The 67,084-nt window shown below is 42.4% G+C and overlaps 2 protein-coding genes across 2 annotated transcripts; one reads left to right on the top strand and one right to left on the bottom strand.

Moving 5' to 3' along the window:
* Nucleotides 1-31,476: 31,476 nt before the first annotated feature.
* LOC124599372 (early nodulin-75-like) lies at nucleotides 31,477-32,235 on the bottom strand. The gene has a single exon (XM_047136076.1). It carries the CDS (start codon nucleotides 32,233-32,235, stop codon nucleotides 31,477-31,479), a length of 759 nt encoding a protein of 252 aa, XP_046992032.1.
* Nucleotides 32,236-35,351: 3,116 nt separating this feature from the next.
* LOC124599528 (adhesive plaque matrix protein-like) lies at nucleotides 35,352-58,120 on the top strand. The gene is made up of 2 exons (XM_047136088.1): nucleotides 35,352-36,451; nucleotides 58,117-58,120. Exons 1-2 carry the CDS (start codon nucleotides 35,352-35,354, stop codon nucleotides 58,118-58,120), a joined length of 1,104 nt encoding a protein of 367 aa, XP_046992044.1.
* The last annotated feature ends 8,964 nt before the right edge of the window (nucleotides 58,121-67,084 follow it).

Here is a 67,084-nt window from a genome sequence, read left to right on the forward strand (position 1 = left end):
GGTGTTTTAACGCACTCCAAACTATCCCTGTAATTTACAAAGTTGAGTATCTTCGTTGGTTCTGTAGACATGAGTAACACGTTGTCTTTCACCTGCTAGAGGCACACACCACAATCCATGTTCCCCGAACTAAATGAAGTCGCCAAACGTGCAGAAGCAATAAATCGAACAATTTACATAGGCGGGAATAATGGCCTAGCGCAAACACCCGCCCATGTTCACTCTTCTCAAGTTTCCGCGCGATCACCAAAGCTATCCACCACATCGCTCGCCTAGAGGGTAACGCAGTTAAGTCATCCACATTCACGTTTCCTACTAACAGTAGAATTCGTGCTAATCATTCACGCACAGGTCAACTATGCTGCATGCATAAACAGAATCATCATCCTCAGAAACCACCCTCATATGTACTTTATGCCTGTACTGAGAACAGAATGTTAGGATTGCAGTCCCAACTGATTGACTTTCGACAATGAGTGAAGTATCGGAAATACACTATGCTGACGGCAGTGGCTGTGGGAACAGAAATATCTGTACCGTTCTTATGATTTGACATACTCTTCCCTCGGTTATCACAGTATTCCACAGTCATCTCCTTCGCACATGTCTGAACACACATCGTATAAGCCTGATGCTCAAGGTGAACTTATCACACGTCCCATACCACTACTAGTTATGATAATACTTGACCAATAAATGATTCCACACGATCCAAATTAACAGTGGTAGAAAATCAGCAATGGGTGGACATGTCTCAAGTTTTTCTTGCGAATGCCGCTGCTGTGTCAGAGGTGTAATCAGCCAGTTGTTGCGATTGGGTTTTTCATCAACTACTATCACAAGCGGTATTGGGTTCTACAGATGCATACAAGTATCCTTGTTAAAAGCTATATAGGCTTTATAAATCCACGTATGACATTACCTACGAATCACGTTGGTCTGATACTGTACACATCGGCGATCACCGTTTCGGTATTTGTCAGGAAAAACCACACGTCGCCGACGGTGCAACCTTGTGATACAATTACCCAATTTTGAAAGCGATTCAGCTAAGGAAAGTCGTATGAAACCGATATTTGCAACTCCCTCACGCCGCCACCCCTGGATATTTCTCCAGTATTTCTCCTGTATTCAACGATCAGGATGGTTTTAGAAGCATTACGCTCCCACTCCATTATCCCACAGGATACATCGACAACTATCAACGAGGGCTAGCGGTTATGTTACATATCTCCAGATTTCATGAAGGTATAGTATTACACAGAGGGGGAGATTGCTATTGTTAAAGCTATAATCTAAATTAAATTCAGGAAAGATTGAAGTAATCTATGTGCCAGACTAACATAAATATCAGTTTTTGTTAACTACATTAGATTCTATATAAGCATTTCAGTCCTTGGTGGCAGAAGTGGGGCTTACCTCATGCTAGCTCGTCCAACAGTGATGCACCCGACAACCTCCTCACACATCCCTTACCATCCATCACCTCGGCTCTCGACAACAACAGTCCAGAGTCTGTCACTCAGTCTCGACTCCAGTTCGCAGACTATTAGTTGTGATCACTTCAACATATTTATTGATGCATATACATGTCTAGCCTGGAAGACCTTTATTTTGATTCTTTTATTTTATTCCAGTCAACCTTGGAGGAATCATCGATTGCATTGAGTTAATTATCTCAATACAATTTCATGATGTGGTGGAGGAAGACTACCAGGAGGACAAACGATCTCAACTGCGGACACGGTCGACTTCACTGGAGGTAAGTAATCCACTTCAGGCATCCTCATTACACTGATATTTAATTACAAAAATATAACTTTCATTGATGTGACTTTATTTCTATCCGCAGGAGATCTCTCCCATTCAGATAGCGATATAGAAGAACAAATGGATGTGGATCCGCTTCAGGGTGGGTGCAAATTGTTTTTAAATCTCTTTTCTGATGTAGTTTGCTCTTTATGTCTTCCAGACAGCATGCGTTATCCGTTATTTCTAGGTCTATGTATTTGAATTTGGTAACTATCTACCCTCTGACGATCATTCTAGATATTAACTTTCTTGCTCTCCTCATTTCCTCCGTACTTCTCATTACTTTCACCTTTCCTCGATTTAGTCTCAATCTATATTCTATGCCTCTTGAGCTCTTCATTCCGTTCAGCAAGCGATGTACTTCCCTCACACATTCACTCAGAATAGAATCACCGTCCGCGAATCTCGTTACTGATGATCCGACCTCTACCTCCCAAACGTTCATTTTTATCTCCATTACCTCAGCACACATATTGATCAGCTGGGGTGAAAATACATCAATCGCTTACACGCTTTTATTTGATCTTCGCACTTATTCATGATATATATCACCCATCTCAGACTCTAGCTTACCCCTCTTTCCTTACTATTTTTGGCATTACACCCTATTTTATGCTACGCTCGCCTTCCCTAAAGCTACGCTGATAGCTATATAACACATACCTTTAAATTATCTACTCCATTGTCCTGTGTATATTATATCTGTAATAAGTTTAGCACATAAATCGTTAAGCTGACTGTATATCAATGGCGAAAATGATCAGTTCATGCAGTATTCGGCTTTATACACTCTACAAATCAACACTAATAATGGAATGGTGATCATGTGATTTATTTTTAGAAATTTTCGTGTAGCTTAAATCTCTCATATATATACACCGAATAGTGCTTCGTCTGTCAGAGGACTAGCATTACCTCTATCAGGACATGTAAGAGGTCATTGCTCTCGTAACTCCCAATGCAATTCAAACTTAAGTTCCATTTGCTTTTTGTTGTCATCTATAGTATATGATACATTAAAATACATAAATACTGTCCTGTACTCAGTCATGTTTGTAATTTTTTCTCTATGAATGGTCGGTTTCCTGAACAGTTAAGGCTGTAAAATCGCTTTATGTAACGGGAAAGGGATAATGTAGACAAATTTAGACCTATCTGTATACCATCCGTTTTTGCTGAATTTGTTGGAAGGGCAGTGTATGGAAGGGTAACTGATGATTTAATTTCACATAATTTGGTGTCAAATGCACCACTGTGGAATATGGTGAGTAGCTCCGAAATGGTTCACCTCTTACATTAAGAGCAGACAAAAAATATACATAGTACTGAGAAAGGCCACGTCGGGTCCAAGTGGGGGCCACACTTAATGAAAGATCATCAAGGATCGGTGGTGGTGCCTATCCTGTTTCTACTTTATGTAAACGACATGCCTTTTTGTACTACAAGTGATGCCAAAATATTTGTTTGCCGATGATACTAGCTTTGTAGCAAAGGAGGATATGTACAATACTGGCGCTCTTTCAGAAAGACCTAATTATGCGCAATGGGAATATGATGTCAGACTGAACTGTTCAACTTTATACATGCTCCGATATGCAGGTAACTGTTGTGGGCCGACCACATTCAAAATCTCCTTCGAATGGCTTAATGCTGCAATTTTTACCATTAGAATAGTCTCTAAAGCCAGTATTAGTTCGACAGGGAAAGCGCTTTACTGATTTTCATTCACCTCTGACGTATGTTATATTTTGGAGTTACGTCTTCAAATTTCGAAAAGTAGTTTTGGCTCAAACAAGCGGTTTGGGGAGTAAGTGGGTTGAATTTCACGACCCCGCTCATGGTTCTCGATATTCAGACATCGCCCAAATTTTATCTGTTTGTTCGTCTACACTGGTGTCCGAAATTGAGGGACGAACCCGTGTTTTACCATTTGAGTCTAATTCACGACATAATCATAGAAACTGAACAATATTCTATACGATCGTGTTCTGCACGAAACATGGCATTCCGATACAAGGACAACCACGACGGTGCTAACATCAGGGCACTTGACAAACCGGGTAGGGGGGTGCCGGATGGTCTCGCATCCACAGTCGTCGTGTAGTCACAGATGGTGCAGTATTGCACAGAGAAGACGCCTACCAGACACACTGTGGTTGAGGGCCGTAGCGAAAAGAGAAGCAAGACAGTAGCTGACTAATGCGACCTGAAGGCTTAATGTGATCTTTCTGTTTCTCTATGTAGAGACAGTTTAGAGAAACTGCGTCCCAAAAACCATAGCAGGTGTGTCTACGTGTGGTATCAGGATGACGACTGACTTTGACGTAAGCTGTCGACAGCAGCGCCTTAGTACTGCACCGTAACTTGCATCCGACCTTGCAGCATACACTGGACATGCATGGAGCCAGAGGGAGTACAGAACATTTCGGCAAACTGGCCTTTGGTGTCGGAGAACATTTAGAGTGGAGTCGTCAACATGCCATCAGGACAGTCGAAGAGTGGGCAAAATGTCTTTTCAGATGTGTCTCCTGATTTGGTCTGGACAGTGATTCTCAACGCATTGGTATCTGAAGGGAACGTGGAATACGATTTCGGACCCACTAATCGTGGAAAAAGACGTAACCAGAAGGATTCCTAATGTTGTGAGTAGCGAACACCTCTTCATGAAATAGTGTGGGTGAATAGGCAATGCTTACCTGCTGTCAGGAGTCGCGACGAGATCTTAGGACCTTGTGTACTGTTTGTGAATGGTGGTGCAAGCCCAATCGACCTCCTAGAGAAAGAGCAGTTTATTTCTTGTAAACAGTAGATGTTGGACGTATGGCGTAGCTTGCTTGCTCTCGCAGTTTGAATCCTACTGAGCATGTCTGGTGTGCCCTAGGGAGGCATGTTGGTTCATGTCAGCATCCACCAACCAGCAGATCTGCAGGAAAAATATGGAATTATGGTCTCAACTTTATAGTTATGCCATGTATAGCATGTCCCATTGTGTCATGCCACTACTGCTGTCAGAAGCGGACACACCTAATACAGAGCAGATTTACCAATCGTTAGAATGTGTATGTGAGCAAATCCATTACTTTGGAATGATCTAAGGCACTTGTCTACAATTAGCTGTGATGCAGATTATATTGCGAATTTTTTATATTTTTGTATTTTACCATCACCTGTTTATGACCTACATACGCCGCCGCTAAACCTACATACGCCGCCGCATCTATGAACTCATGTATGTTCTTTTATTTCATCTCTCATCTGCAGAAAGATGTGTGAATCTTGTTGCATCCATATTCTGTAAGTTACCACAGGAATTCAAAGGCGTTAGTAATTCTAGTGCTTTCAAATGTAAACTGGAAAGTTTCCTCATGGGTCATGCCGATGTACAAGTCTGTTGATAAATTAAGCTAATTCCTCTGTTACAGAGTTGACTGAATTTGTGTAAACTTATGCCTTGCGGTTTTAAGAATTATGTAGAGTATTTTATCTGTTCTTACTTTTCTTTTATAATTTCATGTACTGACACGTTCCATGGCCACTGAAATTTGCTCCTCAATGGCGCCCTACGAAACTAAGCGTGGAATATAAAAAAAAAAATTATACGACTTAATTTAAAAATTCGAGTCCGAGAGTTTACGATTATCACTATCCATTAAAACCAAATATAAATTTAAGGAATAAGTTGAAAGAAGTTTAAATTACTTCATCACTTCCACACTAGTGAGTTACAGAATTACACGATGTGTAACTGCCACTTCTAATTTTGCCGTAACTACTTGTGTTTGCAGGTCAGCGATGTCTTGCGAGATACAATGCCCAATAGCCATGAAAATGTCAGCCTTTGTTAGTGAAGCATGTTTTTACAACATGCTTCACGAAACGTAGGTAACTTTTCTCCTAGATTAACCAACTGAACTAATATTATCCCACCCGCCATTACAATTCATAATCCAGAAATGCATAGGGCTAATTTGAACGTTTGATTGCCGATATGAAGGTTGCTGTGAAACGTCACAGCTTAAAATCTACCACAAACTAATATCGAAGTAATCTTAACTGAAGCACCTGAAGATTAAAAACACGTCTTATTATTAATGATAATGATTATGTCTGTCGAACATTGCATTTTTTTGCCACCAATGGCCTCACTCAAGTTAAGGGGAGATGGAATGCTCTATCCCGACAATGTTCAAGTTGGTGGCATGGCTTTCCTGTATTTCAGGAACCACTGTAGCCACTGACATGAAACTTTTACAGGACAGTTAACTGTCTCACTCCCACGTTATCTAGGCTAAGATCACGTAAAAAATAACCCAAATTTACCGATTCATCTAATTTTAGGGAATATTTACTGTCCTCTAAATAAGGAACTCAATGGAATCATTGAAACTTTTTACGTTTATGAACAAAATTCCGGTATTAAAAACCTTACCTAACAGACGGGTAGCTAGATTTCAAAGAAACATATCTTTGAGCTATTTGAAGATCTGCTGTAGAATATGTCATTTTTGAACTGTTTAAAATAAGTTTACTCCCTACTCTTTTTATTGAGATCTATAATATTGGGGTTGGTGGTTTTATTGAAATATAATGGCATTTGACATTTTCCTTTAGTTTGATGTAATGTTCTTAGATATTTGTGTGGTAGTGTTTCACTGACAAATAACTGGCGCATTACGTCTATCACAGCGCTGCGGCTTAGTTTAAATTCTGGTTCATGGTATGATTTACTTTTATTACTTTCCGACATTATTGGAAATTGGTAGTTTATTTTAAAAACACGGGAATGTGTATTCTTGTAATTTTCTAGACACACTGGTCACTTTTGTTACCATTTTCTGGCATATTACCATCTGCAGCTGTTACTATAGATCGATATATTCATTATCCGTTACTGGTTATTTACGCTGATGAGCTGGGAGATTTTGTCCGCCGGCCTAATACGTACTTGTTTGTCCATCTGTGGAACGAAATACGGATTTCCTCCAGCGTGTCGGGGATCTTACAGTTTTATGTAGCACCGGATGTCTACGGACTGTGCATATAATTCGTGGAATTAACGGGGCGCAGGCCGCTGATTTGTGTACACGGCGAAGGGGCCCTATACTGACAGATGGGTTCCATAGGACTGACGTCAGGCGAATTTGACCACCAGACATCTTTATGAGTACACTATTTAGTCTCCTGAAACCACTGTAGCACGGTTGTAGCGCCAAGGCATGTATAATTGTACTCTTGAAAGATGACACAGCCATCAAGGCAGGTCTCAAGCATGGAAAGATGCAAGTGATTCCAAGCTGCCAGCGTGCCTTCGATTACTGTCACAGGTCCCATACAGGCGCAGGAGAATGTCTCCCAGTAGCCTGCGTCCGTGTTTACATTTCTGTTTTAGAGCGCAAAAGCTGAGGTCATAAGCCTCCAGTTAAGAACTTTAGATTACTAGTAAGAAAATGAAGTTGAAAGAGACTACACTTAAGCCTGATCGACGGAAGGAAAGAGTTAAAATAAACACTACTACTTCGAGAAAGGTGGCATAATGCCGTACAGACAGCGGAGGTCCCAAACCAGATATTAAATGTCTTTCGTCATGTTGCTATGGCGGATAAATATTACAGCTCTGTCGACAGCCCCCGCATTGTTCGCTGGAACAGCCAATAACTGGAATGTAAGTGGTTAAAATAAGAGCAGTCAGGTATCGTCAATGGCTGACAATGAGCACGAAGACGTGGCGGTGGCTAAGGAGATATTGCACAATACGCAACGTAGCTAAAATGATGATCCTGCGGTAAAAGGGAAGGAGGAGGTAGGTCAAGCTTGTGGGAGTGGTTTAATTTCGTGGATCTGAGTCACGTTGGCATCTCCACTCACCTTGCTTCGTGAGAACACCTGCTGACGGACGGAAACAGGGAGCTGAAAGAAAATAATGGAACTATCCGACTGGGGGAGGAGGACTGCAGCCTAGTTTTTCGTCAGACTGCTGTGACCAGGAACCGACTTGATCGCAGTGGCGCCCTCAGCAGCTACCAAGTGGAAGCCATTATTAATCAAAATTTAAATGGTGGCAGGTTTCGAACGTGGGGCCGAAAGCGTTTTTATTACTAACCAACGGAACTACACCCAGAGACAATGGTAAAGTGCCCGAAACCGGTGGTCAAAGGAGGATGAAATCTCATGGATGGGGACGAAGGCTGTCCCCACATGCATAGCACGCTTCGGGAGGATCAAGACTATGGACAAATACAGTTCTGCAGCTGGGGAACAAGTCCTGGGAGTGTGTGTAAAATTTAACACCCGATAGCGGTTATCAGAGGGAGCTTATCATATGAAGTAGATATCAACACCAGGATTCAGGCAGAAAAACAGTCCTACATCATAACGTAACTCCTTCATTCCAGGTGTGTCTGGAGATTTAGATTCAGTTTTGTAGAACATTGATCCAAGCCATGGTAATATATAGCTTTGAGTCAAAGTAAGCCAAGAGATTTATGAACTTCCCTCTAAAATACGAGAAGAGTTGTGAAATATGTTTGGTGTAGTGTTGAACAGGAACACTGGTGAATGCAGGATCAGGCAGGGAAGGGGCTGACTTATCAGTTTTGCCACATTCCCTACAGCCACGTGTTTTAGTTTTTCAATATAGGTAAGTATGAAGACGTAGCCAGGAGTAGCTGCGTAAAACGATTTCGAAAGTTGTTTGTTAGAAAAGCAGGAACACGTTCGCACGCCGAAATTGGTGGGGAAAGCAGAATTAGGATTGACGCTGCTGGTTCCCCATTTTTCTGCTAGTCTTAAATGCAACGTTTTTCCCACTGATGGTATGACAGCTAAGAAACTCTTTCACTGAAGAGGGATACCTGAATACATACGTACGTCTGAAGGGGAAAAAAAATCTGCAGCCGGTAACTAGTGTAATAAAAACATGCAAGGAACACGAATATGCAGACTCAATGTGTCGAAGTCTTGCTACAGTATGACATTATAAATTAAATTTTACGTTTTTGTTATGGGGGGAACCATTGTGGCTACAACAATCGTTCACTCAAGTAACTGGTCTAGTAACTGACATTCAGCTGAATGTTCAGTCTCCGACTTACAGATCTATACGACTAACCGACTGTCCCAGAGACAGATACCAGGTCCATGTTCCTGACTAATGGCTTCCAGGGGCGACAAAAGTTTGATTTTCAATATTTTTCCTGATTATTGTACGAATTTAGAAATTGAAATGCCTTAACCTATTCATTAAGTTTTGTAGTAAAAGTTCGACAGAATAAGGCAAGTAATACAGTAAAAACTTGTGGAGGCAGTGTAACTGAAAGAGCGCGAATCCTGTACTGATCCAGTATCCGAGAGTGAGAGCACTTAGCAACTTCAAGAATCATGGAGGGGGGTGAGAGAAATTTTAGGTAAAGTTTAAAATTATGTTTTAAGTCAAATATTTAATACATAACGCATTTGTGAAGTATGAAGAACTTTGTTTCAGGAGTCGATCTGTCATGTATAAAGGTGCTGCAATCAGGGGCTTATCGGTGCATTTCTATGAGCATGATGAGCTACGTAATTTTCAAAAAGGATTTGCAGAAACATGTTAATATCACTGTATTGATACGTTTACAGGAGAATAGAGATATCTTACAAGACAATATCTGCATAATACACTGCTTTGTTCATAAACGTTATTGGAAGGCTCGTACTATAATGAATAAAGCAAATTTTTCATTTACATTCTTAATCAATAACGTCAATCCCTCGATTATTAAGGGAGGCAATGACAGTCGTGTTACAGACATCAGTAATATTTCTATAATAAAATCTGAACACACAATAATGTAGGGCGTCAGAGTAATGTATTTCTATTAATTCCTGTTAATATCCATTAAGAAATACTGAAGGAAAGCTTCTGACTAGCTAAACTTCTTTCGCACTACCAGATTCATTCCTCCTAAACGAGAATTCAGGCGTCTACAAAGCTAACTATTTGTTAAGAAGCATATTTTCATGGTAAAGTAATTAACAGCTTTCGAAGGAGTCTATTTAGAACTAGAAACTACGTAATTATACGTTCAATCTTGCATTCTTCCATGTAGTAATTACAAGTGATTATGAATGCTACAGAATAATGGTTATTTCCAAACGATGTGTAAAAGGCATCAAATTACTGAGCCTCAATACCTAAGCAGAACATTTGCTGGTCATCCAGCCATTAACGAATACAGGGTGTTTCACGATTCCCATTACAGGCACCTAGGGGTCGTAGGGCAAGCTAAGAAGATCAAGTTTTGATAAACTGGTATCTGGATATGTACTATGTTTCCCCTGCATGCCTGTAGTAGGAATTGTCAAACACTGAGTATACAGGGTGCTAAGGAGCTGATATTTCACATTACCTCCAGTAGCTCCATAAGACACCATTAACGACAAAATACAACAGAGAAAAAGAGGTTTTTCTTTAATTCCGTTACTAATTACGTATTTACATTGAAGTGTACTGAGAATACCTCTTAGTTTGAGCTCTCTTCTTACATTCTTGCCAATGACAATGAGTCGTTTCACTGCTGTGTTACTGCTACAAAAAGCAATACAGACGATGACGTTCACATTCAGTCACAGTTTTAATGAATTAAGAAGATGTAGTGAAAATAGGACTTCACGACTGTTTTTCAACTGGCAGCATAGTTCTACACATTATATGCAAGCCTTATCACAGTAGCTCTACAATCAGAAGATCATCTTTCACAAATTAATATACTAAGGAACTGACAATTCCACTAGCTGTATCCTATAGTAAGTCAATGACAGGAACCACAAATGAAAATGGGAAACGTGTTTACTATTAAATTGAATCTATTTATATTGAAATAACCTTAATATTATGCAGCACACCTTGCATTGAGATATTTTGTTTTAAACCCATCACGGAAAGCTAGTTTCAGAGCAATAAAACCTTTTTCAACATGTCCCTGTTATTCTGCAACAAAATTAGTTTGTATTAAACGGATTTATCAGCATTAAGCTCGAGTTTAGACCAATGAACTGCTGTTGTATTTTTAATTAAATAAATGAATGACCAAAATAGCGACAGCAGTTTCTTTTGGTACAGTGAATACTAAAGTCATTGAGTTATTTGTTGTAGGATAGCTCCCAATGAGCCTATTACTTTTCTAGTGCATTTATTTCAATCAGCACACTACATACAAAAATATTGTTACTTGACACGGTAACTCTACTGTCTGCATATTAGTATAAAATACGTTCCATCAGCCATGTCAGGCAGTCTCCAATAACTTCTCTGTAGTAGTATTTTTGCTCATCAAAAGCCGTAAATAATGCTCAAATCACAAATACTAATTTGCTTAATATTTTTTTTTTACACACACCAGTCTTGCAAGGAAGGAGCACAATTAAATAGCATTTGAAGCATATCTGAACTGAAACAACAGCGTCACGTTGCTGAATAATGCTTCCTGGGCTGACGTGTTTACCGCCCTCCTCGCCACAGTGTCATACCACACACACATCACACCAGTGGTAACTGTGGCTGAGACGACACTGAAGACAGATTAACGGAAATTATCATGACATCACTTTCTCTTTATAACAGTCTTCACTGCATGGTATCTCATATCAGAGTGCAGGTAGTCTGATGTAAATGTCGTCCAGTGTAAAAAACTACAGGTCTTTGGTGTGACAGGGGACTAGCAATCACCATCATACACTGCACTCTTCTGGTGCTCCTGTCTCCTTCCAGTATGATTTTTATATAATCATGTCGTGCCAAGTTAGATATTACATTTCCGTTCTTCGAACCTCTTACGCAATGTACACACAAGAACCACTCGACAACGACTCACACTCTTGCCCATGAAACATCGGTTAGCGATTTCCACGTTTGTGCAGTATGACAGCAATAGCCCAGAACCTCAGTGTTCTAAACTGCCTGCTTCCACACCGAAGGGTAGTCATAATCGCCTGGTACTTAATACCGCATTCAGCCTGGTATTCGTTGGGATACTACGCTTTGCTACCATGTACTACATTGTAGGAGTGTTCCACAGGATCCACAGCGTATGGTCATAGCATATAGTCGAAAGCACTGGCGAACTGCTCTTCATCCCTTCGTGCCATGGCTCTTTAAATGCTGATAGACACTTTAGTGAAGGCGAGGAAGGTATATGAGTGGAAGAAGCGTGCTGCTTAGCAGGTACAGCTTCTGGTGTGCAGAGTCTTCATGCTTTTCTGGGACGATTTTGGCCTATAAGCAGCGTGCAGCTAATGTCTGTCTGGCAAGTGGGAGACTGCAGAAGAAGATATTTTAAGCACATATTAAATTTGGGTGAACTTATCTTCCTGTTACTGTAGATGCAGAATGGCCTCCTTCAATGATAAAGAATACGTCTCGTAGTAGTAGTAGTAGTAGTAGTAGTAGTAGTAGCAGCAGCATTCTTGTATGCATGTTGAAACGGGTTTTATATGCATGCATATCTCTGTGAGCTCTGGAATACGAGGCTGTGTGCTGAACAGTGTTTAGAAGTACAATGGTACCTCAGCTAGGTTCAGTGATGCTCCGTTACTGCGCTGTGTATTTATAGTCACTTCATATTTCCTTCCCGTCTGGCACCAACAAAATTACTTTGGTTCCGTCCCTAATTGGCCTCCAATCCGGTAAACAATGAAACAGCAGCCACTTCCGTCAGACTTGCTTCATTTGGCATAAGCGTCACGTAATTGTTTCGCCGGAGTACTGTGCTTCTCTACTGGAATGTCCTTGTAGTAATGGCACCAACCCAGGTTTCTCGTTTCCAGTGTTCCCACTTACAGCGGAACCTCACATAGTGAGGGTAAAACTCGTTCCAGAGTCTCACTCATAGTGCGGAACGGAAGTGAAAATTTTTCTGATACGAATTTATAAAAAATACGTTACTGCGTTCTATGCAGAATAAGTACTGGAATTACCATCTTATCTACGTCACTTAGTCGAAGAAAATTATTATTCATGATAAGTAACTTACTCTTTTTTACTAGGATGCTTTCTACAGTCATATGTTTCTGACGACGCTTCAACACGTTGCCGATGTGCGACACAGCATTATCGTCTAATTTGTAGCGCGCGTTACCACTGCGTTATTGAGCTGGTGATGTGACTTTCAATGTAGGATGCAACCGATTCCCATTTTTTCAGCGTCTCTGTTGTTACGCCACAAGATTGGAGCCCTGCTGTTCTTCTCCACAACTTCCTGCTGTGAAATGCACTGCAACTCCATAAACCCTTCAGCTATCATCTCTGGGCAGTGATCTTCCACAAGCTGATGAACATCATGGTTATCCACTTTCAGTCCCATTCTCTTGGCCAAAGACACTATCTTCTTCACTAAAGGCTCCAAAGGTACTCAATCAAATGCCTCAGCCACATTCAACAACGGACTTTTGCCTAAGCTTGTTCCAAGCAGCAGTGAAGCGATCCCTTGGTAAACCCTTCCCATGGCTTTTCGATCATCTTGATGCAGGCAATGATGTTTAAGTGGCATTTGCAAATCTGAGAGATTTGTCAGCTGAAAGCAATGGTCGTCACGTCCGTTAGTGTAGATTTTCTTGAAGGTAGCAATAACCTGCTTGTCCATAGGCTGGAGTAACAGAGGTGCTGGGAGGCGGAATCTGATTTCTTCAAGGTGGTCTTCTATATCTCGAGAATGGCAAGGAGCGTTCATCGTAACAACGAAGACATGGAGCGGCAGATTTATTTCAAGCAAATATTATACCGAAGGACCAAACACTTTGTTGATCCAGTCGCAAGAAAGATCACACGTCGTCCAAGCGTTGCTGGTACTCTACGTCACATTTAACGTGCTCTTCTAGTCTTTGGCATTCACCAAATGCACACGCCTTCAAGAAGTGTAAATGATCAGCAGTTTAATTTTCAGATCACATGTATTGCCACGGAATAGCGCTGAGAGACAGTCTTTCATTGGCTTGTGACAGGTAACGTATTCTATTCTGCTGTTACAGAAAAACATGCCGAAGCATACCTTCATATCACATCCCTCTCGTCACAGAAACCTGTAATGGAAAGTAGGCCTGAAAATCGACGACCATCTTAAAGTTGCCGATTAATTTCTATAGCCTTTCAGTCTGAGCGGTCTGCTTCGCAGTGCCTCACAACGGTGAGTGGCATTCTTGTTACACTTTTCGAACCACCCACAGCCGCTGGTGATCCTGGGGTCCCCTTAGCGAGGTCGGCGTGTTTCATTCTCGTCTCGTCACAGATGATTTGTGTGGTGTCGCCTTGCAATTGCTGTTCATTTATCCGTTTAAGGAGCAACCTTTTGACATCATCCAGAATACGAAACAGTTGTTTAGATACTCTTTTTCACTCCGTTTGAAGAGTGTCAATGTTGTTATTGTTCTTGAAGATAGTTCATATAGTTGATTTAGAACGATTGTATGTGCGCACTAAATCAGCAACGCTCTGCGGCTTAACCTTTAGGACATTTCTAGAAAGGTTATAAGAACTTGCACACAAACACTGTGTGGACGCAAGTTTAAAAGACGTGTGATCACAAGCTGCACGAAGATGATAGGAGAAAGAGCGCTGAAGCCAGGCTGCAGTACGTACTGAAGATATTGTTGAAATGCCACCGCCAAAAATGAAAGTGACGTCACACTAAATCGACGTCACTCGTTATGCGTAACATCGCTCGCTCTTTTTACGGTTTGTTTCACTCGTTATGCCACTTGCGCGTTGTGGGAGGTGCTCGGTAAATGAGGATCCACTCTACTTCCTTTGATGTCATCTGATAGAGCACCGGCTGTTCCCGTTTAACGTGGTTTCCATCATTTCGGTGAAATTAAATCGTTATGTGAAGAGCTTAATTTCTCCTCTTTCCCTAGTTTCACTTCTGATGTGGAGGAGTGTCGCACACAGGTTGTGACCTGTACCGAACTGACCAACTCTTCTTCAGCCATTAGCTTAGGGACTGGTTTTCAGGCTTCAGAACAAGTACAAAGATTCTTACACGGGCATGTCACTGGTCAACACATAATTCGCAGTTTGAGGAGTGCAGACCCATGAGACAAAGACGGGTCCTCCAGAGTGCAGGCTTCACCCTCCTCAGGAAGCCCTCTTACTCCATCGAAGGTAGTATTAGAGAACGGAAATGAAAGACACCCTCAGGCCTCGCAACCTAATACCGTCGGGGTCGAAAAGAACAAGAGTTGGCCAAGGGAGGCCGACAGAAAAGCAAACAGAAGTAAGTGAAAGGAAAGCTGGACTTGGCTAAGAGCTTTCTAGTAGTCAAACATCTGACGCTCTTTTTAAAGATGGTCAAGGACTATTTGACACTGATGCAAGACATACCATTCTATTAAGGATTAAGCTATAATTATTACGAAGATATTACAAGCTTTGTCAAATTTAATTACAGTGCCTCTCCTTTTGATGCGCTAATATAAAAATGTGATTATTTAATAAATGTTATTTCTGAAAACAGAATATAGCATGGAAGAATTCTTTATAATGTTAGTGTTTTTACAAACTCCAAATATCTATGTTTAGAGAACTATAGCTACATGCAGGTTAGATTTTAGCTGCAACTAGAAGCTACTTGAGATACAGTTGTTTTTATCTCAGATATAATTCAAGTAAACACGCATTATGATTGATCTGGTCATAGTATAAAAATGTTTGTCATAACATAATTTACAGTGTTCTGTCTAAGAGTGGCAATCTTTGTTTGAAATGCTAAATTAGATACATCTATCATTTTGAACATGCGACGTTTATTTCTGTACAATGGTTCCTTACAACAATAGAACGACCAGAGATTTTATAACTGATTTACCAGTTGAAGCACATTTTGTAGAGCAATATATTTTCATGGTGATACATATTGTTCGGATAGCAACTGAATATAACGAAGGTAAAAATTTTAACGGTCAGTACATATAGGTCATACATGCCACAGAGTACATTTTCCTGAACTTTTTGTGTTTCTTTATCACTAACACAGAAAATTAAGTTTATCGAAATAAATTATTTATAAGATGATAATGTTCTTCTCGGGTATGCAGCCGGATCATAACGTCTTCAAGACACAATATTTCCGCGGTCCAACTGGCCGCACACGGACCGTTACCTGCACGCTTCTAGCTGTCCTCCATCGTTCCAGCGTACGGGGGTCCTGCGGACGTTGGAGAGAAGAGCTTATGCCATTTCAGATGGAGAAAGCTTGACACTGGAATTGGACCACGTTAAGGTTGTGTTCAAGCAGAATGGCTATACAGATAAACAGATGCATCGCGCTTTCCAGTTTGGACCATCGCCTGAACCACCAGAAGATACCTGCAAATCCGTGGCTTTTCTACCTTTCGCTGGGAGCATTTCCTCGAAGATAGGAAGAATTCTAAAAAGATATCACATCAAAAGTATTTTTCGTCCGCCAGCCAAGATTAGAGCGCTTCTTGGCTCTGTTAAGGATGACTTCTCTGTTAAGGATGACTTGGGTTTGAGGAAGCCCGGTGTGTACAAGATCCCTTGCCATTGTGGGAAGGCTTATATTGGTCAGACAATCCGGACCATTCAGGACCGATGTGTTGAGCATCAGCGGCACACACAGCTGCTTCAACCTGAGAAATCCGTAGTGGCGGAGCACTGTCTCACAGAGGGACACAGAATGCTATATGACGCGACACAAATAGTTGCCCCTGCATCTCGCTATTGGGACTGTGTTTTGAAAGAATCCATAGATATTCGTTTATCTGACAATCTTATTAATAGAGACAAGGGTTATCTGTTAAGTAAGACTTGGGACCCGGTGTTATCTGACAAAAAACAACTGTGTGTTTCAATCGTCGGAATAAAAAATTTCTTTTATTTTTGACACCGATATCTCGATTTCGCCTCCTTCCACCACTGGCGGCGCGGCATGCTTACTGCGCTAGAGGGCAGCTACGGCACCTTCTCGTGCACGCGTTGTGGGTCTTCTGCGGCCTATATAGCGGCTGCCGCTTGCGCTGGGAAGTCAGTTCAGGCGAGACTGTGCACCAGCGCTCTCACCTGAAGATGGCGGCCAGTTGGACCGCGGAAATATTGTGTCATGAAGACGTTATGATCCGGCTGCATATCCGAGAAGAATATTGTCAATTATTACGCCTGGAAAGCCTTCGTAGTCATATTTATAAGATGATAATCATATTTACAAGCTCAGTGATACTTTCCCCATCTTTGTCAACAGATTATCTACCATTTAACAAGTTTGATTACCTTTTGTCACATGTGGGTCCACGTTTTTCAAGTGTTTCGTAAACATAGAAAGTACCTGTTATAGGCAGTATTTGTTGTGATAGTGCCTGATTTAGACTACTATGTCATTATTCGCGATCTATGAAAGGAACATGGGAGAGGTATACCTTACTTCCTGAGCGTATGGGAACTCGAAAACATAATGGAGACAGACTCGTCGTTTCAGCCTTAAGTTGTCGATCATTACTTAGAAATACATTGACAGTGTACGCTATGTTGCGGAAGACTTGGCACATACGGCAAATCAATCCAAATGTGATCCCACATATGCATAACAGAATACTCTGTATTGAATACTAACTAAAGAGCAGTAAAATATGTGAAAGAACCATCTAGAGTTTAAAACTAGGATGAAGATTCCGTTGTTTCACTACATGACCATATTGTATTACACGTGAATCTGAAGTAATCCACTTAACAAATATGCAGAATGAAGTCGTAGTCAACTGTTTTCAAATCTGCCAATGACACACACAAATGCTATGACCTAGTATAACGTTCGCCCATGGATATAACGTCGTTTGCTGGCATTCGAATTCATTATAGTTTAAATTTTCATTCCAAAATTTACTCTGTGATTTGTTACAACTACAGTTACAAATCCAATTATATGATTATGTTCAGTATCTGTATATAGTGAGAAAACTGGTTGATGCGCATTTCAGTTGAGTGACTTCAATTCTTCACAGTTCCATAAACTAGACAGTGCATCATTATCATTAAATATGCGTCATATTGGGCTGCCAAGCATGAAATGGATCTGTGTGGTGGTGGGAGATTGATATAATCTTACTGCTTGTTTAAGTTGTTGTACATATATTAAGCTAGGTCTGAATAATCAAAATGTTGCACATACAACTGACAACCGCATCTCAGTCACTAATCTAAGTTCTGTTAATAGATTATCCAATAATCTGACTCACAATAATCATAATTATGGAACACCCTGAAAGGTAACAAGTAACAGCTGGTAACTACCACAGCTGGTTAACAATCTCAGGCAAAAACGAAAGTAACATGATCAGGTAAATATTCTTCAATTACAATTCAAGCAATGTAAATGGTAACTGTAAATTACTTGAGTGGTAAGCAACAATTTTATTTTAAACATTAAATTGCTGACATTTGTGAACATTATATATATATATATATCGGACATTAAATGATACATTGCATTATCTGACTGAAGTCAACAGGTTGTCACTAGTAGAATTATCTAAAACTGAGATTTTTACATTGCTTCCAGCAACTAACACTAATGTAAGAATTTCAGTAATGGTAAATGCTTGTGTCACCTTTCACAGAGGCAAAAAATGGTTCAAATGGTTCTGAGCACTATGGTACTTGACATCAGAGGTCATCAGTCCCCTAGAACTATTTAAACTTAACTAACCGAAGGACATCACCCACCTCCAAGCCCGAGGCAGGATTCGAACCTGCGACCTTAGTGGTCGCGCGGTTCCAAACTGAAGCGCCTAGAACCGCACGGCCACACTGGCCGGCTCACAGAGGCAGTTCGAATGACAAAACTGATAATATGAAGGTCTATAACCATAAATTTACGTAAGTAAGTTCTGAAGGGTTTCTGAATAAAGTAACAACGATTTATCTTTTCGTATATAAACAGGCATACTCAAAGCACATTATTTGCGATTCCATTACATACACTGGAAGATGTAAATGAACATCGATGCAGATTATTAAAAATTAATGAATATGACGAATTATTAAATGATATTCTCTTTTAATCTGGTTGTCCATATTTTAATACATACTGCATCAATCCAAAATTCATACAGACGACAGTGGTGGCGGCGAAGAGGGCGAAGATAATTTTAACGTTTTGTAACACACACACACACACACACACACACACACACACACACACACACTTCTATTATCAAACCGTTGAACGGTCGAGGTTTGTTTTTTTTCACGTATTATTTATGATGTCCTATCTCGTCACCCGTATGTCGTACAGTGATAATTTCGTAGATATATCCAGTGGTGTGTGTGGGTATTGTCTGCAAAATGTGAATACATTGTAAACTGGTGTGCATATATTTCGCGAACGCCCATCTGACGGGTTAAGCATACTTGTTTCGTGGTATCAATGCGGAAACTTTCGAATTAGTAGTAGGGAATGGAGAAACTCCTCGCTGGGGTAATGGCGAATAAAGTAGGTGTGTATTGTGTAGGGGACCAGTTTTGAGTTAACTTGTATTTTGTACCAAACGAGAGCTTGTTATTTTCGATATACATTTAATATCGCAGTGATAAATGTTGATAGACGTTAATTAGACTGACTTTCACTTGAAACTGGACACACATCTGATACGTTTAGATCAGTATCTGCTGGTCTATTCTTTTGTATTTTTATCCCTTTTAGTACTGGGATTGCTTGTTGGTTTGATCGAGTTACTGCGAATTGAGATCAGAGAAAATTTGACTCTCTCGTCCTTGAGACATTGTTCTTTTAGTGCTAGCTTGGTATTATCCGTGCACTGGCGTAACTACTTGTCTAACCGATATCTGTGGCGATGATCCCCAGTCTGAACAGCCACATGGGAAATCCATACAATCCGTCCTATCTGTCAGATTAAAATTCGACGCACATGTCTCATCTTCTGGGACAGAATTCTTACGACATGTAACGTCCTTCACCTGAAAATGTGAGTGCTGCTTACACATGGTAGTGTGGTACAGAAGCGCATTGGTAAGGGCGACCCTGAAGTGGAAGACGCGTAATCGGTATTAGTTTAGTAATAGCTGCCTATCATTTCAGTATAGATTACCCACAATCACAGCAGCAAAACGTACAATTCAGAGGACTGAACATTGTTAGAAGAATCCACTGTCACAGATACGTATAGAGGATGGAACAGTCCTTGGCTGTGTACAGGGAGCACCAGCAGACGACGCTGGAGAGCACTGTATTTATTTACTGTACGTAACGTTGTGCATTCTGTTAAACGTAATTTCAACATTAAAGGTCGGTTGTACAGTCTCCATTTAGCAGACATTTAAGCTGTGTTCCTCTAACAGCATGAGAAACTTGTACCGACCGGGAATGATGTCTTATCGGAGAATAAAGCAGGTTAACTTACTCACCGGTTCATCTCCTTAACCGGCCAAAAACCGCTGGTTAAGTTTTAAAGATGGAATAGTGACAGATGCAGTTGCAGACAGCAGTGGCGGAGTTTCGTCTCAACTCTCGTGAAAATGACGAGAAAAAAAGGGAAGACGCCGATTCCAAGTTTTTGTCCACATTTCGCTCATCGGGGGTTAGCCGCACTTCGTCTTTTCAACCTCATTCTCGACAAACTAGAGCATATGACCGACATGGCAGACTATTTGTCTATTTTCTAAAATAATGCTGTGTATTTGTTGTTGTATGCGTTTTATTTCAGTACTTCACAAATTCCATCGTGTTATTTATATTCGTCAACCACAAATAAATTACGAATCGTATCATAACAGTCTTATTTGCGTATCTACATCTACATCTACATTTATACTCCGCATACCACCCAACGGTGTGTGGCGGAGGGCACTTTACGTGCCCCTGTCATTACCTCCCTTTCCTGTTCCAGTCGCGTATGGTCCGCGGGAAGAACGACTGTCTGAAAGCCTCCGTGGGCGCTCTAATCCCTCTAATTTTACATTCGTGATCTCCTCGGGAGGTATAAGTAGGGGGAAGCAATATATTCGATACCTCATCCAGAAACGCACCCTCTCGAAACCTGGCGAGCAAGCTACACCGCGATGCAGAGCGCCTCTCTTGCAGAGTCTGCCACTTGAGTTTGTTAAACATCTCCGTAACGCTATCACGGTTACCAAATAACCCTGTGACGAAACGCGCCGCTCTTCTCTATCTTCTCCGTCAACCCGATCTGGTACGGATCCCACACTGATGAGCAATACTCAAATATAGGTCGAACGAGTGTTTTTAAGCCACCTCCTTTGTTGATGGACTACATTTTCTAAGCACTCTCCCAATGAATCTCAACCTGGTACCCGCCTTACCAACAATTAATTTTATATGATCATTCCACTTCAAATCGTTCCGCACGCATACTCCCAGATATTTTACAGAAGTAACTGCAACCAATGTTTGTTCTGTTATCATATAATCATACAATAAAGGATCCTTCGTTCTATGTATTCGCAATACACTACATTTGTCTATGTTAAGGGTCAGTTGCCACTCCCTGCACCAAGTGCCTATCCGCTGCAGATCTTCCTGCATTTCGCTACAATTTTCTAATGCTGCAACTTCTCTGTATACTAGAGCATCATCCGCGAAAAGCCGCATGGAACTTCCGACACTATCTACTACGTCATTTATATATATTGTGAAAAGCAATGGTCCCATAACACTCCCCTGTGGCACGCCAGAGGTTACTTTAACGTCTGTAGGCGTCTCTCCATTGATAACAACATGCTGTGTTCTGTTTGCTAAAAACTCTTCAATCCAGCCACACAGCTGGTCTGATATTCCGTAGGCTCTTACTTTATTAGGCGACAGTGCGGAACTGTATCGAACGCCTTCCGGAAGTCAAGAAAAATAGCATCTGCCTGGGAGCCTGTATCTAATATTTTCTGGGTCTCATGAACAAATAAAGCGAGTTGGGTCTCACACGATCGCTGTTTCCGGAATCCATGTTGATTCCTGCATAGTAGATTCTCGGTTTCCAAAAACGACATGATACTCGAGCAAAAAACGTGTTCTAAAATTCTACAACAGATCGACGTCAGAGATATAGGTCTATAGTTTTGCGCATCTGCTCGACGACCCTTCTTGAAGACTGGGACTACCGGTGCTCTTTTTCAATCACTTGGAACCTTTCGTTCCTCTAGAGACTTGCGGTACACGGCTGTTAGAAGGGGGGCAAGTTCTTTCGAGTTCTCTGTGTAGAATCGAATTGGTATCCCGTCAGGTCCAGTGGACTTTCCTCTATTGAGTGATTCCAGTTGCTTTTCTATGCCTTGGACACTTACTTCGATGTCAGCCATTTTTTCGTTTGTGCGAGGATTTAGAGAAGGAACTGCAGTGCGGTCTTCCTCTGTGAAACAGCTTTGGAAAAAGGTGTTTAGTATTTCAGCTTTGCGCGTGTCATCCTCTGTTTCAATGCCATCATCATCCCGTAGTGTCTGGATATGCTGTTTCGAGCCACTTACTGATTTAACGTAAGACCAGAACTTCCTAGGATTTTCTGTCAAGTCGGTACATAGAATTTTACTTTCGAATTCACTGAACGCTTCACGCATAGCCCTCCTTACGCTAACTTTGACATCGTTTAGCTTCTGTTTGTGTGAGAGGTTTTGGCTGCGTTTAAACTTGGAGTGAAGCTCTCTTTGCTTTCGCAGTAGTTTCCTAACTTTGTTGTTGTACCACGGTGGGTTTCTCCCGTCCCTCACAGTTTTACTCGGCACGTACCTGTCAAAAACGCATTTTACGATTGCCTTTAACTTTTTCCATAAACACAACATTGTCAGTGTCGGAACAGAAATTTTCGTTTTGATCTGTTAGGTAGTCTGAAATCTGCCTTCTATTACTCTTGCTAAACAGAAACCTTCCTCCTTTTTTTATATTCCTATTAACTTCCATATTCAGGGATGCTGCAACGGCCTTATGATCACTGATTCCCTGTTCTGCACATACAGAGTCGAAAAGTTCGGGTCTGTTTGTTATCAGTAGGTCCAAGGTGTTATCTCCACGAGTCGGTTCTTTGTTTAATTGCTCGAGGTAATTTTCGGATAGTGCACTCAGTATAATGTCACTCGATGCTCTTTCCCTACCACCCGTCCTAAACATCTGAGTGTCCCAGTCTATATCTGGTAAATTGAAATTTCCACCTAAGACTGTAACATGCTGAGAAAATTTATGTGAAATGTATTCCAAATTTTCTCTCAGTGGTTCTGCCACTAATGCTGCTGAGTCGGGAGGTCGGTAAAAGGAGCCAATTATTAACCTAGCTCGGTTGTTGAGTATAACCTCCACCCATAATAATTCACAGTAACAATATGCTACAGTTCCTGCAGTCGTGGAAAGAACTGTTTCGTTTTATTTAGTTGTGGATTAATAGACTTAAGCAAATATAAGAACTAGCAGTTATGTTTCCAAATTTCTTTTAGATTGTCTAACGAAATGTGTCTTGTCATTCATTCTTTCAGAAGTGTGTCCCACCAATGAAGCACCTACTGCTGACACTAATATTTTGCCTCTTTTTTCTGCCCAGTTGTGACTTCATTGGTATTGGAAAAGGGATAACCAACAGGACTATTAAAAGCATGTGTGACACTGAAAAACGTGGACGTGAGACTGTTGTTCACCGTTTCAGCGCTCTGGTGTAATTAAGTGAAAATGAACCCTGTGTATTGAGTAATATAATTTCATTCTGAAATCATTTCCGTAAATTGTATTTTCAGATCCTTATTTTGAACTTAATGTTCTTTTTTGAAAATACAATTATTCCTCCCTTTCTGGCTCTTATGATGCTTTCGGAGCATCACCATCTGGAACTTTGCTATCATTTCACATTCGGGAGCACGTATTTTTATTCTGCAGACTAAACTGTTGTAAGATCAGTTTAATGTAGAAACGAAAGGACACAATCAAAATGTCATGCCTGCAGTTACTTCCCTCCCAGGTAACACATAGCTGCTCAAGATTATTTTGAAAGCCAAATTTATATATGAAACGGTTACTGCTCCTCAAACATTTACGGCGAGACACAATAATCGCCTCCAGTTTCGGTATGTGCCATAGGATCATTCCTACCCTAGAATTATATAAAAGTCATTGTAAATGTTGGCATCTTGTTCTTCGTACGTATACAAGCTGAATATAATTGTTAATGATCACGGAAACGAGATTTTTATGTCCAATGACCGCAAAAATTGATGCATAATGTTCAGTAGTTTAGCATTAGTCCTTTCTGTAGAAACCCCTTGCTGCTGTAATGAGCTGATCATTCTATGACATGAATACAACAACAAGCTAGCCAGTAACACCTCTCCGGATTGTCAGTCAAATTAATGTCAATGACGTCTGTGTTGTCAGATTTAAGGACTCGGGGAAACAACTATTTCAGAAAGCAGACCGGATGTCAAAGGATCATTTGTATTATGTCCTTGTTTTGACTGTTGCGTCCTTCCCTTGACAGATTTTATCAAGCTGTAATTTCGTTGTACTCAACTTGCAATTTACATTCCACGTATTGGGCGCCGCCGATCTGTAGCCTGTGTCACGTTTCGTAGGCAAAATATTTACGCCTTTATTTCTTGGGGAACAATCTTACATCTGTTGTACCTGCTCTGCCGGTAATGGGAACTGTTGCGTTCCTTTCCCATACTTCATTTCAGTATCTAGGAAGATCTCTTACTGGTCAAAGAACAAAAAATGCATGAAATCGTATGGGACTTCACTGCTAAGGTCAGCAGTACCTAAGCTTACACATTACTTAACCTAAATTATCCTAAGGACAAACACACACACACCCACGCCCGAAGGAGGGCTCAAACTTCCGCAGGGACCAGCCGCACAGACCATCACTGCAAAGTCTTAGACCGTTCGGCTAATCCCGCGTGGCGTCAGTCAACACATTGCTGATGTATCAATTAATTTTACGGTAGATCGTTATAGTGTTATACAGGCAAGAACCCTACGAATTTACTTTCATGTTTGGCATATTGTTTTCACTGAAAGATACCGCAGAAGCTTTCGGTTTTGCTACTACAGAAACCCATCTACGGTATCTACCAGCCTCTTAATACCCTCAAACGAATAATTTTACGATCCGGAACGCTACTTTTTCAGACGACGACTGAAGTAAATATGAAATGACTCGGTAAAACAAGCTATGTGCTCTTACGTTGGTGCCAACTTAACTGGACATATGCTATTCTAGGGATAACTAACGGGGGAATAAAATTGTGTACAATGCATCCTGGAAGTTAACCCTTCGTTAGCCTATTTCGTGTTAGCTATCCCTGGATTTAACCCAACACTGTACAACTGGCACTAAGAAACAAGTTTGATGCAAAACACTACGCAAGTGATTGTACCTTCGCCTGTAATGTTTCGTTACCGAACAAGGAGTGTGTCTTCCAGACATTAAGCGATCTTCAGTAAGCAACTAACAAGCCGGAAACTAGTTCGAAATAAAGGTCAGTAGAACAAAAACAATGTATTTATTACTCAAAATTTAACTACACATTTGTTCTCCCATGAAATAAGTCGAAGAATCCGTAAACAACCAAAAAACACACTAAAGAAACTATCAGTGTAATATATAAACACATGCTGTGACATGCTTGGGGTCACGCCACACTGCCCACAGACCTGTAAACTAGTAAATAAAGCTATGCAGACACGCAACCAACTCCTAAATTACCGAAATAATGTCAGTACAGACATGCGAACTGCACATCAGTGTATTTCACTATTTAGAATCTCACACAAAATCGATTCGTAAACTGTCCAAATAATCCATAGCAAAGCCTACAGACCTGCTCGCAAAATTATGGAACGGACACATACAGACACGTCCACTGGACCGCATTGGAGGCTAGTGGAAGCCCGTGCGAAGTGACGTGGGCGTCAAATGTCGAGCCACCCACAGGTGCCCATTCAGGTCCGTGAAGCATGAGGCGGCGGCGGCATCCTTTTCATACTCTACACTTGAGAAATTCCTCTCAAAATACTGTATCACCTAGGCACCGCGGCAGACACTCCAAGGGCGTGGGCCAGCTGACTCCATCTAAAAGACTCCACAAACTTACTGTCAACTTTAGAACTCTTGCACTCTACACACATTCAGTTAACATAATGAACACCGAAACAACTACTAAATCCTCAAACCATATTGCATGTCAAATACAGTGCTTGAACAGCAGGGAAAAAAATCCAGTACACCAACACTCAGTGCATGTAAAAAACGGATCCGAACTATCATCAACCACAGCTATCAGCACCAGCCTGTATGAGCCAGTGCGGGAGCGTGTGTTCTACTAGTATCGCATGTCTGTCTATGCACCAAGTCATCCTCTGGGCTACCCCCACATGTGTGAACCTTCTGCCTGTGGTCCAGGGAAGACCTAATTGCCTAGCGACTCCCCATCGCGGAGACTGCAGTAACCTTTACCACAATATCCCATGGTCCTTTGCTCCTCGCATTCCTAACGGAACATGCGAGCTGTGTCCAGCCATGCCCGAGTACCCAGCGTGGCTCACGCTCCGTGGTGGAATGTTTGTCCTATCAGTATACCTCTCAGAAACGTTAGACGTTCACATAGCTAAAAGCCTCTGCACACTTGTGTAAACACCCTTAGTCATAAAAGCATTTTCATATTTGGAAACAGATCACTGAGCAGAGATTCGGGGCGATTCAGAACAATTACAGAAACAGAATTCAAAGCACTGTTATACAGCAGAGAAATCGATGTAATGAATTTTCGTTATCCTACAGCTGCGGGTCTGGAGATGTCCTAATGCCACAGTGGCGGATGAGTGATGGGGTCCCCGCAAGAGATGGATGGTACGCTTCAACTTATCCTTGAAATATTGCGTTCTCAGAACTTTCCGTACATACCTCGCCTCCATTGTGTTGAAATCCGTTTGTATAGGGACGTAGGAGAGTCTACAAACGTTGTCTTGTAAATGAATCAAGCATTATGATTGACTACCGTATTTACCCACAGAATTACTGACGCCCCAGTGTGGAAGCACCATCTATATTTCCTTTTTCTTTCTGCAGACAAGACTTTCAGCAGCGAAAAAGCTATTTTACACTGATCACCACACTGCAGCGACAATTGAATCTTACAAACTGTCCTACATATCGCCATACATGGAAAGACTGCTCCTCAATTACACTGCTTTCCCACCGAGGACATGAAGTTGAATATTAGATCATTAAACCCATCTCCAAGGCAGCAATATATCACCGTGTACCGTGTCGATGCAGTAAACATACAATTCGTATTGTATGCCATACAAAAATCACCCCTTTTGCATCATTAGTACAAACACCGGGAAGACAGACAGCACCATAGATATACTCGCGGCACTACATATCTCCCTGCGAGGTTGGCAGCCATCCACACCAGATGGGTGGCCACAGCACCCTCAGCGGACCCAAGTCCCTCTCAGAACTGTTCTACAAATTCAGGCTCACTTCCCCTCGGCACAAACGCGTTACTGTTTCTGGTCCAGACCTGCTTGTTTGCTTTTCTAAACTCATCTCCAGACACTGGGATTACAAGACCAGATGTATTTTCACATGGTTTGCCATAGAATTAAACCATTTTCTCGGTACTTATCGTTATCAAGCACACAGCAGTAGCCTACCTATCGCTTATGCTGTAATTTACAAAGTTGAATATCTTCGTTGGTTCTGTATACATGGGAAACACATTGTATTTCACCTGCTAGAGGCACACATGACAATCCATGTTTCTCCATTAAATAAAGTCGCGAGATGTGCGGAAGCGAAGAGTCGAACAATTTACAGAAGCAGGAATAATGGCCCATCGCAAGCATATGTCCACATTGAGTAAAGTTTCCGCGCAATCACCAAAGCTAGACAACACATCGATCGTCTAGAGGATGACACAGATAAGTCATCCACATTAACATTTCCCATTAACAGTAGGAGTCGTGCGAATCATTCACCCATAGGCCACCTACGCTGCACGCATAAACAATATCATCCAAGGACATTACACTCCTATGTATTTTATGCCTGCACTGACTACAAAGGTTAGGATTGTAGTCACAACTGAATCACTTTCGACAGTGAGTGAAGTATCGGAAATACGCAATGCTAACGGCTGTGGCTGTGGAAATAGAAATATCTTTACCGTTCTTATGATTTGACATACTCTTCCCTCTGCTATCACAGTATTCCACTGTCATCTCATTTGCGCATGTCTGAACACAAACATCTTATAAGCCTGATGCTCAAGGTGACCGTATCATACATCCCATACCACTACTACTGAGTATAATGCTTGATCAGTAAATGATTCCACAGAATACAAAATAACACTGGGAGAAAAATCAGCGATGGGTGGACATGTCAAGTTTTTCCTGTGAATGCTGTGCCATGTCTTAGGAAGAGAGGTTTTATCAGCCGGGATTGGGTTTATCAACTATTATCACAAGCGGTATTGGGTTCTACAGATGGATAAAAGTATACTTGTTAAAAGCTGTATCGGCTTTATAAATCCACGTATCATGTTACCTACGAATCACGTTGGTCTGGTACTGTACACACCGTCTATCACAGTTTCGATAATTGTCAGAAAAAACCACACGTCGCCGACGGTGCAACCTAGTGATACAATTACCTAATTTTGAAAGCCATTCAGCTAAGGTAAGTCGTATGAAACCGGTATTTGCAACTCCCTCACGCCGCCATCCATAGATATTTCTCCAGCATTTCTAATGCTTTCTGTCTCGATGCGATGTCAGAGATTCTGCGATATATCCACTGAAGGATAGGTAATGATTGATTGAGACGGATCACAAACAATAGTACATGGTGTGATGATTGAGGTCGCAAAAAATGCACACTAGGTTTTCCGATCTCTAGTGCTACACTTTCAGTAGAAAAGTGTTCTATGATTTAGAAGAAGTTTATTGAACTACGTACCTGCAATGTTTCTTTAAATGATTACAACCACTTTTCAGTCACGTTTCTGGAACCCCCTTACTGCCTAACGATCCACCTTTCTTGAACGTATATTTTACATTAAAATTCAAACCTCATTCTAGATAGCTCCCCCATTCATTGTGCAACTGCCTTCAATTATCCAGCCTGAAGTATTTGATCGCTCCAATTTAAATGGTTCAAATGGCTCTGAGCACTGCGGGACTTAACATCTATGGTCATCAGTCCCCTAGAACTTATAACTACTTAAACCTAACTAACCGAAGGACAGCACACAACACCCAGCCATCACGAGGCAGAGAAAATCCCTGACCCCGCCGGGAATCGAACCCGGGAACCCGGGCGTGGGAAGCGAGAACGCTACCGCACGACCACGCGCTCCAATTTAACTCTGAGCTGAGTATGAGCCGGGATGTATCTGCCACATTCCACACACCGTGTAGAAACGTGTTGAGTTGTTGTGTGATATGTAGGATCAGTGTCAAACGATACACACTCGTCCAGACAGAGACTATCTTTGACTGATCCCCCATGCAACACATGTATGATATAGTCTGAAGTTAAGCTGAATTAGTATCTATAATATTCATATACGAATCACAGTTCGTGTTTCTAAATATAGACACACAAACACACACCCCATCAGCTATCCCAGGCATTTTTCTGTGGATTAGCTGACCCTGTCACATATACCAGGCCGCTTCGAGTCAGACAGTATTGCTTTTATAATGAAGCTCGTACTGGTGGGCACACTAAACAATGCCATATTTATGCAGTATGTTTACTAACCAAGTACACTCGACACATTAATAACGTATAATAACGTATAATTTCAGTTATATTACTCGACTAGCAATTCAACTCTTATCTAAAATTGGAAACAGAGTTGAAGGATTCGATTCTTATCATTATTAGCCAGTCCGGTGCCCAAGTTGAAGATAGCAAAACGAAAGTAACTTTTAAATTAGTGAGCGTGACATTCTCGCATGAAGAACAGTATATACATCGTGATAAGTAGGTGTTGTGCCGTTACCCAGCATGCATTTATCATGAATCTCACCCTCTCATCCAACACACGAAGACCCAAACGACTCGACATTTAAGACCAGGTGAATGAAGTATGTACGGGAGGTGAAGGAACGGTCATGGAAACTTGCATACAATTAGTGGTAACTTCGGTTTGCTGCACAATCCGTGTACCTAGTTTCAATTCTAATATAATAAACTCTGCATATAAGGAGCTTAGGTTGAATCATGATCAGGATGGTTTTAGGAAGCATTATGCTCCCACCCCGTTACCTCAATTTAGACAACCTCATTTCAAGCTAACTACCTGACATTCCTACCGCATCCAAGATGCATTCCGTATAAGGACCAGGACGACCAGATGAAGACTAGTGTGGAGGTTCACACTTTCTACCATCACTCCATTTTTACATTAATTGTACATTGAGCCCACCGAGCATAAAGAATTCGAAACATGCGATACCATACACGTATAAAAAGAAAACTTTTAATACGTTCTCTGTACGTGTTGCGCCACGATTCGTATTGCGCGCCACGATTCGTATTGCGCGCCACGATTCGTATTGCGCGCCACGATTCGTATTGCGCGCCACGAGCTACTAGCCAATCAGAGGCCACGAGGAGACGAACTCAGCGGCTAAGTCCGCTTCAAGGTCACCCGCGGAGCTACGCGGAATAGAGGCCTAGCGGCCAAGTTGTAAGTGAATATTGTTTTTAATTTTAAAAAAAAATTTCACGTTATAGGTAAGGATGGTTCTCGGGTAGGACAATATTTATTGTCTGTAATACAACATACAATCACCATTGATCTTTATTTTACAATTTCCATTACCAATCTTGCACCACAAAAAAATATACTCATCAGCATTCAATTTCTTCTTCCTTCGACTACTCAAAGTAAATGGCATACTCGGAACAACTGTACCATAAGGCTGCTTAGCCAAAAGTCCTGTTGTCTCTGCTATACTCCATGTTAAAATATTTCCATCTGGAAAGGCTTCAAGGCTACCATAATCTGCATGGTTACCCCATACTACAGCCAGGGTTAGCCATGTACCACCTCCAAAAACTGCTTGTACATCACATGTAAAGTTCAAATCAGTGAAATTCACCCATCTGAAACTTGGCTAATATCAACTCCCGCGCCTATCAGGTGATGTGATTTGAAAGAGTTAAGAAAGTGATAACTGTAGGCGAAATGGGTACCTAGGATCAATGGTGGAGTCCGCGTAGTCGTGAGTATTACATAGAGGGCTAGATTGCTATTGTTAAAGCAATAATATAAATTCACGAATGACATAAGCTATGTGCCATTCTATCATAAATATCAATTTTTGTTAAATACATTAAATTCTATATAAGCATTTAAGTCATTGATGGCAGAAGTGGGGCTTACCCCATGCTAGCTCGTCGAACAGGGATTCACCCGACAACCTCCTCCCACATTCCTCACCATCCATCACCTCGGCTCTCGACAACAACCGTCCAGAGTCAGTCTGCGATCTGGAGCCGAGACAGTCTCACAGTTTTGAGTACCTCTTTCTCTCATTATGACGACTTCAATGTATATATTAATGCATATACATGTCTATCCTGAAAGACCTTTATTATGATTGTTTTATTTTATTCCAGTCAACCTTAAAAGAATCACTGATAACATCGGGTTAATTATCTCAATACAATTACATGATGCGGTGGAGGAAGAAGACCAGGAAGATATACGATCTCAACTGCAGACATGGTCGGCTTCACTGGAGGTAAGTAATCTGCTGGAGGTAAGTAATCTGCTGGAGGTAAGTAATCTGCTGGAGGTAAGTAATCTGCTGGAGGTAAGTAATCTGCTGGAGGTAAGTAATCTACTGGAGGTAAGTAATCTACTGGAGGTAAGTAATCTACTGGAGGTAAGTAATCTACTGGAGGTAAGTAATCTACTGGAGGTAAGTAATCTACTGGAGGTAAGTAATCTACTGGAGGTAAGTAATCTACTGGAGGTAAGTAATCTACTGGAGGTAAGTAATCTACTGGAGGTAAGTAATCTACTGGAGGTAAGTAATCTACTGGAGGTAAGTAATCTACTGGAGGTAAGTAATCTACTGGAGGTAAGTAATCTACTGGAGGTAAGTAATCTACTGGAGGTAAGTAATCTACTGGAGGTAAGTAATCTACTGGAGGTAAGTAATCTACTGGAGGTAAGTAATCTACTGGAGGTAAGTAATCTACTGGAGGTAAGTAATCTACTGGAGGTAAGTAATCTACTGGAGGTAAGTAATCTACTGGAGGTAAGTAATCTACTGGAGGTAAGTAATCTACTGGAGGTAAGTAATCTACTGGAGGTAAGTAATCTACTGGAGGTAAGTAATCTACTGGAGGTAAGTAATCTACTGGAGGTAAGTAATCTACTGGAGGTAAGTAATCTACTTCAGGCATCTTCACTAGACTGATATTTAATTACAAATAAATAACTCTGATCTAACGTTTTTGCTATCCGCAGGAGATCTCTCCCATTCAGACAGCGATATAGAAGAACGAATTGGTGTGAACACGTTTCAAGGTGGGTGCAATTTGTTTTTAAATCTCTCTTCTGAGTTAGTTTGCTCTTTATATCTTCCACAGAGCATACGATATCGTTTATTTCTAGGTCTAGGTATTTGAATTCGATAACTATCTACCCTCTGACCATCATTCTAGATCTTAACTTTCTTGCTCTCCTCATTTCCTCCGTACTTCCCATCACTTTCATCTTTCCTCGATTTAATCTCAATCTGTATTCTATGCCTCTTGAGATCTTCACTCCATTCAGCAAGCGATGTACTTCCCTCACACATTCACTCAGAATAGAATCACCGTCCGCGAATCTCGTTATTGATGATCCGACCTCCCAACCGTTCATTTTTGTCTCGATTACCGGTCCCTCAGCATACATATCAGCAAGGGTGAAGAATACATCAATCGCTTACTCGCTTTTATTTGATCTTATACATCGTGGATAAGTGCTATCACCCATCTTGGCCTACAGCTTACCCCTACTTCCTTACTATTTTGGGCAGTACACTATCTTATGCTACGCTCGCCTTTCCTAAAGCTAAGCTGATCGCTATGACACATACCTTTAAATTATCCAATCCATTGTCCTGCATATATTATATGTGTAAGCAGTTTAGTAGATAATCGTTAAGCTGACTGTGTATCAATGGTGAAAATGATCAGTTCATGCAATATTCGGTTTTATCTCGTCAGAGTCATACACTCTACAAATCAACACTAATAATGGAATGGTGATCATGTGATTTATTTTTAGAAATTGTCGTGTAGCTTAAATCTCTCATATATATACACCGAATAGTGCTTCGTCTGTCAGAGGACTAGCATTACCTCTATCAGGACATGTAACAGGTCACTGCTCTCCTAAGTCTCAATGCAAGTAGAACTCAAGTACTTTAGTGTATTAAACACTATAGAGGACAATAAAAAGCAAATGGAACTTGAGTACTGTCCTGTACTCATTTTTGTAATTTCATCTCTATGAATGGTCAGTTTCCTCAACAGTTAAGGTTGTAAAACCGCTTTATGAAATGGGAAAGGGATAAGGTAGACAATTTTAGACCTATCTGTAGGCCAGCCTTTTTTGCTGAATTTGTTGAAAAGGCTGGGTATGGAAGGGTAGCTGATCATTTCACATAATTTGCAGTCAAATGCACCAGTATAGAATATGCTGAGTAGCTCCCTACTGGTTCACCTCTTACATTAAGAGCAGACAAAAAATGTCATATACAGTACTGAGAAAGGCCATGTCGGGTCCAAGTGGGGGCACAATTAATGGAAGATCATCAAGGATTGGTGGTGGCGCCTAACATGTTCCTAATTTACATGAACGGCATGCCTTCTAGTACTACAAATCACTGCAAAATATTTGTTTGCCGATAATACTGGCTTGGTAGCAAAGGATGTTGTGTACCACACTGGCGCTGTTTCAGAACAGAAATACCTAATTATCCGCAATGGGAATATGATGAGAGACTGAACTGTTCAACTTTATACATGCTCCGGTAGGCAGCAAACTTGTGGGCAGCCCACATTCAAAATCTTGTTCGAATGCTTAATCCTGCAGTTTTTGCGATGAGAATAGTCTGTAAAGCAAGTATTTGTTCGACAGGGAAAGTACGTTTCGAAATTTGAAGATACACCTCCAAAACATAACATACGTCGGAGGTGAATGAAAATCAGTATTTTTGCCTCGAACAGGCGGTTTGGGGAGTAAGTGGGTTGAATTTCATAACCCTGCTCATGGTTCTCGATATTCAGACATCGCCCATATTTGTATCTGTCTTTTTGTTCATCTACACTGGTGTCCCAAATTGAGGGACGAACCCGTGTTTTACCATTTGTGTATGTTCACAGTTTCTATGATTATGTCGTGAACTAGTCTTCCATACGATCGTGTTCTGCACGAAACATGGCACTCCGATACACTGACAACCACGCCAGTGCTAACATCAGGGCACTTATCAAACCGGGTAGTCTGAGCCGGATGGTCTCACATCCACAGTCGCTGTGTACAGTCAGAGATGGTGCAGTATGGCACAGAGAAGACGCCTACCAGACACACTGTGGTTGAGGGCTGTAGCGAAAAGAGAAGCAGGACAGTCGCTGACTGATGCGACAGGAAGGCTTAATGTAAACTTTCTGTTTCTCTATGTAGCGACAGTTTAGAGAAACTGCGTCCCAAAAACCATAGCAGGTCTGTCCACGTGTGGTATCAGGATGACGACTGACTTTGACGTAAGCTCTCGACAGTAGCGCCATAGTACTGCACCGTAACTTGCATCCGACCTTGCAGCATCCACTGGACATGCATGGAGCCTGAGGGAGTACAGAACACTTTTGGCGAACTGGCCTTTGTTGTCGGAGAACGTTTAGAGTGGAGTCGTCAACATGCCATCAGGACAGTGTAACAGTGGGCAAATTTTCTTTTCAGATGTGTATCCTGATTTGGTCTGGACAGTGATTCTCAACGCATTGGTATCTGAAGGGAACGTGGAACAAGATTTCGGACCAAATAATCGTGGAAAAAGACGTAACCAGAAGGATTCTTAGTGTTGTCAGAAGCGATTATGTTTACCACATGAACATCTCTTCATGAAATAGTGTGTGTGAATAGGCAATGCTTATCTGCTGTCAGGAATTGCGACGAGATCTTAGGTCCTTGTGTACTGTTTCTGAATGGTGGTGCAGGCCCAATCAATGGACGATACTGATCGACCTCATAGAGAAAGAGCAGTTGATTTCTTGTAAACAGTAGATATTGGACGTATGGCGTGGCTTGCTTGCTCTCGCAGTTTGAATCCTACAGAGCATGTTGGTTCATTTCAACATCCACCAACCAGCTCTAAGACTTGCAGGCAGATCTGCAAGAAAAATATGGAATTATGGTCTTAACTTTATAGTTATGCCATGTATAGAATGTCCAATTATGTCATGCCACTACTGCTGTCAGAAGCGGACACACCTAATACAGAGAAGATTTACCAATCGTTAGAATGTGTATGTGCGGAAGTCCATTATTTTGGAATGATCTAAGACGCTTGTCTAGAATTAGCTGTGAAGCAGATTATATTGCGAATTTTACTATCACCTGTTTATTCCCTACATACGCCGCCGCTAAACCTACATACGCCGCCGCTAAACCTACATACGCCGCCGCTAAACCTACATACGCCGCCGCTAAACCTACATACGCCGCCGCTAAACCTACATACGCCGCCGCTAAACCTACATACGCCGCCGCTAAACCTACATACGCCGCCGCTAAACCTACATACGCCGCCGCTAAACCTACATACGCCGCCGCTAAACCTACATACGCCGCCGCTAAACCTACATACGCCGCCGCTAAACCTACATACGCCGCCGCTAAACCTACATACGCCGCCGCTAAACCTACATACGCCGCCGCTAAACCTACATACGCCGCCGCTAAACCTACATACGCCGCCGCTAAACCTACATACGCCGCCGCTAAACCTACATACGCCGCCGCTAAACCTACATACGCCGCCGCTAAACCTACATACGCCGCCGCTAAACCTACATACGCCGCCGCTAAACCTACATACGCCGCCGCTAAACCTACATACGCCGCCGCTAAACCTACATACGCCGCCGCTAAACCTACATACGCCGCCGCTAAACCTACATACGCCGCCGCTAAACCTACATACGCCGCCGCTAAACCTACATACGCCGCCGCTAAACCTACATACGCCGCCGCTAAACCTACATACGCCGCCGCTAAACCTACATACGCCGCCGCTAAACCTACATACGCCGCCGCTAAACCTACATACGCCGCCGCTAAACCTACATACGCCGCCGCTAAACCTACATACGCCGCCGCTAAACCTACATACGCCGCCGCTAAACCTACATACGCCGCCGCTAAACCTACATACGCCGCCGCTAAACCTACATACGCCGCCGCTAAACCTACATACGCCGCCGCTAAACCTACATACGCCGCCGCTAAACCTACATACGCCGCCGCTAAACCTACATACGCCGCCGCTAAACCTACATACGCCGCCGCTAAACCTACATACGCCGCCGCTAAACCTACATACGCCGCCGCATCTATGAACCCATATATGTTCTTTTATGTCATTCCTTGTTAACAGTATGAGCATATTCTGAAGATTTATCATCTTTCACTTAGTTAACATTACGTAGAAATCCTTTCTGCATTTATAACATTTTCTTGACTGATTTGCAGAAATGTGTGTCAATCTTGTTGCACCCATATTCAATAAGTTACCACAGGAATTCAAATGTGTTAGTAATTCGGTGCTTTCAAACGTGAACTGGAAAGTTTCCTCATGGGTCATGCCGGTGTAGAAGTCTGTTGATAAATTAAGCTAATTCCTCTGTTACATTGTTGATTGCATGTGTGAACTTATACCTTGCAGTTTTAAGAATTATGTACAGTATTTTATCTGTTCTTACTTTTCTATTGTAATTTCATGTGCTGACACGTTCCATGGCCACTGAAATTTGCTCCTCAATGGCGCCCTACGGAACTAAACGTGGAATATAAAAAAGTACGATGTAATTTAAAAATTCAAGTCCGAGAGTTTACGGGTGTCACTATCCATTAAAACCAAATATAAATTTAAGGAATATGTTGAAAGAACTTTAAATTAGTCCATTAGTCCATCCATAGGGCTAATATTGAACGTTTGATTGTCGATTTGAAAGTTGCTGTGAAACGTCACAGCTTAAGATCTACCTCAAACTAATATCGAAGTAATCTTAATTGAAGCACATGAAGATTAAAAACCCGTCTTATTATTAGTGATAATGTCTGTCGAACATTGCAGTTTTTTGCCACTAAAGGCTTTACTGGAGTTAAGGGGAGATGGAATGCCTTATCCCGACAATGTTAAAATTTAGTGGCTTGGCGTTCCTGTATTTCAGGAACCACTGTAGCCACTGACACGAAACTTTTACAGGACAGTGAACTTTGACTCCCACGCTATATTTTTTACGTGATCTTAGCCTAGATAAACCAAATTTACCGATTCATCTAATTTTAAGGAATATTTACTGTCCTCTAAATAAGGAACTCAATGGAATCATTGAAACTTTTTACGTTTATGAACAAAATTCCGGTATTACAAACCTTACCTAACAGATGGGCCGCTGGACTTCAAAGAAACATTTCTTTGAGCTATTTGAAGATCTGCTTTAGAATATTATGTCATTTTTTAACGGTTTAAAACAATTTTACGCCCTACTCTTTTTTTTGTGATCTATAATATTGGGGTTGATGGTTTTATTCAAATATAATGGCATTTGACATTTTCCTTTAGTTTGATGTCATGTTCTTAGATGTTTGTGTAGTGTTGTTTCCTTTACAAATAACTGGCGGATTACGTTTATTATAGCATTGCGGCTTAGTTTATATTCTGGTTCATGGTATCATTTACGTTTACTACTTTCTGACATTATTGAAAATTGGTAGTTTATTTTAAAAACACGGGAATGTGTATACTAATTTTTCTAGACACACTGGTCACTTTTGTTATCACTTGATTGCATGTTACTACCTGCAGATGTTACTATAGATATATTCATTATCCGTTATTGCTTATTTACGCTGATGAGCCGGGACATCATGACCACCGGCCGAATACGTAGCTTGTTTGTCCATCTGAGGAACTAAATACCGATTTCCTTCTGCGTGTCGGGGATCGTACAGTTTTATGTAGCACTAGATGTCTATAGACAATGCATATAAATTGTGTAATTAACGGGGCGCGGGCCGCTGATTTGCGTACACGGCGAAGGGGCCCTATACCGACAGAAGGGTTCCATAGGACTGACGTCAGGCGAATTTGACCACCAGACATCTTTATGAGTACACTATTTAGTCTCCTCAAGCCACTGTAGCACGGTTCTGGCGCCAAGAGATGTATAATTGTACTCTTGAAAGATGACGCAGCCATGAAGGCAGATCTCAATCATGGAAAGATGCAGGTGATTCAATGCTGCCAACTTGGCTTCGATTACTGTCACAGGTCCCATGCAGGCACAGGAGAAAGTCTCCCAGTAGCCTGCCTTCGTGTTCACATTTCTGTTGTTTTAGGGCGCAAAAGCCGAGGTCATAAGCCTCCAGATAAGAACCTTAGAGCACTAATAAGACAATGAAGTGCAAAGAGACTACACTTAAGCCTGATCGACGGAATGAGAGTGTTAAAATAAACACTACTACTTCGGGAAAGGTGACAAAGGTGTACAGACAGCGGAGGTTCCAAACCAGATATTAAATGTCTCGTCATGTTGCTATGGCGAATAAATATTACAGCTATGTCGAAATCCCCCGCATTGTTCGCTAAAACGGCCAATAACTCTAACTAGAACGCAAGTGGTTAAAATAAGAGCAGTCAGATCCCGTCAATGGCTGACAATGAGCACGATGGTGTGGTCAATCGCCACTTAGATGGCGGTGGCTAAGGGGATATTGCACAATACGCAACGTAGCTAAAATGATGCTCCTTCGTGAAAAGGCAGGGAGGAGGTAGGCCAAGCTTGTGCGAGTGGTTTAGATCCCTGGAGCTTGTCCCCATGAGATGATGCGAACGTGACACCAGCTGCTGACGGACGGCAACATGTAGATCAAAGAAAATAATAGAAGAACTAGCCGACTGGGGGGAGGAGGAGTGCAGCCGCGTCTTCCGTGAGACTGATGTAACCAGGAATCCAAATGATCACAGTGGCTCCCTCAGAAGCTAGCAAGGGGAAGCTTTCTTGGACCCGTTGCTCTAAGGGATTGACTGTGCGGCGCACAGAGGCTATAAACGACACACAAGCTCAGAGCATATGGCATTTAAGAAGCCTGTGGCGCCGGACGTAGCGGTTGGCGTGATACAGCGTGGAGAGCTGCGCTGTGAATATTGAGCAGTGTTCCGGAAACCAATACCGCCAATGAGTCGTGCCAATGAGGACGGCATGCGCCGAGCAGGGGTCAGTAACTTATTGTACACAAATGGCTACAAGACCACCACTGAGCTGCGTGTCAGGATCGAGAAACCAACAACGACAGATCGAATCGGGTGTAGTGTCCTTGGGATGTGAAGTCCGAGATGAACACAGGGCACAGTACGAAGCCAAGTCAGCAAAGTGTTCACTTCCATCAGAAACATGACAGGGAGCACGATGTTAAGGCGCTGGAGCACGAGCCGAAAGCAAATTCCTGCAGATAGGAGGAGGAGGAGAGCGCGTAATCCTTTTTTGAGTCGTCATTCTTCTTACTGGTATGATGTGGCCCACTAATTCCTCTCAAGTACCAACCTCTTCCTCCTCCCACAGTCCATGTTTCACCAGCATTCAATGCTGCTTACACTCCAAATGTACCTTCTCCGAAATTCTCTCTTGTTAAGGCCTATGGTTCATAGCAGTAGTGTTCTCTTGCCCTTCCTGCCCGTGCCTATCAGCTTTTGATGTCCTCCTCGGTCCCTATACACATTTCTTTTCTCAGCACCTTGGCTGCATGACCTCTTAAGCTGATTGTGCGATGATTCTCCTATTTCTCAGCTCTTGCAGTCTTCGGAATTGTGTGGACGGTACTTTTCCCACTGTCAGATGCTATGTCTCCAGACTCATTCTACACACCTACGTATAATTAGCTTTGTTGGCAATTCTGCCAATGATTTCATGAATTCTAGTAGATTATAATCCATCCGTTCTGCCTGATGTGACCTGATGTTCTGGAAAGGTTAAATTTTGATTCTTACAGTGGATTCCTCTCTTCTAAATCGACATCTGTTCGTTTTACACCGGTTCAGACAAACCTCCCCTCTTAGATCCATTCAGTGTTCCCCTTAATTTCTATCCGCTCTCTCCCCTGCATTTTAGAATGGCATTCCCTTTGTACCTTTCTTTTAATTTCATCATTAGTTTTAGATTCCTTCCCATTTTTCATGGGACCATTTCGTCTTAGCTTAGCGACTTATTTTTGTAATTCTGAATTTCCGTTTACTATTCTAATTCCTTCATTCATTGATCAACTGAAGTTTTTCTGCAACCCATGGTTTCTTTGCAGTTACCATCTTTGTACCTACGTTTTTCGTCCCAAGTTCTGTGATTGCCCTTTTTAGACACGTCCATTCCTGTTCAACTGCACCACCTACTGAGCTATTCCTTACTGTCGTATCTATAGCCTTAAAGAAATTCAAACGTATTTCATATCACTTCCGTATCCCACTTTTTTGCGTAGTGATTCTTCCTGACTAATCTCTAACTCCTGCCTATCCTTCATCACTACTACATTGTAAGGCGTACCTAAGAGCAGATATAGAGACGGATCACAATCTATCGTCAGATGACATCATGGTCAGACACTGAAATAATCTGGTATCACCAGACCGTTTTCAAGTGTTCCTCGTCGTCTTTTTATTTTTAAACGGAGTATTCGCTATTACTAGCTGATATTTATTAAAGAATTCAGTTAAGCTTTCTCCTGTCTCATTCCCTGTCCTAAACCCTTAATCTCCTGCAACCTTTGTCTTTTACTCCTTCCCCCGTGACTGCATTCCAGACCCACGTGACTAACAGATTAGTAGATGTTCATGTCCCTTTACATACTACACTGCTCTTGCAATATCCTTGTACACTTCCTGTAACTCCATCTTCAGCTTGCGACGTCGGCATGTGTACCTGAACTTCCGTTGTCGGTGTGGTCTGCTGCAGGTTCCAATTAAAGACATCTGTATTAATGAGCTGTTCACAGTAATAATCTCTGCTCTGTCTTCCAATTCACTTTCAGTTACAAGACACCTGTCCTTTGGAGACACGTTATGCGTCTTTCATGCAGTGGTTTCCATTGCCTTCTGCATCCTCGTGCCGTTAGTCACTGCGGATTGTTCCGCTTTCAGGGACAGATAGTGCCCTGAACCTCTCCCCACTGCCCCGCCCTCTTCGACAATGCCGCTGGGAGACTGAGGGTGGCCTCTTCGGTCTGAAGTCTTTAGCGACCAATGCTATTTTAGTGGTGGCAGGTTTCTAACGTGGGGCCGAAAGCGTTTTGATTACTAATCAAAGAAACTACACCCAGAGACAATGGTAAAGTGCCCGAAACCGGTGGTCAAAGGAGGATGATGAGTTGGGTTGTGGGGGCGATCGACATCACGGTCATCAGCACCCTGACGAAAAATCAACAAGAAATCTCATGGGTGGGGACGAACGCTGTCCCGACATTCAGAGCACGCTTCGGGAGAATGAAGACGATGGACAAATACAGTGCTGCAGCTGGGAAACAAGTCCTGGGAGTGTGTGTAAAATTTAACACCCGATAGCGGTTATCAGAGGGAGCTTATATGAAGTAGATATCAACGCCAGGATTCAGGCAGAAAAACAGTCCTACATCCTAACGTAACTCCTTCATTCCAGGTGTCTGGAGATTTAGATTCAGTTTTGTAGAACATTGATCCAAGCCATGGTAATATATAGCTGTGAGTCAAGGTAAACCAAGATATTTATGAAGTTCTCGTATTTTAGGGGGAAGAGCTGTGAAACATCTTTGGTACAGTGCTGGACAGAAACACTGGTGAATGCAGGATGAAGCAGGGAAGGGGGGGCAGACTTCTGAATTTTCCCAAATTCCCTACAGCCACACGTTTTGGTTTTCGAGTGTAGGTAAGTATGAAGACGTAGTCAGGAGTGGCTGCGTAAAACGATTTCTTAAGTTGTTTGTTATAAAAGGAGGAACACGTTCACATGCCGAAATTGGTGGGGAGAGCAGAATTAGGACTGACACTGCTGGTTCCCCATTTTTTGCGAATCTTAAATGCAACATTTTTCCCGCTGATGGTATAATAGCTAAGAAACAAGTTCACTGAAGAGGGATACCTGAATACATACGTACGTCTGAAGGGGGAAAAAAATTGCAGCCAGTAACTAGTGTAATAAAAACACGCAAGGAACACCAATATGCAGACTCAGTGTGTAAGTCTTGCTACAGTATGACAAATTTTACGGTTTTCTTATGGAGGCAAGCATTGTGGTTACAACAATTGTTCACTCAATTAACTACTTCAGTAACTGACATTAAATTGAATGTTCAGTCTCCAACTTACAGATCTATACGACTAACCGACTGTCCCAGAGCGCGATACCAGCTCCATGTTCCTGACTAATGGCTTCCAGGGGCGACGAAAGTTTGATTTTCAATATTTATCCTGATTATTGAACGAATGAAGAAATTGAAATGCCTTTACCTATTCACTAACAGGTCTTGTCTTGTAAGAGTTCAACAGAATAAGGCAAATATTACAGTAAAAACTTGTCGAGGCAGTGTAACAAAGAGCGGGAACACCGGAAGTTTACTCATCCAGTATCCGAGAGTGAGAGCACTTGGCAACTTCAAAAAGCATGGAGAAGAATGAGAAAAATTTTAGATAAGGTTTAATATTATGTTTTAAGTAAAATATTTAACACAGTAACGCATTTGTGAAGTATTAAGAACTTTTCAGCACCTTTATGCATAGCAGATCGAGTTCCTGAAACAATCAGGGGTTTATCGGTGCCTTTCTAGGAGCATGATGAGCTACGTAATTTTCAAAGAGGATTTGCAGAAACATGTTAGTATCACTGTATTGACACGTTTGTGATGAAAATAGCATGATGATGACATATGCACATGTAATAGTAGCTCTTAACAAATTTCTTTGTTGTTTACATGAGAATAAAGGTATCTTACAAACGAATATCTGCATAATACACTGCTTTGTTCATAAACATTCATAATACTATAAGCATTCCAATAAAGCAAATTCCTCATTCACGTTCTTAATCAATAACGTCAATCCCTGACGTATTAAGGGAGACAATTGCAGCCGTGTTATAGGCAGCAGTAATGTTTGTAGAATAAAGTATCAACAGACAATAATGTAGGGCGTCACAGAGTAATGTGTTTCTAGTATTGGCTGTTAATATCCATTAAGAAATACTGAAGGAAAGCGTCTGACTAGCGAAGCTTCTTTCGCACCACCAGTTACATTCCTCCTAAACGGGACTTAATGCGTCCATAAAGCTAGTTGTTGAGAAGCGTATTCTCATGGTAAATAAATTAACAGCCTCCAAAAGACCCTACTATCAATTTTAAACTATGGAATTATACGTTTAATTTTGCATTGTTTCATGTAGTAACTTTAAGTGATTATGAACGCTACAGAATAATGGTGATTTCCAAACGACGTGTAACAGCAATCAAATTACTGGGCCTCACTACCCTACACAAAACATTTGCTGGTCATCCAGCCATTAACGAATACAGGGTGTTTCACGATTCCCATCGCAGGCAGCTAGTGGTTGTAAAGCAACCAAAGAAGATAAAATTTCTGGTACAAAACTCCGTACTTTTCCAAATGTGTGTCTCCATTCCAAGCCTGTAGTAGGAATTTTCAAACACCCAGTATATAGGGTACTAAGGAACTGATGTTCGGTCACGTTGCCTCCAGTAGTTGGAAACAGTGAAGTACAATACGACACCCTTATCGACAAAATGCAATAGAGAAATCGGCTTTTCTTAAAAAATTTAGAGGTATTCTCAGTACACTTCCAGGCAAATACATAATTAGTAACGTAATTAGAGCTCTCTTCTTACATGCTTGTCCATCACAGTGACTCGTTTCACTGCTGTGTTATTACTACAAAAAGCAATGCAGACAATGACGTTCAAATTACGTCACAGTTTTAATGAATTAAGAAGATGGAGTGAACATTATAACGTAGTAAGGACGTGACATCTATTCCACTAGCTGTATCTGATGGTAAGTCAATGACAGGAACCACAAATTAATATGGGAAAAATCTTAACTATTAGAATGTATTTACGTATACTTAAATAACCCTAAAATTATGCAGCACAGCTTGCATGAAGATGTTTTGTTGTAAAACAATCACAGAAAGCTAGTTGCAGAGTAGTAAAACCAGTTTCAACATATCACTGCTGTTATTCTGCAACAAATTTAGTTTGTATTAAATGCATTTATCAGCAGTGAACTTTAGTTTAGATCAATTAACTGCTGTTTCATTTTTAATTAAATAAGTGAATGACCAAAATAGTGACAGCAGTTTCTTTTGGTACACTGAATACTAAAGTCACTGAGTTATTTGTTGTAGGATAGCTCCCAATGAGCCTATTACTTTTTTAGTGCATTTATTTCAATAAGCATATTACATACAAAAATATTGTTACTTTAGATGGTAACTGTACTGCCTGCATATTAATATAAAATACGTTACATCAGCCAGTCTCCAATAGCTTCTCTGCAGCAGTATTTTTGATAATCAAGGGCAGAAATTATTGCTCAAATCACAAATACTAATTTACTTCATACTTTTTAATTGCAACCACCAGAGCTAGTGAACAAAGGAAGATTACTAGTCTTGCACGGAAGGCGCACAATTAAATAGCATTTGAAGCATATCTGAATTGAATTGCAACAGTGTCACGTTTCTCAATAATGCTTCCTGGGCTGACGTGTTTACCGCCCTCCTGGTCACGGTGTCATACAACACACACCACACCAGTGGTAACTGTGGCTGAGATCACACTGAAGACAGATTAATGGGAATTATCAAGACATCACTATCTTTGTAAGAGTCTTCACTGTATGGTATCTCAGATCAGATTGCAGGTACTCTTATGTAAATGTTGTACAATGTAGAAAACCTACACGTTTTTTGTTTACAGGAGACTACCAAGCACCTTCATACACTGCACTTTTCTGGTGCTCCTGTCTTCCTCCAGAATGATTTTTATATAATCATGTCGTGTCAAGTTAGATATTACATTTCCATTCTTCGAACCTCTTATGCAATGTACACACAAGAACCACTCGACAACAACTCGCATTCTTGCCCATGAAACATCAGTTAGCGATTTCCAGGTTTGAGGTTCTAGGCTGTTGCTGTCATGTTGCGCAGTGTTCTAAGCTGCCTGCTTCCACACAGAAGGTACGTCATAATCCCCTGGTATTTAATACCGCATTCAGGCTGGTACTCGTTGGGATACTACGCTTTGCTGCGATGTACTACATTGTAGGAGTGTTAAACGGTATCCACAGCGTATGGTCATAGCATATAGTCGAAAGCACTGGCGAACTGCTCTTCATCCCTTCGTGCCATGGCTCTTTAAATGCTGATAGACATTTTAGTGAAGGCGAGGAAGGTATATGAGTGGAAGAAGCGTGCTGCTTGGCAGGTACAGCTTCTGGTGTGCACAGTCTTCACGCTTTTCTGGGACGATTTTGGCCTATAAGCAGCGTGCAGCTTATGTCTTTCTGCCGAGTGGGAGATTGCAGATGAAGATATTTTAATCACATGTTTAATTTGGGTGAACTTGTCTTCCTGTTACTGTAGATGCAGAATGGCCTCCTTCAGGGAGAAATAGTAGTAGTAGTAGTAGTAGTAGTAGTAACAGCAGCAGGATGCATGCCTATCTCAGATCTGGAATACGAGGCTGTGTGCTGAAGAGTGTTTAGAAGTACAATGGTACCTGAGCTAGGTTCAATGATGCTTCATTACTACGCTGTGTATGTATAGTCACTTCAGTTTTCCTTCCCGTCTGGGACCAAGAAAATTACTTTGGTTCAGTTCCTATTTGACCTCAATCCGGTACACAATGAAACAGCAGCCTCCTCCGTCAGACTTGCTTCATTTGCCATAAGCGTCACGTCATTGTTTCGCTGGAGTTCTGTGCTTCTCTATTGGAATGTCCGTGTAGTAATGACACCAACATAGGTTTCTCGTTTCAAGTTTTCCCACTCAAAGCGGAACCTCACATAGTGAGCGTAAAACTCTTTCCGGAGTCTCACTCACAGTGCGAAACACAAGTGAAACAATTTTTATGATACAAATATGTAAAATGCGTTACTGCGTTCCAAGCAGAATTAGTACTGGAACTACCATGTTATTCACGTCATTTACTCGAAGAAAAATATTATTCACGATACGTAACTTTTTTTACTAGGATGCTTTCTACAGTCATATGTTTCTGACGACGCTTCAACACATTGCCCATTTGCGACACAGCATTATCATCTAATTTGTAGCGCGCGTTACCACTGCGTTATTGAGATGGCGATTTTCCGATGTACGGTGCAACTGATTCCCATTTTTTTCAGCTGCTGTTGATGCGTCACAAGATTGGAGCCCTACTGTTGCCGCAACCATCTCTGAAGAATTCTTCTCCACAACTTACTGCTGTGAAATGCACTGCAACTCCATAAGCCCTTCAGCTATCATCTCTTGGCAGTGATCCTCCACAAGCTGATGAACGTAATCGTTATTCACTTTCAGTCCCATTCTCTTGGCCAATGACACTATCTTCTTCACTACAGGATCCAAAGGTACTCAAATGCCTCAGTCACGTTCAACAACGGACTGTGGCCTCTGCCATTTCCAAGCCCTTCCCATGGGTTTTCTATCATCTTGATGCAGGCAACGATGCTTAAGTGGCATTTGGAATTCTGTGAGACATTTGTCAGCTGAAAGCAATGGTCGTCGTGTCCGTTAGTATAGATTTTCTTGAAAGTAGCAATAATCTGCTTGTCCATAGGGTGGAGTAACAGAGTGGTGCAGGAGGCAGCATTTGATTTCTTCAAGGAGGTGGTCTTCTATATCTCGAGAATGGCCAGGAGCGTTCCCCGTAACAACGAAGACATGGAGCGGCAGATTTATTTCAAGCAAGTATTATACCGAAGGACCAAACACTTTGTTGATCCAGTCGCAAGAAAGATCACACGTCGTCCAAGCGTTGCTGGTACTCTACGTCACATTTAACGTGCTCTTCTAGTCTTTAGCATTCACCAAATGCACACGCCTTCAAGAAGTGTAAATGATCAGTTTAATTTTGCGTTTGTATTGGCACGGCATAGCACTGAGAGACCGTCTTTCATTGGCTTGTGACTGGGCCATGTATTCTCCTCTGCTGTTACAGAAAAACATGCCGTAGAGTACCTTCATATCAGATCCGTCTCGTCACAGAAACCTGTTATAGAAAGTAGGCCTCAAAATCGTCGACCATATTGAAGTTGCCGATTAATTTCTGTTGCCTTTGAGTCTGAGCCGTCTGTTCCGCAGTGCCTCACAACGATGGATGGCATTCTTGTTACACTTCTCGAACCACCACAGCCGCTGGTGATCCTGGCGTCCTGTTAGCGAGGTCGGCGGGTTTCATTCTCTTCTCGTCAGAGATGACTATTTGTGTGATGTCGCCTTGCAATTGCCATTCACTTATTCGTTTAAGGAGCAACCTTTCGACATCATCCAGAATACGAAACAGTTGTTTAGATACTCTTTTCACTCCGTTTGAAGAGTGTCTCTATTTTGTTCATCGTCTTGAGGATAGCGCTTATAGTTGATGTAGACCGACTGTATGTGAGCGCTGAATCAGCAACGCTCTGCGGCTTAACCGTCAGGGGCATTTCTAGAAAGGTTACAAAAACTTGCACACAAACACTGTGTGCACGCAAGTTTGGAAAGACGTTTTTTTTTTTTTTTTTTTTTTTGTGGTTTTCGGGCGCACAACTTCAATGGTCATTAGCGCCCTGACTACTCTAAGAATGCACCGCGAGGCACAAGTTGACAACAACAACTAAAAGGGAAAACACAATAAAAGACAGACTGACAGGCATAGGATTAAAAAACATCATCAAATGTCCTTAGCGAGGTGTGTCAAATTGATAAAACAAAGAACACGAGCAGCTGCTCGTGGGTCATCCGCTAAAATGGCATCGAAAGTATTAGGCAGGTTAAGATCGAGGCGCAGTGTGTTAAGATCAGGACAGGACATTAAAATGTGTCTAACCGTCAGCAAGTGCCCACATGGGCAGAACGGCGCCGGCGCAGCCGTCAGCAGATGGCGATGGCTGAACCGGCAGTGTCCAATTCTTAACCTTGCTAAAACGACCTCCTCCCGCCGAGAAGGGCGTGAGGAGGACGTCCAAGCCACGGGAAGAGGTTTTAAGGCACGAAGCTTGTTGTCGGTAAGTGCAGCCCAATCGGCATGCCACAGCGACACAACGCGCCGACAAATGACCCTGCTAAAATCGGACGAAGGGACACAACAAGAAGCTGTCCGAGGCTGGAGGACCGCAGCCTTGGCCGCGGCATCTGCAGCTTCGTTCCCAGGGATACCGACATGGCCAGGAACCCACATAAAGCTAACCGGCGTACCGACGTCCACCAGCTGCTGAAGAGAGCGTTGGATCCGGTGTACGAAAGGGTGAACCGGGTACGGATCACTGAGGCTCTGGATGGCGCTCAGGGAATCTGAGCAGATGACATAAGCAGAATGTCGGTGGCGGCAGATGTAAAGAACAGCCTGGTAGAGGGCAAAGAGCTCAGCTGTGAAGACCGAACAATGGCCATGGAGCCGGTATTGGAAACTTTGTGCCCCGACAATAAAGGAACACCCGACCCCGTCATTGGTCTTAGAGCCATCTGTATAAATGAAAGTCATGTTGTTGAACTTCGAACGAAGTTCCAAAAAACGGGAGTGGTAGACCGAACCGGGGGTGACCTCTTTTGGGAGCGAGCTGAGGTCGAGATGAACGCGGACCTGAGCCTGGAGCCAAGGTGGCGTGCGGCTCTCGCCCACTCGAAAGGTTGCAGGGAGTGAAAAATGAAGGTGTTGAAGGAGGCGACGAAAGCGAACTCCAGGGGGTAGCAAGGCAGAGACATACAACCCGTATTGAAGGTCAAGAGAGTCGTCAAAAAAGGAACGATAAGACGGATGGTCGGGCATTGACAGTAGCCGACAGGCATACCGACAAAGCAGTATATCGCGCCGGTAGGTGAGTGGCAATTCGCCAGCGTCAGCATGAAGACTCTCTACGGGACTGGTATAAAATGCTCCGATCGCAAGTCGTAAACCCCGATGTTGTATGGAGTTGAGGCGGCGTAAGATGGATGGCCGTGCAGAGGAGTATACGAAGCTCCCATAATCCAGCTTGGAGCGGACGATCGACCGATATAGACGAAGTAGGACGGTTCGATCCGCTCCCCACGACATACCACTGAGAACACGGAGGACATTTAAAGAACGGGTACAACGGGCGGCCAAATATGACACATGTGGAGACCAGCTAAGTTTCCTGTCAAAGGTAAGGCCTAAAAATTTGATTGTCTCCACGAGTGGGAGAGCAACGGGACCGAGTCGTAAGGACGGTGGGAGAAACTCTTTGTAGCGCCAGAAGTTAATACAGACCGTCTTCTCGGCAGAAAAACGGAAGCCATTGGCGACACTCCAGGAGTAAAGACGGTCAAGAGAACGCTGAAGACAGCGCTCCAGGACACGTGCACACTGCGCGCTGCAATAGATGGTAAAATCGTCCACGAAAAGGGAGCCTGATACATCAGCTGGGAGGCAATCCATTATTGGATTGATCGCGATGGCGAAGAGAGCGACGCTCAAAACTGAGCCCTGTGGCACCCCATTCTCCTGGCGAAAGGTGTCGGACAGGACAGAACCCACACGTACCCGAAACTGTCGATCCATTAAAAAGGAATGAATAAAAAGAGGGAGGCGACCGCGAAAGCCCCATGTATGCATGGTGCGGAGAATGCCCGCCCTCCAACAGGTGTCGTAAGCCTTCTCCAAATCAAAGAACACAGCCGCGGTCGGGCGCTTCCGCAAGAAGTTATTCATAATGAAGGTCGACAAGGTAACCAGATGGTCAACAGCAGAGCGGCGCCTTCGAAATCCACATTGTACATTGGTAAGTAGGCGTCGAGACTCGAGCAGCCAAACCAATCGAGAGTTAACCATTCGCTCCATCACTTTACAGACACAGCTGGTAAGCGAGATAGGTCGATAACTGGAAGGCAAGTGCTTGTCCTTCCCCGGCTTAGGAATCGGGACAACAATAGACTCGCGCCAGCATGCGGGAACATATCCCTCAATCCAGATGCGATTGTATGTACGAAGAAGAAAACCTTTACCCGCAGGAGAAAGGTTCTTCAGCATCTGAATATGAATAGAATCAGGCCCTGGAGCGGAGGACCGTGATCGGCCAAGTGCGGTTTCGAGTTCCCGCATGGTGAATGGGGCATTATAACTTTCACAATTCGAGGAGCGGAAGTCAGGTGGCCTAGCCTCCTCTGCCTGTTTGCGGGGGAGGAAGGCAGGGTGGTAATGAGCGGAGCTCGAAACCTCGGCGAAAAAGCGGCCGAAGGCATTGGAGACAGCCTCAGGGGCCACAAGGACTTCATTCGCGACCTTCAAGCCAGAAACTGGGGAGTGGACCTTAGTGCCAGATAGCCGGCGCAGGCTACCCTAGACAACAGAAGAAGGGGTAGAACTGTTGAAGGTGCTTGTGAAAGCAGCCCAGCTGGCTTTCTTGCTTTCTTTAATAATACGACGACACTGAGCACGTAATCGTTTATAATTAATACAATTCGCCACTGTAGGGTGGCGCTTAAAGGTGCGTAAAGCACGTCGACGAGCACGTAAAGCATCTCTACATGCTGCGGTCCACCAGGGGACCGGTACGCGACGTGGAGAAGAAGTAGGGTGAGGGATGGAATATTCAGCAGCAGCGAGAATGACTTCCGTGAGGTGTGCGACCTGACGATCGCAGCTTGTGAAGGTTTGATCCTGAAAGGTAGCCCTGGAAGAGAAGAGCTCCCAGTCTGCCTTGGAGATGGTCCAACGAGAGGAGCACGGAGAGGGAGTATGCTGCAGGAGATGGATAACACACGGGAAATGGTCGCTCGAATATGTATCAGAAAGTGCATACCACTCAAACCGGCGTGCAAGTTGGGGAGTACATATAGAGAGGTCTAAATGGGAATAGGTGTGAGATGTGTCCGAAAGAAAAGTAGGGGCGCCAGTATTGAGGCAGACAAGATCGAGCTGGTTGAAAAGGTCTGCTAACAAGGAGCCCCTCGGGCAGGATGCTGGAGAGCCCCAAAGGGGATGGTGGGCATTGAAGTCTCCAGTTAACAAAAATGGTGCAGGTAGCTGAGCAATAAGTTGCATCACGTCTGCCCTGGTAACGGCAGATGACGATGGAGTGTAAACGGTACAAAAGGAAAACGTAAAAGTGGGGAGAGTAATGCGGATGGCAACTGCCTGCAGGCCGGTGTGCAACGTGATGGGATCGTAGTAAATATCATCCCGGACCAGCAACATAACCCCTCCATGAGCTGGGATACCTACCACAGGGGGTAGGTCAAAACGCACAGAGGTGTAGTGTGCCAAGGCAATTTGATCGCATGGGCGTAGCTTCGTTTCCTGGAGGGCTACGACAAGCGGACGGTGCAAGCGGAGCAGCAACTTCAAGTCCTCTCGGTTGGAGCGAATGCTGCGAATATTCCAGTGAATAAGTGCCATCGTAAGAAAAGAAAGATGAGAGAAGTGGTCACCTCGAAGGCCGCTTAGGGCCTGGCTTCGAGCGAGCACTGCCGCCGCTATCAGTAGGCGGACAGTCATCGTCCATTGGGTCTATAGGGTCATCGGCCATCTCGGGAGGATGGCCGGGAGGGGGAGCTTCCTCCGCCAGTGAACGGCCAGATGTACGGCGACCAGCGGTGCGGCCAGGCGAAACGGATGACGGCCTGGGGCGGCAGCCGCTGGGTGGCGCAAGAGAAGAAATGCGCCGTGGCGGGGAAGGAGAACTGTGCTTCCTATGCGCCTTTTTGGAAGGACGTGTAGTGGAAGTACCGGTCGAAGGCTGTGAGGTCGAGGTACGGAGGAAGTCTGCACGGGATGGTTCCTTCTTGAAGGCCCGTGCATCTGACTTCGGTGTCTTCGTTTTAGCAGAAGCTGAAGAAGGTGCTCGTGTCTGTGGGGTGATGGGAGGAAGAGGAGACGTCGACCGCGCGATCTTAGCACTGGCCGAACGGACGACCGTGGTGCTGAAGGTCAGATCGCATGTCTGGGTTGCTACCTCCCGGGTAGTCCGAGGAGAGGCGAGGACAGTACTGTATTTCCCCGCTGGGAGCAGCGTGGGCTTCCTACTAGCCAATAGCTTGCGAGCAGCCGAGGTGGACACTTTCTCTTTGACCCGAATTTCCTGGATACAGCGTTCTTCCTTATAGACAGGACAGTCGCGGGAGGATGCTGCATGGTCACCCTGACAGTTCACACAACGAGGAGACGGAGGTGGACAGTCACCCTCATGGGCATCCCTGCCACAGGTGACACATTTAGCCGCATTGGAACAAGACTGTCGAGTGTGATTGAAACGCTGACACTGGTAGCAGCGCGTAGGTGTCGGGATATAGGGGCGAACAGAAATAACCTCGTAGCCTGCCTTGATGCGCGATGGCAGCTTAACACTATCGAAGGTCAAGAAAATTGTCCGGGTCGGTACAAGGTCATTGTTGACCTTTTTCATGACCCTGTGGACAGCCGTCACGCCCTGCTCAGCGAGGAATGATTGAAGCTCCTCGTCAGTCAATCCGTCGAGGGAGTCAGTATAGACCACACCACGAGACGAATTCAAAGTTCGGTGGGCCTCCACCCGGACAGGAAACGTGTACAGGAGGGTGGCCCGAAGCAGTTTTTGTGCCTGAAAGGCATTCTCAGTTTCCAGTAATAAGGTGCCGTTACGCAACCTGGTACAGGATTTGACAGATCCGGCTATGGCATCTACGCCCTTCTGAATAACGAAAGGGTTGACAGAGGAAAAATCCTTTCCGTCCTCAGTTCGAGAAACTACGAGGAACTGTGGGGCAGGCGGTAGTACTTTTGTCACTGTTGGCTGGTCACGTTTCCGTTTTTGGGTCGAAGTCGAAAGAGATGGAGTAGAATCCATTGCGGAGGAATCCCCCATGATTGCCAGCGTCTCCGATGGCGCGCTCCTTCCTTGTGGGGACCCTCTCAGAGGGCACTCCCGCCTTAGGTGAATGTTTACACCTCAGGTCACACCTCCCGAGAAACAGACGGAGGGACCAATCGGCATGGTCAGAAGGTATCAGCTCAGGCAATCACCCCTCCCCGGGCCTGGCCTTTACCAGGGGGTACGCGCGTGCCTTACATGTCTACCCAGGGCGGGGACTTACGCGTTACCCCGTCACCGGCTACGCGTGCGAACGCGTGGGTCGGCCTTCAGACACGCACAGGGAGGAAGGAAGAAGAGGAAAAAGAAGAGAGAGAGGGAGAAAGAGGACAGACTGTCTCAAACGCCGAGGCGGAGACCAGAGAAGGCAAGGAGAAGAAGGCAATGAGAAAGCAAGGGGAAGAAGGCAATGAGAAGGCAAGGAGAAAAAGGCAATGAGAAGGCAAGGAGAAAAAGGCAATGAGAAGGCAAGGAGAAAAAGGCAATGAGAAGGCAAGGAGAAAAAGGCAATGAGAAGGCAAGGAGAAGGCAAGGGAAAGAGTAAGGAAGACAGTGAGGTGGAGAAGAGCAAAGAAAGGAACCAACAAAAGGAAGGAAGAAACGAGAAGTGAAAAAACCAAAAGGACCACGATGATAGGTCGTGGAACCGTCCGTCTCCGGACGCAGGCGCGAACTACCCCCGTGAGGGGGATGGACTCCTTTTAGTCGCCTCTTACGACAGGCAGGAATACCGCGGGCCTATTCTAATCCCCGGACCCGCAGGGGGGTTGGAAAGACGTGTGATCACTAGCTGCACAAAGATGATAGGAGGAAGAGCGCTGAAGCCAGGCTGCAGTACGTACTGCAGATATTGTTCAAATGCCGCTGCCCAAAATGAAAGTGACGTCACACTAAAACGACGTCACTCGTTATGCGGAACATCGCTCGATCTTTTTACAATTTGTTTTTCGCTCGTTGTGCCAGTCGCGCGTTGTGGGAGGTGCTCGGTAAATGAGGATCCACTGTACTTCCTTTGATGTCATCTGATTGAGCACCGGCTGTTCCCGTTTAACGTGATTTATATCTTTTCGGTGAAGTTAAATCGTTATGTGAAGAGCTTATTTCCTCCTCTCCCCCTACTTTCACTTCTGATGTCAATGAGTGTCGCACACCGGTTGTGACCTGTACCGAACTCACCATCTCTTTTTCAGCCATTGGCTTAGAGACTGGTTTTCAAGCTTCAGAAGAAGTACAAAGATTCTTACACGGGCATGTCACTGGTCAACACATAATTCGCAGTTTGAGGAATGCAGACCCATGAGACAAAGACGGGTCCTCCAGAGTGAAGGCTTCACCCTCCTCAGGAAGCCCTCGTACTCCAACGAAGGTAGCATCAGAGAATGAAAATGAAAGACACCCTCAGGCCTCGCAACCTAATACCGTCGGGGTCGAAAAGAACAAGAGTTGGCCAAGGGAGGCCGACAGGAAAGTGAACAGAAGTAAGTGAAAGGAAAGCTGGACTTGGCTAAGAGCTTTCTAGCAGTCAACCATCTTACGCTCTTTTTAAAGATGGTCAAGGACTATTTGACGCTGAGGCAAGAGATACCATTCTATTAAAGATTAGGCAATAATTACTTAGATATTACTCACAAGCTTTGTCAAATTTAATTACAGTGCCTCTCCTTTTGATGCGCTAATATAAAAATGTGAGTATTAAATAAATGTTATTTCTGAAAACAGAATATAGCATGGAAGAATTCTCTATAATGTTAGTGTATTTACCAACTCCAAATTTCTATGTTCAGATAACTGTAGCTACATGCAGGTTAAATCTTAGCTGTAAGTAAAAGCTACTTGAGATACAATTCTTTTCGTCTCAGATATAATTCAAGTAAACACGCATTATGATTGATCTGGTCATAGTATAAAAATGTTTGTCATAACATAATTTACATTGTTCTGTCTAGGAGTAGCAATCTTTGTTTGGAATACTAAATTAGATACATCTATCGTTTTGAACAGGTGTTGTTTATTTCTTTACAATGATTTCTTTCAACTATAGAACGACGAGAGATTTTATAACTGATTTACCAGTTGAAACATTTTGTAGAGCAATATATTTTCATGGTGATACATATTGTTCAGATAGCAACTGAATATAACGAGGTAAAAATTTTAACCGTCAGTACATATAGGTTATACATGCCACAGAGTACATTTTCCTGAACTTTGTGTTTCTTGATCACTAACACAGAAAATTAAGTTTATCGAAATAAATTATTTATAAGATGATAATCATATTTACAAGCTCAGTAATACTTTCTCAACTATAGCTGCACCAACAGATTATCTACCATTGAACAAGTTTGATTACCTTTTGTCATATGTGGGTCCACATTTTTCCAAGTGTTTCGTGAACATAGTATCCATTGTAGGCTGTATTTGTTGTGATATTGCCTGATTTAGACTACTATGTCATAATTCGCGATCTATGAAAGGAACATTGGAGAGGTATACCTTACTTCCTGAGCGTATGGGAACTCTAAAACATAATGGAGACAGACTCGTCGTTTCAGCCTTAAGTTATGGATTATTACTTACAAATACATTGACAGTGTGCACTATGTTGCGGAAGACTTGGCAGATATGGCAAATCAATCCAAATGTGATCCCACATATGCATAACAGAATACTCTGTATTGAATATTAACTGAAGAGCAGTAAAATATGTGAAAGAACCATGTAGAGTTTAAAACTAGGATGAAGATTCCGTTATTTCACTACATGACCATATTGTATTACACGTGAATCAGAAGTAATCCACATAACAAATATGCAGAATGTAGTCTTACTAAACTGTTTTCAAATCTGCCAATGACACACAAATGCTATGACCTAGTATAACGTTTGCCCATGGATATAACGTCGTTTGCTGGCATTCTAATTTATTATAGTTTAAATTTTCATTCCAAAATTTACTCTGATTTGTTACAACTACAGTTACAAATCCAATTATATGATTATGTTCCGTATCTGTATATAGGGAGAAAACTGGTTGATGCGCATTTCAGTTGAGTGACTTCAATTCTTCACAGTTCCATAAACTAGACAGTGCATCAGTATCATTAAATATGCATCGTAATGGGCTGTCAAGCATGAAATGGACCTGTTTGGTGGTGGGAGATTGATATCATCTTACTGCTTGTTTAAGTTGTTGTACATATATTAAGTTAGGTCTAAATAATCTAAATGTTACATATACAACTAACAACCGCATCTCAGTCACTAATCTATTAAGTTCTGTTAAAAGATTATCCGATAATCTGACTTATAATAATCATAATAATGGTACATCCTGAAATATAACAAGGAACAGCTGGTAACTACCACAGCTGGTTAACAATCTCAGGCAAAAGCGAAAATAGCAGGTAAATATTCTTCAATTACAATGCAAGCAATGTAAATGGTAACTGTAAATTACTGGAGTGGTAAGCAACAATCTTATTTTAAACATGTAATTGGTGACAATTTTGAACATTATTACATATGTATATCAGACATTAAATGAGACATTGCATTATCTGACTGAAGTTCAACAGGTTGTGACTAGTAGACAGTTTTATGAAACCGACATTTTTACATCCTTGCAGTAACTAACACTAATGTAAGAATTTCAGTAATGGTAACTGTTTGTGTCACCTTTCACAGAGACAAAAATGGTTCAAATGGCTCTGAGCACTATGAGGCTTAACTTCTGAGGCCATTAGTCTCTTAGAACTTAGAACTACTTAAACCTAACTAACCTAGGGGCATCACACACATCCATGCCCGAGGCAGGATTCGAACCTACGACCGTAGCGGTCGCGCGGTTCCAAACTGAAGCGCCTAGAACCGCACGGGCACACTGGCCGGCTCACAGAAGCAGTTCGAATGACAAAACTGATATTAAGATCTATAACCATAAATTCCGTAATTAAGTTCTGAAGATTTTCTGAATAAAGTAACGACGATCTATCTTTTTGCATATAAACAGGCATATTCAAAGCACATCATATGCGATTCCATTACCTACACTGAAAGATGTAAATGAACATCGATGCAGATTATTAAAAAGTAAATGAATATGAAGAATTATGAAATCTTATTCTCTTTTAGTCTGGTTGTCTGTTCATATTTTAATACACACTCCATCAAGCAAAAATTCATACAGACGTTAGTGGTGGCAATGGAGAGAGAGAGAGAGAGAGAGAGAGAGAGAGAGAGAGAGAGAGAGAGAGAGAGAGAGTGCGTGCGTGCGTGCGTCCTATCTCGTCACCCGTATGTCGTAGTGATAATTTCGTAGATATATCCAGTGGTATGTGTGGGTATTGTCTGCAAAATGTTAATAGATTTTGTGGTTAGGAAGTAATAAACTTACTAGTTATGGTATGTGTGGTCCTCTTCCTTCATGGAAAGGGAATATGTAGGAAGCGATAAAATTTTGTCTTTTCATCTTTTCTGGTGTGGGCTACGTGAGTAAATTTCATAAACGTTAGAAATTGTGTGAAGTTGGTTGGTAGTCGCGAAGTGCTCTCATTCTTGGCTAGTAAATTAATATTATGCTTTTATCTTGAGGCAGCATAGCTCAAATTATGCTTATCACTTTGTTCCTAAATAATAACTGCCGCTTGAAGATTACATCTCTTAATTTAAAAATAAGAATTTCTTGTCTCTAATTATATATGAATTTTATACTTCTATGGAATACTCGAAACCAATCGTTCGTTGCTCCTGGAAGCCCTTCACTACGCAACATGAAACTGGTACTGGGCGTCATGAACCAGATTATTATTATTATTATTATTATTATTATTATTATTATTATTATTATCGACGAATTAAGGACGGAGGAAAGTACCTTTTGACCTGGGTCCATTTTCTCAGATTTATGCTAGTTGTCTGACGGCAGCTGTAACTGGAGTAGAGTGAAAATTTGTTATGTTTGCAGGTGATACCAGCATTGGAACAAATTATCTGTCGAACACCATCACGAAAAACACTTCACTGAGTCAAAGAGTAACTGGTTTGCTATTAACTCCCTTGCTGCCAAACTAATCAAAACCAACTTCTTACAGTTTAGACGAAGTCACAAAATCTAGAGTAATTTCACTCAACCAGCACTTCAGAGAGTTGGTAACACCGTGTTCCATGGTATTTATTAAGACCGCAAACTACACTGGTAACATCAAATTCATCAAATTGAAGAGCATGAGCTGAGGAGCTTTTACAGAAAGAGTTCCCTCCAATATCCGAGATTAAACTGTCACAAAAAAGCTTATTTTGCTTCTATACACTACCGTGTTGTTTCCTCAGAAGAATTTAGTACCTCTCCTGCTATAATGACCTTTCCTGCTTAAGTGATTTGTGTCTTGGGTTGCTTAAGTGCAAGAACGTCCTGTTACAAATATTCTCAGTTAACTAAATAATGTTTTAGTGTTGCAATGAATTTTACTTCTCTAATTTTGTTTATCATCAAGGATTCTATTCTGCTTTAAGGCAACTGAGCAGTTCACCTACAAAATTTATCACATTACATAGTATGTCCCTGCTGCAGAGGGACGCCCAGTATGCTGCTAGTATATTCAATCTTTTTCTCATTCAGCTTGGACCTCTATCAATATCATTATTTCCAAAGGAAACTCCGCAAGTCGCATGACTTACCCGTTCTAATCTGTTGACAGATTTGTGCAGATACAGCTCACACGCAACAGCCACAGTTGTACAATTGACGGATGTTAATGGAAGTGTTTCAGGAGTCTGTGTATCACCATGTGACTCGGTTATTCCGAAACTACGCTACATGTGACGTTAGGTGGTGCTTTGGAAGTAACGAAACTGGCAGGCAGATCCCCTGATTATACGAGCAGCACATACCAAACAGAAGGAATGATATTGGAATGTATCATGACATTCAGGACACTGGCAGAACTGGCAAATTGTGCAAATGATGCCGCGTATGTGCGTCATCAACGTGGTTGAACTGCAGCAAATTTTACAGATAATGAACGTCAGTTGGGCTCTAGAAAGATTGGTACAAGATATAGTCAGTGCACCTAATCTCCACGCATCTTCAGTAGCCAAAGACGTCTGCCGTAAAGTAGAGAATACTGGCCTGTTATTCGATTCCAAAACTGACTTCACTGAACAGAAATCAAAAAGTAACCGCAAATGATACCGAATTACAAGTGTCATGGTATCCCGTTTTCCTGTGGCTTCACTACTGTGGGATAATGTTCACTGCCAGTTCAGATACTCAAGCGCAACTGAGTAACGAGATTAAGCAAATTCAGTCTTCAGATAGCGACGTAGACACTGTATTCAATTCAGCTTGAAGCCCAAAGAAGCAGGAGTCATGCATCCGTGGCGAGAGTAACTAGTTTTCCTATGGCTTCATGAGTATTTGGAATGTGTACCGGCTATCCAAATTCCCAAGCCCAGCCAAGTTTGCCAAGATGTGCAGTATCCTCCCTCTGTTAGCAAGGGTCCCTAAATGGTAGTAAAATCTGAGGGAAAAAATTATAGTTCCATGAATCCATATTCAATGGCAGATTCATTCTTAGATGACTTTCTTACTATATTTAGCATTGTCATGTAGTGTGTTACCTTCTGGGATTGTAAAATCATGGGAATAGTTTTTACCTGACTCAAGGCTTGGCGCTGTTCGCTATACAAAAATTGGTGAAGTTTCGCTTATTAGGTAAATAATCACTGTTCATATAAAAATATATTAACACTTTATTACTAAATCCTGGGTTCTGCAACCTTTGGTCACCCCTGCTAAATGTGTTATACTCCACCGATATTACACTACGAACGTAGTAAAGCGGGAAACTGACTATATTACTGTCACCATAGAACGATAGTCATCGAAGATTTTAGGAAAGACCCCATGGTGTTGAAAGATGATCGTTTTAATACAGTTGGTTGCGGCTGTTTGTTGCAGTTTTAGGTCTTACCCGTTGAGTGAAACTGAAGTTTATAGTATGGACAGTGTGGCTTGAGGTTGTGCTTCACCATCTGAATGAATTATTTGATAATCAAAACATCCACGGGTCTTCAGTGTCCAACGGGCACAATATTTCGGCTATCACACATGTCGCCATCATCAATCAGGTGAAGTGACGGACTGAGCTGAACGTGCCGGAACGGAGATCCGTACGCTATGGCTGCTCAGAGGGAACTGGGTTATGTCGCGGTGGAGGCCGATTTAAATACCCTCCTCCCGCGGCGCGCTCCCACCGCCGTCCGCGCCCCGCGCCACGGTCGCGCGGTGGAACAGATTGCGACGGGGTCTGACATGACGTCGGTGTGATGGCTCTGTCCACCGTGGTCGTCACAACTGCACGTTTGCTCGATTTACTCTAGATTAACCCAATCGCTGGTTCCCAAGCCTTGCTAAGATTATAACCACAGTCACGGTTTATGAGGTCTTGATTGGTGCGAATTTCGATGGACACTAACAACGCTGTCCCACTATCTCGACGTCTGTACCAGAATCCTCGTGCGTTCATACTCCATAGCGTGATTTTCCGACGACATGAGGGCATGTTTAGACTTGTTACAGAATTCACAGGAACATTTGTTCTATCTGTACTTCATACAAGAATGGAACTGGGAAACACCAGTAAGTGTTTGCTAGTGTGGGTGTTGGTGATGACTCATCGGTTACGTTTCTTTCCAGTAGATAGATGTGGTGCTCCATTTTACCATTGAGATCTTTAACAACCTTTGAACCTGTTCTGTTACACAGATAGCGTCCTGTCATTATACAGTACGAGCTTTAATTAATACCCACCCGCACATACTGCAACGATGTATCGCCAAATGTGTTAGTGTAGACCTGAACTAAATTCTTCCGACTACAGGAAGAGTAAGCTTTTACTGTGTTCTGTCCCTGGAAACGTAAAAGTGAAAAGTATGCTGATATTATGCATCAGTGTAGGAGAGGAAATAAATACCAACTAACTTCCAAGTTCGCTTATATGACCGGTATCTGTATTCACTTGTATAGACTCTTCAGAAAACGCATAGATGTTCATCGTGTTTCTACTGTCTTTTGAAACCATAGCTGAAAGAAACACTACTACGACTGAGTCATATTTCACCAGCACATGTTTGACTAGGTGAACGTCACGGAGCAAAAGAAATTCACCGAAAATTTTACGAATAAATGGCATCAGGAAACACCAACGTACTCACCAGTCACTGAGTACTCCCTGGTGTTAATGTTCACCTGTGACGGCGGAGACCAGCTCCACGCTGTTCAGACTCCACTCCACGCACAGCCACGATCAGCAGCCAGCGACATCACTGCCAAGTTAAGACCGCAGAAAGCATTGCGCACCTGGGTACTCTGTGGATGCGGCAGAGCACTAAGAATCTTACCACCAGTTTTTATTTCGACATATGTTTCATATACGCTTGGCGCCTTCACGCACTTTTTCGCTCACTTGCGATGGTTTTTTATGATACTATGCATGTCTCTGTCCAGACTCACTCATGCCTACTACTCACCGTTTGAATTAGATCAGGAGAAATTTATTTCTCTGATAATGACTTATGTTTAACTTTTCAGTTTGGTAACTCTGCTGTGTGATCTCGCTTTTCTACACTTTTCCGTTTATTTTATTGAGATTTTGTTGGAAGTTTGATGATTGCAGTCAGGTCTCCTTTGTATGAATGATGTTTTTGACATAGTGGTGGTGAGCATGTTCAACACTTATCCACGAAACTTTTTTTTAAATCCCAGTTTCATTTATGTTCGCTTGTACCTCACGTAACCTTTTCATAGCAGTAAACCAGGTCTGTATCTAATTTCGTAGTCAATTTCCTATTTCATTACGCACTGCATGTCCACATACTTCGGACACTAACACTGGGCAAGACCTGTCTGAAAACGTACGGGATTTCATTCTGTTTCCTTTATGCACAGGTGTTTGATTGAAATTGGAGAGTATCCTCAAATCAGCCAAAAATAATTTACTCCTTTGAAACCATTACGTTACTTCACAAAATCGGACTTTCTTCAGGAAGTAAACTAGTGAGCGTATCATTTCGCGAACGCCCATCTGACGAGTTAAGCATACTTGTTTCGTAGTATCAATGCGGAAACTGTTTCGAATTAGTAGTAGGGAATGGAGAAACTCCTCGCTGGCGTAAATGGCGAATGAAGTAGGTGTGTATTGAGTAGGGGACCAGTTTTGAGTTAACTTTTTGTACGAAACGAGGGTTTGTTGAGTTAAATGTATATCTAAAATAACTGACATCCATCAATATTGATGAATGTCCAGTCCAAAGTGAACGTCTGTGAAGTTCGTTAAAGTTTGATACGTTTAGATCAAAATCTGCTGGTCTATTCTTTTGTATTTTTATCCCTTTCAGTACTGGGATTGCTTGTTTGTTTCATCGAGTTACTGCGAATTGAGATCAGAGAAAATTTGGCTCTCTCGTCCTTGAGACATTGTTCTTTTAGTGCTAGCTTGGTATTATCCGTGCACTGGCGTAACTACTTTTCTAACCGATATCTGTGGCGATGATCCCCAGTCTGAACAGCCACATGGGAAATCCATACAATCCGTCCTATCTGCCAGATTAAAATTCGACGCACATGTCTCATCTTCTGGGACAGAATTCTTACGACATGTGACGTCCTTCACCTGAAAATTTGAGTGCTGCTTACACATTGTAGTGTGGTACAGAAGCGCATTGGTAAGGGCGACCCTGAAGTGGAAGACGTGTAATCGGTATTAGTTTAGCAATAGCTGCCTATCATTTCAGTATAGATTACCCACAACCACAGCAGCAAAACTTACAAGTCAAAGGACTGAACATTGTTAGAAGAATCCACTGTCACAGATACCAGAAGATGGAACAGTCCTCGGCAGTGAACAGGGAGCACCTGCTGACGATGCTGGAGAGCACTGTGTATTTATTTATTGTGCGTAACATTGAGCATTGTGTGAAGCGTAATTTCAACATTAAGGGTCGGTTGTACAGTCTCCATTTAGCAGACATTCAAGCTGTATTCCTCTAACAGCATGAGAAACTTGTACCGACCGTGAATAATGTCTTACCGGAGAATGAAGCAGGGGTAACTTACCGGTTTATCTCCCTAACCGGCCAGAAACCGCTGGTTAAGTTTTAAAGATGGAATAGTGACAGATGCAGTTGCAGACAGCAGTGGCGGAGTTTTGTCTGAACTCTTGTGAGGATGACGAAGGGGAAAAAATAAAGAAAGGGAAGACGCAGATTCCGAGTTTTTGTCCACATTTCGCTCATCGGGGGTCAGCCGTTCTTCGTCATTCGACCTCATACTCGACAAACTGGAGCATATAACAGACAAATAGTGTGCCCTGTCTATCTTCTGAAATAATACTGTGCATTTGTTGTTGTATGCGTTTGATTTCGGTACTTCATAAATTACATCGCGTTATTCATATAGATCAGCCACAAGCTAATTTCGATTCGTATCAAAAATAGTCACTTTTTTGCCGTGTGTTACAGTCCCTGCAGTCGTGGGAAGAACCGTTTTGTTCTATTTAGTTGTGGCTTAAAAGACCTAACCGAATCTGAGAATTAGCAAGTTTAGTTAAATTTCTTTTCAGTTGTCTAACGAAATGTGTCTTGTCATTCTTTCTTTCAGAAGTGTCTGTCCCACCAATGAAGCACCTACTGCTGCCACTAATATTGTGCCTTAATTTTTTCTGCCCAGTTGTGACTTCATTGGTATTGGAAAAGGGATAACCAACAGGACTATTAAAAGCATGTGTGACACTGGAAAACGTGCACGTGAGACTGTTGTTCACTGTTTCAGCGCTGTGGTGTAATTAAGTGAAAATGGATCATGTGTATTTAGTAATATACATTCATACTGAAATCATTTCCGTAAATTGTATTTCAGATCCTTATTTTGAAGTTTTTTTTTTTTAAATTCTCCCTTTCTGGTTCTTATGATGCTTTCGGAGCATCACCATCTGTAACTCTGCTGTTATTTCACATTCGGGAACAGGTATTTTTATTTTGGGAACTAAACTGTATTTAGTTTAATGTAGAAACGGAAGGATACAGTAAAATTGTCATGCCTGTAGTTACTTCCCTCCCAGGTAACATATAGCTGCTCAAGATTATTTTGAAATCCAAAATTATGTATGAAATAGTTACTGCTCCTCAAACATTTACGACGCGACACAATAATCGCCTCCAGTTTCGGTATGTGCCATAGGATCATTCCTACCCTAGAATTATATAAAAGTCATTGTAAATGTTGGCATCTTGTTCTTCATACTATAAAAGCTGAATGTAATTGTTAATGATCACGGAAAGAAGATTTGTATGTCCAACGGCTGCAACAATGGATGCATGATCATTTCAGTATCTAGGAACATCTCTTACTGGTCAAAGAACAAAAAATGCATGAAATCGCATGGGACTTCACTGCGAAGGTCAGCAGTCCCTAAGCTTACACACTACTTAACCTAAATTATCCTAAGGACAATCTCACACACCCACGCCCGAGGGAGGGCTCAAACCTCCGCAGGGACCAGCCGCACAGACCATCATCACTGCAGAGTCTTAGACCGTACGGCGAATCCTGCGCGGCGTCAGACAACACATTGCTGATCTATCAATTAATTTTACGGTAGATCGTTATACTGTTGGACAGGCAAGAACCCTACGAATTTACTTTCATGTTTTGCATATTGTTTTCACTGAAAGATACCGCAGAAGCTTTCGGTTTTGCTACTACAGAAACCCATCTGCGGTAGCTACCAGCCTCTAAATACCCTCAAACGAATGATTTTACGATCCGGAACGCTAGTTTTTCAGACGACGACTGAAGTAAATATGAAATGACTCGGTAAAACAAGCTATGTGCTCTTACGTTGGTGCAAACTTAACTGGACATATGCTATTCTAGGGATAACTAACGGGGGAATAAAATTGTGTACAATGCATCCTGGAAGTTAACCCTTCGTTAGCCTATGTCTTGTTAGCTGTCCCTGGCTTTAACTTAACACTGTACAACTGGCACTAAGAAACAAGTTAGATGCGAAAGACTACACAAGTGACTGTATCTTCGCCTGTAATGTTTCATTACCGAATAAGGAGTGTGTCTTCCAGACATTAAGCCACTTCGGGGAACAACTAACAAGCTGGAAATTAGTTCGAAATAAATGTCAGTAGAACAAAAGCAATGTATTTCTTACTCAAAATTTAACTACATATTTGTTCTCCCATGAAATAAGTCTAAGAATCCATAAACAACCAAAAAACACACTAAAGAAACTATCAGTGTAATAAATAAACACGCTGTGACATGCTTGGGGTCACGCCACACTGCCCACAGACCTGTAAACTAGTAAATAAAGCTATGCAGACACGCAACCGACTCCTAAATTACCGAAATAATGTCAGTACACCCATGCGACCTGCACATCTGTATATTTCACTATTTAGAATCACACACAAAATCAATTCGTAAACTTTCCAAATAATCCATAGCAAAGCCTACAGACCTGCTCACAAAATTATGGAACGGACACATACAGACACGTCCACTGGACCGCACAGGAGGCTAGTGGAAGCCCCTGCCAAGTGACGTGGCCGTCAAATGTCGAGCCACCCACAGGTGCCCATTCAGGTCCGTGAAGCATGAGGCGGCGGCATCCTTTTCGTACTCTAGAGAAATTCCTCTCAAAATACTGTATCACCTAGGCACCGCGGCAGACACTCCAAGGGCGTGGGCCAGCTGACTTCATCTAAAAGACTCCACAAACTTACTAACTGTGAACTTTAGAACTCTTGCACTCTACACACATTCAGTTAACATAATCAACACCGAAACAACTACTAAATCCTCAAACCATATTGCATGTCAAATACTCACAGTGCTTAAACAGCATGGAAAAGAATCCAATACACCAACACTCAATGCATGTAAAAAACGGATCCGAACTATCATCAACCGCAGCTATCAGCACCAGCCTATGGGAGCGTGTGTTATACCAAGTCATCCTCTGGGCTACCCCCCACATTTGTGAACCCTCTCTGCCTGCAGTCCAGCGAAGACCTAATTGCCTAGCGACTCCCCATTGCGGAGACTGCAGTAACCTGTACCACAATATCACATGGTCCTTTGCTCCTTTTATTCCGAACAGAACATGCGAGCTGTGTCCAGCCATGCCTGAGTACCCAGCGAGGCTCACGCTCCGTGGTGGAATGTTTGTTTTATCAGTATACCTCTCAGAAACGTTAAACGTTCACATAGCTAAAAGCCACTGCACACTTGTGTAAACACCCTTAGTCATAAAAGCATTCTCGTATTTGGAAACAGGTCACTGAGCAGAGATTCGGGGCGATTCAGAACAATTACAGAAACAGAATTCGAAGCACTATTATACAGCAGAGAAATCGATGTCATGAATTTTCGTAATCCTACAACTGTGGGTCTGGAGACATTCTAATGCCACAGTGGCGGATGAGTGATGGCGTCCCCGCAAGAGATGGATGGTATGCTTCAACTTATCTTTGAACACTTGTTTTCTCAGTACTTTCTGTACATACCTTGCCTCCATTTTACTGAAATCAGTTTGTGTAGAGACGTAGGAGCGTCTACAAACGTTGTCTTGTGAATGAATCAAACATTATGACTGACTGATTTACCCACAGAATTACTTATGCCACCAGTGTGGAAGCACCATCGGTGTTTCCATTTTCTTTCTGCAGAAAAGGCTTTCAGCAGCAAGGGACTGTTTTACACTGATCGCCATATTGCAGCGACAATTAAATCTTACAAACTATCCTACGTATCTCCAGACATGGAAAGACTGCTGCTCAATTACACTGCTTTCCCACCGAGGACATGAGGTTGAATATTAGAGCGTGAAACCGATCTCCAACCCAGCAATATATCACTG

This window comes from Schistocerca americana, chromosome 1, assembly GCF_021461395.2.
Source record: "Schistocerca americana isolate TAMUIC-IGC-003095 chromosome 1, iqSchAmer2.1, whole genome shotgun sequence".
Classification (NCBI taxonomy): domain Eukaryota; kingdom Metazoa; phylum Arthropoda; class Insecta; order Orthoptera; family Acrididae; genus Schistocerca; species Schistocerca americana.

Excerpts from the sequence above, each read along its gene's own strand:
- LOC124599372 (XM_047136076.1), bottom strand. The coding sequence starts at position 32,235 with ATGCCTGAAGTAGATTACTTACCTCCAGTAGATTACTTACCTCCAGTA.
- LOC124599528 (XM_047136088.1), top strand. The coding sequence starts at position 35,352 with ATGTGCGGAAGTCCATTATTTTGGAATGATCTAAGACGCTTGTCTAGA.